General features: G+C 38.7%; 3 protein-coding genes, 2 long non-coding RNA genes and 1 other non-coding gene across 6 annotated transcripts in view; 2 read left to right on the top strand and 4 right to left on the bottom strand.

Moving 5' to 3' along the window:
* Positions 1-26,838: 26,838 nt before the first annotated feature.
* LOC130465722 (uncharacterized) lies at positions 26,839-31,817 on the bottom strand. The gene is made up of 3 exons (XR_008925734.1): positions 29,827-31,817; positions 28,141-28,225; positions 26,839-27,455 (listed from the first exon to the last, which is right to left on the bottom strand). It is a non-coding gene; the product is annotated as an uncharacterized lncRNA (long non-coding RNA).
* Positions 31,818-32,190: 373 nt separating this feature from the next.
* On the top strand, positions 32,191-35,022 carry LOC110778217 (protein FAR1-RELATED SEQUENCE 6-like). The gene is made up of 4 exons (XM_056831583.1): positions 32,191-32,196; positions 32,248-32,739; positions 32,828-33,798; positions 34,206-35,022. The coding sequence occupies exons 1-4, from the start codon at positions 32,191-32,193 to the stop codon at positions 35,020-35,022; spliced, it is 2,286 nt and encodes a 761-aa protein (XP_056687561.1).
* A 15,680-nt stretch (positions 35,023-50,702) lies between these two features.
* LOC130466495 (small nucleolar RNA R71) lies at positions 50,703-50,809 on the top strand. Its single transcript, XR_008926719.1, has one exon. It is a non-coding gene; the product is annotated as a small nucleolar RNA R71 (small nucleolar RNA).
* A 5,635-nt stretch (positions 50,810-56,444) lies between these two features.
* LOC110778219 (uncharacterized) lies at positions 56,445-58,578 on the bottom strand. The gene is made up of 2 exons (XM_021982790.2): positions 57,892-58,578; positions 56,445-57,216 (listed from the first exon to the last, which is right to left on the bottom strand). Exons 1-2 carry the CDS (start codon positions 58,486-58,488, stop codon positions 56,995-56,997), a joined length of 819 nt encoding a protein of 272 aa, XP_021838482.1. The 5' UTR covers positions 58,489-58,578; the 3' UTR covers positions 56,445-56,994.
* Positions 58,579-59,930: 1,352 nt separating this feature from the next.
* LOC130465723 (uncharacterized) lies at positions 59,931-60,694 on the bottom strand. Its single transcript, XR_008925735.1, has 2 exons — positions 60,503-60,694; positions 59,931-60,419 (listed from the first exon to the last, which is right to left on the bottom strand). It is a non-coding gene; the product is annotated as an uncharacterized lncRNA (long non-coding RNA).
* Positions 60,695-68,356: 7,662 nt separating this feature from the next.
* The window catches only part of LOC130462738 (uncharacterized), a 1,038-nt gene continuing 393 nt past the window's right edge, over positions 68,357-69,001 (bottom strand). The window contains exons 1-2 of the mRNA XM_056831586.1: positions 68,531-69,001; positions 68,357-68,449 (exon numbers count right to left, since the gene is read on the bottom strand). The exon at positions 68,531-69,001 is cut by the window's right edge and continues 393 nt beyond it. Coding sequence (XP_056687564.1) covers positions 68,357-68,449; positions 68,531-69,001 — 564 coding nt within the window. The remainder of the gene's footprint in view (positions 68,450-68,530) is intronic.

Below are 69,001 nucleotides of genomic sequence, written 5' to 3' on the forward strand. Positions count from 1 at the left end.
TTGATTTTAGCAATATGCAACATATAATACTAATTCGATCGTGATTATCTGATTTAAATAACATTAAGGGACCTAGCATGATAATCCGATTTCCCAAAAATATTATATTTGTTAGGCGTGATAGAACAATCATATTAGGTTAGTTTAACAATTCATAAAAAGGGCGAGGAAAGCAGTTAAATCATCGAAAAGGGACACATTACGACGCACCCTTGAGAGGTGCGTCACGGTTCTCAGAAAACTAACCACTTTGACTTTGCTATTTCTCCTTTTTATTTAACGAATCTCGATTATGGGACAGGATACGTTCTGTTCGATTTATGGATCGATTGCGACAGAACGCGTGAACAGTTTCGCAGCGAGAGGCTTAGGCTAAGGGGTTTAGAGTTAATACTCAGAATATATTATGTGTTGTTGTGTTCTTTCACGTCGAAACTAGGGGCCTATTTATAGGGAAGAGTTCGTGGAAAGATAGGATTGCAGAGTTCTAATCCACAAACAATTAGGAAAAGAGACGTACCCAGGTATTTTCAGCGCCCAGGCCCGGGCGCCGAAGATTTCGGCGCCCAGAGCCAGGCGTTGAAAATAGGGTCTGGGCAGTTTTGTTTAGTCAGATTCGGATTCCAAAAATCCGTAGAGTTTGAGATTAATTCGAGTCTTTTAGCGCATATCAATTTTGTGACGGAATGCGTCTGGGCCCGTTACGAACTCTAGGCTCGTTAGGATTTTAATTAATACGTAACTCTTATTTCTGAATCCTATTAGTAATAGGATTCTCGCAGTTTTCTATCTCATTTAGGATTTATGTTAGAATGCAACACCTAATTCTGACAGGTTTCTATCTTTTATGATTTGCCACTTTTAGAAGCTACCTTTTACGGCAACTACTATTTTTAGCAGGTTTACATAAATAGCAGGTTTCGGGTGAAATGAAATGGGGAATCGAGATTCGTTTATTTTATAGGAGATGCGTTGTCAAGTGGAGTTTTTATGCTTTCATCATCGAACCTTTCCCTTGCGGGAACGGGGACAAAAGTAGGTGTCTACAGTTAGCCCCCACTTTGACTGAGTCTTGGAGTAAGACGATGGTCAAAGTATTAGACGGAGTGCGTCACACAAGCCATGGTGTATGTGACCTGTTTTGCGAGGGTCTCACGAGCCCCCGAGTGATAACATTTGACTTAAGGGTCATCACTTGAAGTGTCGACATATCCCTCACGTGTCATGGGGATTTGTCAACTGATAGTATAGAAACTTCCTCACTTTGTCATTGGAAGGATCTAAAGATGCGTAGAAACTCCCTCGCTTTGTCATTGGGAGTAACTACAGATGTTTTCGAAATTAAAGCTGTAAAGTGTAATTGGGCCTGGCCAAGCCCAATCACGAGGTAAAACGTTTTTAAAGATTCTCATTTTCAGGGCTAGCTAAACGAGAAAACCCCCTTGTTTTTATAGGACGTAAAACGAAGAAAAATCTAGCACATCGCTCTTTTTTGGAAAAACGAAAAACCAATCCTTTAATTTTTGGGAAAAGGGAAAACCAATCCTTTAATTTTCGGAAAAAGGGAAAACCGATCCTTTGATTTTCGGAAAAAGGGAAAACCGATCCTTTGATTTTCGGAAAAAGGGAAAACCGATAAAAGTTATCGATGCAGCGACTAAGGACCTGCGCTGTTAGTGACGCAGACCCCGCCCGCTGAAGGTGGGCGAGCCTGTCCGCTGAGGGTGGACCCCCCGTCCGATAGAAGTGGACGAATCTGTTTGATGTTTTTTTTTTGAAAATAAGGACCTACGCGGTTTGTGACGTAGACCCCGCCGGCTGAAGACGGCGAACCTGTCCGCTGAGGGTGGACGCCCCGTCCGATAGAAGTGGACGAATCTGTTTTGAAATTTTTGTTTTTTTTTTGAAAATAAGGACCTACGTGGTTTGCGCCGTAGACCCCGCCGGCTGAAGATGGCGAGCCTATTTTAAATTTGAAGACTTTATTCTTCGAAAAACTGAGGACCTGCGCGGCAAGTGACGCAGACCCCGCCCGCTGAGGGTGGGCGAGCCCATTTTGAATTTCTTATTTTGCCTATGTAGAAGAGCTTTTGGTGATTACAACCTGTTGGTGGGTCGTAATATTTCCTGATTAGATGTGTCCTATAAGTGGGTCCACACTGTGTATATTTAACAATATATTTTTTGAGATATCCAAACATGATATGGTGCGTGGCGCAGTCTGGGAATGTGATTTTGATTGCGCGCTCTTTGTTAGAGTCCACTTTTCGCGAGCCCCCAAGTGTTGGGGCTCGTCAGTTGTTTTTCGCGTCTTGTAATCATGTTTGGGGTCACGCTCGTATGTGCGAGCAACCTCCTATAGTAGTGTGCTATTTTAGTGAAGCCGTGAAGTGCGACTTTAGCTTTCAAGCGACATCCGGTTTTGGCTTGGCCCGGATTATCCGTTTGACAGACAGACATTTTCTATTTGGAAAACCAATGACTTGACGACACATATTTTGGTGTTTCGAAGAATGACCATTTAACTTGCTTTTTTTGAAAAGTGTACATGAGCGTTTTCTGAGATGAGTCTAAGTTTCGACCAAGTTTCAATGTTATTATTATTTTTTTGCTTATTTGGGAGCTAAAGGTGCTTTGGGCTTGATCTTACTTGTAATAGGGCCTCGTGTTTTAGCAACACGGTCTTAAGTCCTTTCCTATTCCGTGTTTTTGTGAAATCTGGGCCTTGGGCTGCATTTTCAGCGCCCAAGCTCAGGCGTTAAAAATTTCGGCGCCCAGAGGTGGGCGCTGAAAGTTCTTTCCCGGTAATATTTGATTTTCGGATTTCTAAACACGTTTCCGAATGGGATCAGGATGTTTATTGGGTGCGTTCAGCTATATATAGGGGCTAGGTACGTCCTTATTTTCCACCACTCTCAAATTCTTTCTCTCTTTTTTGCTGTGCTCTAATTATTTACTGCTTTTGCCATGTCGATCCCTACTTTCTCACTCCAACGGACTGTTAGGCGTTGGCTACGAGCCCTTACTCCCACAGAAAAAGCTTTGTTAAAAGAATACCACTTAGAGGCACTTTTAGGCTTACAACAAATTAATATTGATTATAATTTTCTGCATGCTGCCCTAAACTTTTGGGACTCCGATCATCTTGTTTTTTCCTTTCGGGGCAATGAAATATGTCCTTTGCCTGATGAATTTGCTGCGATCCTTGGTTATCCTACTAATGCTACTCCTGTTACCCCTGGCACTATTGAAGAGGGTAAAACAACCATAAGGGCTTTCCTAGGGCTAGATGATAACATGTTTGCTGAACTTGTTGTAGACGATAAGGTTAATTTGGCAAAACTCGTAAAACATCATTTTAGGCCTAGTAAGAATATGACCGAACAAAAATTGAACATTCGAGCCCTTGTATTTTGCTTGTTGAATCATTATTTGCTGTCGAATAATAATGGTGAGTTCGGTGACATAAGGCTGATCCCCTTGATTAGCCAGATGGAAAGTTGCTATTCTATTATGCCGTTGGTTGTTGCTGAGACTTTGCTGAGTGCGGATGAGCTGAAGAAGGATGCCAAATCCGAAAATTTTAAGGGAAGCCCTCTATTACTGCAGGTAATCTATTTTTTTCTCTGCGCACACATACGCCACTTTTATATATTTTTTTTTCCTGGGGCTGAGTTTCAGCGCCCAGGGCTGGGCGCTGGAATATTCGACGCCTGGTCCTGGGCGTTGAAACTGCGCCCCAGGAACCTTTTTTCTTTCTTTTCATTCTTTTGATTCGATCGTACCTGTTTTTGCAGATTTGGCTTGCGGAACGGCTTAGACTTTTGGAAGCTCCTGCCGATCCTAAACATTATCGCCCTATAGCTTTGGGTAACCGAAAATACTTGCACCAAGGCCAGGACGAGGCCGAATGGACCTCCTTTTTTACTTATGGCATTTGTTCTATTAAGTGGGTGGTACCATGGTGGGGTTTGACTACTATGACAGGGGGGTCTGATGTATCGGTTTATATTTCTTTGTTGGGGCTATCTTGTCCCATTTATAGTTTCCCTTACCGAGTCATGCGTCAATATGGTTTAAGGCAGACTATCCCCTTTTCTGATACGGTACCACCTAAGGTAGCGACCTTTGCACAAACACGGGTCTTAGCGTGGGCTAGGTATTATGATGGTCTCCCGCGTTGGGCTGTAGCTACAAATGGGTTTGTGGGTCTTTCTGAAAACTATAAGTTGTGGATGAGTTCCGATGACAAGGATGTGAGGACCGAGGCTTGTAATGGGGAGCCGGCTGAGCTTTTGATACCTCGTATTCGTGTTAAGTATGAGGGTCTTGATTCTGCCAGACCTCGTACCTATAGTTTTAAGACTGTGAAAGCTCGTCCTGATCGAAAGCGAAAGGAAGTTCTTCCCCGTTCCAGTGTCAGGCCTAAAAAGATGCCTAACATGAAGGGGCCTGCTGTTGTTAAAAGAAATGCAAGCTCTCGCGGAGATCGCCGCCGGAACAATGTATGGGTTAGGAAGGCTCAGCCGCCTGTAGAAACAGTGGCTAGTCCAGTTGATGATAGTAATCCTTCTCCCACCACTGTTTGTGCCCTTGAGGCAGAGCGGGCTATAACTGAGAATGTTTCTAAAGCTTTGGCATCTTTGGAAGTTAGTGTCCAGGAGCCAGTTCTTATGGAGATTGATATTGGGGCAGCGTAGAAGACTATGGGGGTGGATCTTGCGAACATTGCTCTCTTCAAGACTTTATTTGATGATCCGGAAGAACTAGAGTAGTGTAGTTCTTTGCTAGGGTGTAGGTGCCCTCTATTTATTTCAGTTGTGTTTGTTTTTATTCCTAGCACTTTGTTTTCCTTCTTATTATATTTTAATAAAGGCGTATTTTTAGTTTCCATTCAATTTTGTTTATATGTCTAACACTTTTGTACACAAAGAATATAATTTTTTTATTATTATTTGGACCGAATCCTTGGTAAGGATTGCCTACGTATCTTGTCAGAATCAGGTCGCGCGTAGTTCTTAGCTTTAGAATAAGCTCTAGTATGCCGGATTTCGGTAGATATGTCCTGAAGTGGAAACATATTACTTAATCGGTCAAATGAGTGAAGTATTTGCCATTATTTTCATCTGCCGTTTTCCATAGGTTGCGTAAAATTCGACCAATTTGTTGGTAAACCTATTTGGATACGTACTGTACCCCCCAAGTGTTCGTTATTTTTCCGTTGTGTGCGGATAAAATGACGAGCACTTTTCGAAAAAAGGAAAACTTTTGGCAGGCAGAGAGTTTCAACGCCCAGGCTGGGGCGTCAGAAATTTCGGCGCCCAGCCCTGGGCGCTGAAAATAACTTGGGCGGTCAATTTTGACGTTTTTGCTTCACATGTTCTTGCGTTTATTTCTATTTCGTTTTTTGTGCCTTGATATTTTGCTTCGTAGTTAAAGTTAATTTTGAAGCTATTTTGGAGGCTTTTTTGACTGTTAGCGTGAAACGCATTTTTGTCCAGATTAATTTTTTCTATTGGTGACTCAAAACAGTTTTGGAAATGGAGTTAGGGTGCGGAACTTATGAAGATCTTTGTGGAGGGTATGATGGAATCTATGTGAAACAGCTGTCGGTGGATTATATGTTTTATGAATTTATTTTTTTGGTAACATTTGCATTTGTTTTAAATTTTTGATTTCTTTTTGATTTTGGGTTGCATGGATTGGCTCTCATGATGACATTGGTTGGCTTTTTAGGTTTTGAGGATGGGATAGTGTGGTTTATTTTGTGGGTTTCGGGAACTGGTTCACATGGCATTATTTCAAAACCGAGTGGGCTTTGTTTGTTGGGCCTATAGTGGGCCGCTTCTTTTTTTTATTTTGCAAGTACATTTGGTGTTTATTTAGTGTTAGAATAAAATTTTTAGGAGAAATATTACGCCTTTATTGATTTGGAAAGTAAGGAAAACACACTGAAATAAAACTGACCCATATTCTAAAGGGCCTTAGGACCATCTAAAGTCTCTATTTTTTTTTTTCTATCAATCTAAAAAACTACTAATGGTGCTCTATATGGCTCAAGCCTGGGGTTTAGTCTCATAAAACTTCAGTCCTTCACCGGTACTCATCTTGAATCCTATTCCTTTTGCGTTGACCCACTGATATGTCTTCACCCATCCGTTCCCGACCTCTTCTAGTGTTGATGCAGGAGAGATTAACCGGGTTGGATCGAAACCTTCATCTTGTAAAGCTAGGGTAGTCATCACAGTCTCGTTCTCCACGGGCCTCGATTCGTTAAACAATGTCCATAGAGCCTGGTTGTCCAATATTTCAGCTGTTTTAGTCTTGGTGAGGTGGGGTGCCTCATCCAAGGTGTGGCAGTCATGGAAAATTTCAAATCCGGGTTTTAGCAAGCCATCCTGAACGAAGGGTTCAGGGAAATCACAGCATGGGTGTTCTTCTCCTTCCCGAACAAACATCCCGTTAAGGGTCCTTTGATATGGGGGAAGGAGGATGGTTTGTTTGGCTTTGTTAAGGCGTAGCCTAGATAGGCGGTCAGCAATATCTTCCTCCTTTGGTTCATAACCTAAGCCAAAGGGAGTAGATTTGTCGGGAAAAGGATGGAATGTGCATTCCTTCTTCCTTATGCCCAATGGGGTTCCTGGGAAATAACCTTGAGCCAACAGCATTCTAGGGATGACTCGGGATGCATGCGGGTCTAGGAATGCTGGATCATAATCTTCGATGAACTGGATTGCTTCTTCCATTTGAAACCCATAAAGGTCATCTGCAGTTTCGGCCGTTCCAACCATAGTACAACTGACGTTGAGAGGAGGGGCGCGGATTTCTAGTATTACCCCGTTATGGTTAAGTTTAACCATATGGTGCAAGGTTGAAGCCACACCTCCTAAGTCATGGAGCCAAGGTCGCCCCAAGAGGAGGTTGAAAGTGGGCTTGATGTCGATTATTTGAAACTCCGTGGTGCGTGCCACAGGCCCAGTTTGTATGGTATGGTTGATTTTTCCCAACACAGGCCTTCGGGAGTTATCATAAGCTCGTACCCCTTGTGAGGAGGTTTGGAAGTCATCGCTTCCTAGCCCCAAGCAATGGGCGGTTCGCAATGGGCAGACATTAACCGCCGAACCATTATCTACGAGCGCTAGGGGGATTTTTTGTCCTTTGCATCCAACCACTAGGTAAAGGGCTTTTCGCGATGTTCCTTTGAAGTACACATAAGATCCCAGATGGTAATCTCAGCCTTGGTTCTTTTCAGTTGTTTCAGGAGAGGATTTTCAATGACTTCCGCGACGGTGGCGTGCCGCCCGTTCTCAGGAGTTTGCCTAACCGGGATGTCGTCCATAGGAGGTGGGTGAATATCCGGTTGGTATATCCTTCCGGATCGGGTGAGGTTGTCGACCTCGGGCTCCTGAGGGGTGGTGTCAATGAGAGCATACCCGGGCCAAGTTTCAGTGAAGAGGTCCTGGCCCGAGACTTGAGATAGGTAAATATCTTCAGCATCATCGTTCCACACACCGCACACTTCCCCCTCGATTCGATCCATAGGTACCACAGCGAGTGGTGCACCTTGAGGTGTAATATACACCGTGGGGTCGAAATTCTCTGGTTGGTCGAGAGAGATGTGACAAGAGCCCAGTGGGCTCTTGTTGTTGTTGGGTTTTCCAACGTTAGGGAGAGGTATTACTTCATCCTCTATCATGTCCTGGATCGTATGTTTTAGATTCCATCAGTTTTCAGTGTCATGCCCATTTCCTTGATGGAATTTGCAGTAAGTACCTTCGACCCAATATTTGTTTTTGAAAGGAGGGTCACGGGTGGGGCCTATAGGTCTCAACTTTCCTTGATTGGTTAGTCTTTCAAAGGCTTGTACCAAAGTTGACCCGAGTGGGGCAAACTTTCGGTCTCGGACCCATCTTACAGGGTATCTTCGGGCGGGAGCCTCTTCTACAACATGGACTTCTTGGGCTTGGGGTGTGTTACCCCGATTATAGGTGTTGGTCATATATGCAGGTTTGCTATGTATGGTTTTGGCGAGGTCGTCCTCGATTTTTATTCCCACATCATAAACCCTTTTGAAAGTGTCGAGTCCTAGGTACTTAAGGTGTTGTCTGTAAGCCGGGTCCAAGTTGTCAATGAATTTCTGGACCAATTCTGTTTCGGGAGGCCTATTGATTAGCTGGGCCGCCTGGTCCCTCCATCTAGCAAAGTAGGTTGTGAAACCCTCATTTTTCTTTTGGAAGAGAACTTCCAGCTCGCGCATGGTGACTTGGAAATCTATGTTCGACGAGTATTGCTTGATGAAGACATTGACAATGTCTTCCCAAGTGGGGAAGAGCTTAGGGTCCTGGTGATAGTACCATTTGAGCGGCACAGGTTCCAAGGACAAAGGAAAGGCAGGTAGGTACATGGACTTGTCCACGCCTTTCAAGTTCATGGTATTCACAAAGCTTAGTAGATGATCACGGGGTTGTCCGTGGCCTTGAACTTTGGTAAGTCAGATGAACTGAACTTTTCTGGTAATTTGCCAGAAAAAGGTTCAGGCTCGAGGGAGAAGTATTTTCTCCCCATGGTTTGCCGTAGGACCAGTTTTTCGATCCTCTTCTCGTTTTCGAGGTCATTTTTGGCTTGCGCAGTCGCTAAGGCTTCGTTTTCCATTTTCAGTTGGCCCATGAGTTGGGTCATTTGGACCATCTGGTCTCGTAAATCTTCGATGGACATGTTTGGAGGTGCGAATCGAGGTTGGGGAAGCGGAGATCCTTGAAATGAGGGACGACGGACGGAGCTTGGAGTTACTAGACCTGGTGTTGGTGATGTATCTTCGAGACGCACTAGCCGTTGATTCCCTGATCGGCACCAAGTGGCAGGACCAGTCCTAGGCATAAGATAAGCTAAAGTTTAGGTTCCCAAAGTTTCAAGCATTACTTAGTCTAGACTTCGACTCTCTAAATTGGTGTTTTCTTTTCGCTCTTTCTTCTGTCGGTACACTTTTTGGGTTTTTTTTTTTATTTTGGTCGTTCTTTGGATTTTCGAAACACTTGCTTGTGTGACATTCATAGTTTTTAGCATGTTCGGTTTTGGTGCCGAGCATTGCCGTCGTAGGAGGCCTAACGACGACACAAAGAGTTATTAATTTTTCGCGAGTCGCCTTTTGAAATCGAGTGCTTTTCTTACGCCCTCGTAGCAATTCTTTTGATGAGCATTTTTTGTGCTATGTACTTTCTTTTTGCTTGGGCACCGAGGCTACTGCGCCTGACCAGAAAGCCAAGCAGCAACTTCAGCGCCCAGCAGTGGGCGTGAGAAATTTTGGCGCCCAGCCAGGGGCGTTAAAAATGCGTCCCTGGCTGGTTCTCGTTTTCTGTTTTCTGTTTATGCGACTTCTATTTGCGTGCTTGCCTAATAACGTCCTTTACGCGTAACAGCGTTTGTGGGATTCGTTACAGGCCATCCCGAGCGTCGCTTATTTTGTGGCGATCATTCGGGTTTGCAGAACACGTGTTTCGGTATAACTCTTTGGCAAATTAGTCTATGAATGTTTGGGCAATTTTTAAGGTCATTGGTTTTCTCGGATAGTTTGTCACACACAATCACATATTTTGCTACACATAACTACATTACAAACATGGATTTGAAAATTAAATATGCCATGTAGTTTATGATAGGCTTCTATGTGAAGGAAATAATGCCCTTGGTCCAAGTATGCATTCTATGTTAAGTCTAATAAATGCGGTTCAGTATTAATTAACAAGTTAATAATTCAGTGAGATCAAGTGAGCTGAATGCCTAGCTAGAGGCCGCTTCAGTTCAAGTGGAATTAATGATATTAATCCACAACTTACTCTTGACTGAACCCGTAGGGTCACACAAATAGTACGTAAACGGATCAAGTATTTAATGGCATTAAATACTCCATCTATGAATATTCGGAACCGACGGATCTTGGTTTCAGTGGGAGCTAAGATCGTCACAGGCAAGAAATGAATACTCCGAAAACGATGATATTGCCGGAAACGGAAATATGGATCGTATCGGAAATATAAATATTATCCAAGTCGTAGATGTTGCCGGAAACGGAAACATGGTACGTATCGGAAAATATTATCGGAAATGGAAATATTGCCAGAATCGGAAATATTGCCGGAAACGGAAATATTGTCAGAATCGGAAATATTACCGGAATCGGAAAATAATTCCGGAAACGGAAATATTAAATATTTGTTCGAAACGGAAATTAATTCCGGAATCGGAAATATTAAATATTGTTCGTATCGGAAATGAATTCCGGAATCGGAAAATTTAATCGGAAGCGCATCGTACGAATAAGCATCGGACGAGGCCTGCCGGACGAGGCCCAGCACGAAGCCAGGCCATCGCCCAGCAAGCCAAGCGCGCCGCACAAACAGCCACGCCAGGCCCAGCGCAAGGCCAGGCCCAGCAGGCTGCGCAGCGCGCACAGCACGCGCAGCGCGCAGCGCGCGCGGGCGCTGCGTGGGCTGCTGCTCGCGCGCACGCATGGGGGCCCATCGTGGCTGCCGTGCGTGTGTGTGCAAGTGTTTGTGTTCGTGCACGTTTCCTAAAACATGCAGAGTTCGGTTAATGATTAAATTCCTAATTCTATTTGATAAATTAATTAAATTAGAGTTCTTGTAGGATTCTAGGTTTAATTAATTTGTATCTGAATAGGATTTCGATTCCCTTTCCATACCCCTATAAATATGAGGCTAGGGCTCACAATTTAAAACAAGTTTCAAAGTATTCAAAAGTGAGTTTTTTGAGAGAAAATTAAAACACACATCTTGCTCATAAAAGTGCCGAAATTTTCTAGTACCTTAAGGGCGATTCTAGTTGGTCAATCTTAAGGCGGATCCGGACGTGCTGTGGACTGTCTACGGAGGGACGACACTTGGAGTCCTAAAGACTTGTTCTTGTTCGGTTCGGGCGCAGCTAGGGAGGGCACGCAACAAAGAGTATGCATCTAAATTATGCTATATGATTATGTGTAAATAATATGTTGTCCTGGGTTAATGGTTGTTTCCGCATGATCTATGTAATGTCATATGTATCATAACCTAACAGTGGTATCACGAGCCCCTTATTATTTTCATAATCTAAATTGCATGAACATGGTTAAATATTACAAATTTGCAAGAATTAAAAGGGGTGATTAATTTTCGTAATTGTTAATTAATTGCAAATTGCGTTTATTTAATTATACGTACGCAGTTTTTCGGCAGTTTCTTCGTTACTCATCCGAATTGAGTGATTTTTGTGTCAATTCCGCATGTAAAAGGCATTCTAAAATTTTGACAAAAACAGTATTTTTCTGCCGAACCCAGAATTCTCAAATTCGAAGCCTAACTATGACTTTTCGAAGGTTTTAGTTTTTCGAATGCAAAATTTCGTAAATTTAAGATGTTAAATTAAATATTTGCGATTCTTGTTGATAAATCTTGAATTTTTGATTGACCTACTGCATATGTTTAACAAGTTTGAATGCCTAGTCTTGTTAATTATGCAATCTAATTTGTAATTATGATTAATTTGTTGAAAATTAGAATAATTTAGAATTAATTTGATTTTCATAATTAATTGTAATTTAATTAGAAACCTATGATTAAAAACCACCATAAAAATTGTAAATTTATGATAAATTTTAAATTTTTATGACCTAGACTTGAATCCATAACAATCGGAAATCAATTGGATAATAAATTTTCGATTTTTCGCCCTAAAATTATGAAATTAATATTATTTATTAATTTGTCATTAATTTTAAATATAAATTTTAAATTTTTATGCGATTCGTTCATAAAACTTGCACGCACGAAGCAATGGACGCTTCGTGTTACCCTTAAGGGGTGTTGTATAATGCGGGCATGCGACGACGAGCAAGGGAGCTCGTCGCCCGTGCGGCACGAATGCAATGAGCAAGGGCGTAGTGCACGAGCACAAGGCAGCAGCCCTGCCTTGTGTCGTGTGCCACGAGCAATGGACGAATGGGCATGGGCGAAGGGCGAGCCAAGGCAGTCGCGTGTGGGCAGCAAGCGAGCTGCGCCACAACGCGCGCTGCCTCGCACAAGAGCGCGCAGCCTCGCGCGCAGCGAGCGCAAGCTCGCGTGCCACGAGCGCTGCGCCCAGCATTGCTCGCGCGCACAACGAGCGAGGACTCGCGCGCACAGCCAGTATTGCTCGCGCGCACAGCGAGCGATGTCGCGCGCCCAGCGAGCGATGGCTCGCGCGCCCAGCGAGCGATGTCGCGCGCCCACCGAGCGATGTCGCGCGCGCACTGCGAGCGATAGCTCGCGTGCGATGAGCGCTGGCGCGCGCAGCGAGCACCAATGCGTGCGGAGGCTTGCGATGGGGATGCAGCAGCTATGCGACGAGCGCATGGGCTGCGCGCACATGGCCAGCAATGGCTGTGTGCGTGCGGCCCATGGGCGTGCAACGCGTAGGGTGTTTGCGTTACGATTAAAGATCGTTTTGAATGTTTAATTTGAAAATTTCAGTTCACGTAATTTTAATTAATTTTAAAATTAATAATTTAAATTATTTTCTTGGATTTTAATTTTGAATATTGTAATTATAATAAATTTTATTTATTCTAATTATTTTACTAAAATTAAAATCATGAATTAATTTAAATACGACTGAAATTAAATTAAACTTTTTGGATTCAATTATAAATTGATATGAGCTTTAAATTTTAATTAAATTTGTATGTTTCCAGTTGGACTAGAAATACATTTTTATGTTTAAAATTAGTAAAGCATATAAATTTATTGGTTTAAGTGGGAGCGCTTTTAGTCATAAACTCTTGATTAGGTCTACAAATCCTTAAGGTTAAAACAACTTGATTAGAATTAATAAGGACTGAATAATTGGTAGATTATTGGTGCCCTTGATTAATTGCTGCAAATGTTTACGTGATGCATAATGTGTTTTACTAACCAGCTATGTGGGCCATTCATGATAATGAATGGGTGAATGGTATATATTGTATATGTACTGTTTTGCAGGTTATGAAGTGACTAGTATGGCCCAAATAGGATAGAAAATATGGTCTGCGTACCATTAATTTGAATGTAATTGGTCTAAAGTACCAAAGTTATTTTTCAATTCAAATATGGTCTGCGTACCATCAAATAGTTGTAATTAGTTATAGCTTATCCTATTTGAAGAAAATGGTGCCTCCCACGGAGATTTTCAAGACGGACTTTGAAGTTAAAGCTTCAAGATGAAGTCGGGCCATACTAGATCACAAATATCTTATGCATGTTTTAAGTTATTTATTGCTTTTAAATATGTCTTAAAATGCATGAGATCAAAAGCTTGATTATGTTGCATGATTAAGGATTTTAGTTCACTTAAAATCTAACCAACATAGTAAGAGCCTTAAGTTCCAAACTTAAAAATTGAGTTAAAAGGTGCCATGCCAAAATATACACTTGCTTGGATATCCTTTACATCAATCTAGTAATAGTTTTCGCTCAGCGAGGTGTTACTTATTGGTCCTAAAGGGGCAAGGTACACAAATAATTGTGAGTACATGTTAGTTTTGGTGAAACTCAACGATATAAGTAAGGAGTCCTTTTATGTCGTGGCAAATTCGATAGGTTTACCTAATAAGTTCTTAGACGTACCTATCAACCAAGAATAGTTTCTAGACTATTAGCAAAAGGCTTTTGCTTACCTAAGATGTTCTAGGATTAAGTCGACAAACTGTGCTTAGTTCTTCAATGATTTTAGGATCTTGGAATAATTTTATTCACACCTGCCGGAACACATAACTTGAATAAAATGCTTAATAAACATTGAATTATGCATGTATGCTAGAATTTAAGTTTATTAAGAGAAACTGTGAATGGTTATTTATTTGTTTATTCTTTTCAATTGTAGTTTTTAATATGGCAAACAACAATTCATTCAACATTCGATCAATTCTCGAAAAGGAGAAGTTGAACGGGAAAAACTTCCTTGACTGGCAAAGGAACTTGCAAATAGTTCTTATGCAGGAAGAAAAGGAGTATGTCCTAGATGAGGCGATGCCCGAAGCTGCAGGCGACGGGGTCACTCAGGCAGCCCTCAATCGTTGGATTGATGCCAACAAGGATGTGAAATGTCTAATGCTCGCCACCATGAGTGCGGATCTGCAGAAAACGTTCATCAACTCAGATGCTTTCACAATCATCAGTGAGTTGAAGAACATGTTCCAAGATCTGGCTCGAGTCGAAAGATTCGAGACTCATAGGAAAATTCTTGAGACCAAACTTAAGAAAGGCGAGCCCGTAAGTCCACATGTTCTCAAAATGATTGGACTCATTGAGAATATGAGTCGGCTGGATCAGCAATTTTCTCAGGAAATGGCTATAGACACCATCCTCCATTCTCTTCATAGCGGGTATGATCAGTTCAAACTGAACTACAGTATGAATAGTCTGGACAAAACGCTCACTGAGCTTCACGGTATGCTGAAGACCGCTGAAAAGACGCTCAAAAGTGATAAGCAGGATGTGCTTATGGTGCGTGGGGGCAAGTTCAAGAAATCTGGAAAGAAGAGGAATGCTAAGAAAGGTGGCAACAAGGCCAGCCCAACTAAGCAAACTGGCGCCAAATCTGCAAAGAGGAAGGTCAGTCAACCCACTTCTGAATCCGAATGCTTCTACTGCAAGAAGAAGGGGCATTGGAAGAGAGATTGCTTGAAGCTAAAGGAAGATCAGAAGAACGGAACAGTCGTTCCATCTTCAGGTATTTTCGTTATAGACTGTATACTTGCTAATTCAACTTCTTGGGTATTAGATACAGGTTGTGGCTCACACTTATGTTCCAATCCACAGGGACTAAGAAGAAGTAGAAAGTTAAGCAAGGGTGAAGTCGACCTACGAGTGGGAAATGGAGCACGGATTGCTGCATTAGCCGTAGGAACTTACTATTTGTCGTTGCCCTCCGGGCTAGTTTTGGAACTGGAAGAATGTTTCCATGTTCCAAGTCTTACTAAAAACATCATTTCAGTTTCTTGCTTAGATGCTAAGGGATTTTCCTTTTTAATAAAAGACAATAGTTGTTCGTTTTATTTTAAAGAGATGTTTTATGGATCTGCTAGATTAGTCAATGGACTTTATTTATTAGATCACGATAAACAAGTATATAACATAAATACCAAAAAGGCCAAAAAGGATGATTCAGATCTCACCTATCTGTGGCATTGTCGATTAGGCCATATAAACTTGAAACGCTTAGAAAGACTTCAAAAGGAAGGAATTCTAGAACCATTTGACTTAGAGGATTATGGTAAATGCGAATCATGTTTACTTGGCAAAATGACAAAGCAACCTTTCTCTAAAGTTGGAGAAAGAGCAAATGAACTATTGGGTTTAATCCATACAGATGTATGTGGACCAATGAGTACAAATGCTAGAGGTGGTTTCAGCTACTTTATCACTTTCACTGATGACTTCAGTAGGTATGGTTATGTCTACCTAATGAAGCATAAGTCTGAATCCTTTGACAAATTCAAGGAATTTCAGAGTGAAGTAGAGAATCAATTAGGCAAGAAGATTAAGGCACTGCGGTCTGATAGAGGCGGTGAATATCTGAGCTATGAATTTGATGACCATCTGAAAGAATGTGGAATTCTATCAGAATTGACTCCTCCTGGAACACCACAATGGAACGGTATGTCAGAACGGAGGAACAGAACCTTGCTAGACATGGTCAGGTCAATGATGGGTCAGGCCGAACTTCCATTAGAATTTTGGGGACATGCATTAAATACAGCTGCACTCACTATAAATAGAGCTCCGTCTAAAGCTGTCGAAAAGACTCCATACGAATTATGGTTTGGAAAGCCTCCAAATGTGTCTTTTCTTAAGATTTGGGGATGTGAAGTATACGTCAAACGATTAATTTCAGACAAACTTCATCCAAAATCTGACAAATGTATCCTTGTGGGCTATCCAAAGGAAACAAAGGGGTATTACTTCTACAATACATCTGAGAACAAAGTGTTTGTTGCTCGAGATGGTGTCTTTTTGGAGAAGGATCACATTTCCAAAATGACAAGTGGGAGAAAAGTAGACCTCGAAGAAATTCGAGTCGAACAACAAACTCTAGAGAATGCTCAAGATGACATTCAGGATGAAACTCAGAGATCTTTAGAAGAATCTGGTGAGAATCATGGTCAATCTAGAAATGTTACCCCGCGTAGATCGCAAAGATATAGATCTCAACCGGAAAGGTACTTAGGTATTTTGACGAACGAGAGCTATGACGTTCTATTACTTGAAAGTGATGAACCTGCGACTTACAAGCAAGCTATGACGAGCCCTAGCTCCAAGCAGTGGCAAGAAGCCATGCAATCTGAATTAGACTCCATGTCTGAAAACCAAGTATGGGATTTGGTCGATTTGCTAGATGGCTACCAAGCCATTGGAAGCAAATGGGTTTTCAAACTGAAAAAGGACAAGGATGGGAAACTTGAAGTTTCAAAGCTAGATTGGTTGCAAAAGGTTACAGGCAAGTCCACGGTGTGGATTACGATGAAACCTTTTCACCAGTTGCAATGCTAAAGTCTATTCGAATAATGTTAGCAATCGCTGCATATTACGATTACGAAATATGGCAGATGGATGTCAAAACTGCTTTCTTAAACGGCGTTTTAAGAGAAACTGTGTTTATGACACAGCCTGAAGGTTTTGAGGATCCAAAGAATGCTAAAAAGGTATGCAAGCTAAAGAAGTCAATCTACGGATTGAAGCAGGCATCCAGGAGCTGGAATATACGTTTTGATGAAGCAGTCAGTGACTTTGGTTTCATCAAGAAAGCGGACGAATCTTGTGTATACAAGAAGGTCAGTGGGAGCAAAATTGCTTTCCTAGTATTATATGTCGACGACATATTGCTTATCGGAAATGACATTCCTATGTTGAACTCTGTCAAGATTTGGCTTGGGAAATGTTTTTCGATGAAGGATCTAGGAGAAGGACAGTACATATTGGGCATCAAGATTTACAGAGATAGATCTAAAAAGATGATTGGACTTAGTCAAAGCACTTATATCAATAAGGTGCTTGATAGGTTCAAGATGGCGGACTCCAAGCGAGGCTACCTACCCATGTCTCATGGAATGACTCTAAGCAAGACTCAGTGCCCAAAAACACTTGATGAGCGTAGACGAATGAATGGGATTCCATATGCATCATTGATTGGTTCAATAATGTATGCTATGATATGTACACGCCCGGATGTTGCGTACGCACTCAGTGCTACGAGCAGATACCAGTCAGACCCAGGAGAGGCGCATTGGACTGCTGCCAAGAATATTCTGAAGTACCTGAAAAGGCACAAAGATGACTTCCTGGTCTATGGTGGAGATGATGAATTAATTGTTAAAGGCTATACGGACGCAAGTTTCCAAACCGACAAAGATGATTTTAGATCACAGTCTGGGTTTGTCTTCTGCCTCAACGGAGGAGCAGTAAGCTGGAAAAGTGCTAAGCAAAGCACCATTGCGGATTCTACAACTGAAGCGGAGTACATTGCTGCACATGAAGCAGCAAAGGAAGCTATATGGCTAAGGAAGTTCATAGGAGAACTTGGTGTAGTCCCCTCCATTAAAGGACCAATAGCCCTGTATTGTGATAATAACGGAGCTATTGCACAGGCAAAAGAGCCTAGACACCACCAGAGAGTCAAGCATGTACTTCGTAGATTTCACCTTCTACGAGAGTTCGTTGAAAGAAAAGAAGTCGAGATAAGCAAAATTGGAGCTGATGACAACATATCAGATCCATTAACTAAACCTCTGCCGCAGGCGAAGCACAACTCGCACACTGCAGCTATGGGAATCAAGCATATTGGAGAATGGCTTTGATGTCTCTGTTTAATGTTTTAAAGTTTTAGAGTTTAAATCTTTGTAAAACATTATTGGTTAATCATTCACAATAAATGAAATGAATTCATTTTTCCATTTAATTTGTGGTTTATTAAATGATGAGTCCCTTCAATTTGACGATATATTCAAGATAGACTGTCAGGACCAGTCCTGTGACTAAGAAATGTCTATCAAGTGAACTTGAATGTCAAAGGTTGAAAATGGTCCCTAATCGGAGTTTTCTATAAAATTGGACGCATAGAAAACGTTAGACGATTAGAATGCAAGATGACTAGTAGTTCTGTTTCTTGAACTATGTGGACATGGCAATGTCATAATCATTTGCATAGATACTTACTTTGGGAAGACTAGTATCGGACAAGACCTATGAAACTTTATTGTAAGAGATGAAAATCTGTCATGAGTAAATTTCATTAAATTATTAGACACTAAATCCTCAATACCTGAATGATTTGAGATTACTTGTTTGAGAACTGGTTGCTTTGACGTTGACCAACCGTCGCACCGTAAAAGGAGGCTATAAAGGCAACGCTCAGGTAATCACCTATCAAACGAAGTCTAATCTCAAGATCGCAAGATTGGGATTGTCCTCCCATAAATCGGGATGAGATGCTTAAAAGTTGTACAAGGCCACTCGGAGAGCTAGAAACTGTGAAATGCATGGCCGTGCTCGGATGAATCATAGGCTATGATTATCTGTTTATTTGATCAGTTGAACTCTGAAACCGAGGAACACCTCTGGACGTAATAAGGATGACAACTCTTACCTTATGTTCAAGAGCAAGCATCGAGCGACAAAGGAATTAGGAAATGCACACTTGTCCCTAAGGACAAGTGGGAGACTGAAGGAAATAATGCCCTTGGTCCAAGTATGCATTCTATGTTAAGTCTAATAAATGCGGTTCAGTATTAATTAACAAGTTAATAATTCAGTGAGATCAAGTGAGCTGAATGCCTAGCTAGAGGCCGCTTCAGTTCAAGTGGAATTAATGATATTAATCCACAGCTTACTCTTGACTGAACCCGTAGGGTCACACAAATAGTACGTAAACGGATCAAGTATTTAATGGCATTAAATACTCCATCTATGAATATTCGGAACCGACGGATCTTGGTTTCAGTGGGAGCTAAGATCGTCACAGGCAAGAAATGAATACTCCGGAAACGATGATATTGCCGGAAACGGAAATATGGATCGTATCGGAAATATAAATATTATCCAAGTCGTAGATGTTGCCGGAAACGGAAACATGGTACGTATCGGAAAATATTATCGGAAATGGAAATATTGCCAGAATCGGAAATATTGCCGGAAACGGAAATATTGTCAGAATCGGAAATATTACCGGAATCGGAAAATAATTCCGGAAACGGAAATATTAAATATTTGTTCGAAACGGAAATTAATTCCGGAATCGGAAATATTAAATATTGTTCGTATCGGAAATGAATTCCGGAATCGGAAAATTTAATCGGAAGCGCATCGTACGAATAAGCATCGGACGAGGCCTGCCGGACGAGGCCCAGCACGAAGCCAGGCCATAGCCCAGCAAGCCAAGCGCGCCGCACAAACAGCCACGCCAGGCCCAGCGCAAGGCCAGGCCCAGCAGGCTGCGCAGCGCGCACAGCGCGCACAGCACGCGCAGCGCGCAGCGCGCGCGGGCGCTGCGTGGGCTGCTGCTCGCGCGCACGCATGGGGGCCCATCGTGGCTGCCGTGCGTGTGTGTGCAAGTGTTTGTGTTCGTGCACGTTTCCTAAAACATGCAGAGTTCGGTTAATGATTAAATTCCTAATTTTATTTGATAAATTAATTAAATTAGAGTTCTTGTAGGATTCTAGGTTTAATTAATTTGTATCTGAATAGGATTTCGATTCCCTTTCCATACCCCTATAAATATGAGGCTAGGGCTCACAATTTATAACAAGTTTCAAAGTATTCAAAAGTGAGTTTTTTGAGAGAAAATTAAAACACACATCTTGCTCATAAAAGTGCCGAAATTTTCTAGTACCTTAAGGGCGATTCTAGTTGGTCAATCTTAAGGCGGATCCGGACGTGCTGTGGACTGTCTACGGAGGGACGACACTTGGAGTCCTAAAGACTTGTTCTTGTTCGGTTCGGGCGCAGCTAGGGAGGGCACGCAACAAAGAGTATGCATCTAAATTATGCTATATGATTATGTGTAAATAATATGTTGTCCTGGGTTAATGGTTGTTTCCGCATGATCTATGTAATGTCATATGTATCATAACCTAACACTATGGGTAGTTTATTAGCACCTGGCTTGGTACCGCTTCTATAGTAGATCCAACACATGCCCCGGTCGAGGTAGTGTCTTCAACAGACGAATTTCGCTCAAGAGGCCAACCCGCAAGTGCAAGCCAAGGGGGCATGCAGGCGAGAGGGACCTAATGAGCGAGCGATTGGGTTCGGGATAGGTGTACTACCTGCACAAGTACCGAGTGGGAAACATGCGCGGCGTATGCACCCCCCTATTGGTGAAAAAAGGTATCCTTAGTCCCAACTCCCAAGGGAGCTGAGATTCGTTATGATGTTCTGCCCGTTCACATTAATATGCTGATTTTCAGGTCGTCCCAACTTGATGGGGAAATAAACGCGGGGTAGGATCGTTTCACCCTTCGGCTATTTTGATTACCTACAAGCACGAGTATTTCCTTCACTATCCCCAGTGGAGTCGCCACTGTGAGGGGGTCGAAAAAGCGCGAGGCTAATGCGTGACCTCGTCCCTCGTGGGTGTGACGTTTCTTTTTGTCAAATCAAGTGTAATTGGATTTCCTGTGAGTTTACACCCAATTGACTAGTAATACAGGAGTCGTCATTCAGTTTTTAACGACAATGAGAAAAACTCACAAAACCCGGTTATCGTGACATAAAGGGAGTGCAATTATGTTTGACCACGATGGCCATAGGTTCCCTTGTGATCCCTGGTGTGGGGATCTCTCAATATACACCCGCAAGGTATAGATTGAGGGTTCGGGGGACTGTAACTACCGAGAGGAGTAATTCGCTCGTCGATAACTCCAGAGGCAGGATATCCTTACTAGCTCAGCATAAATAATTGAAGGGACATGCGTTAACTATTAAACTAATCTGAATTGATTTTAGCAATATGCAACATATAATACTAATTCGATCGTGATTATCTGATTTAAATAACATTAAGGGACCTAGCATGATAATCCGATTTCCCAAAAATATTATATTTGTTAGGCGTGATAGAACAATCATATTAGGTTAGTTTAACAATTCATAAAAAGGGCGAGGAAAGCAGTTAAATCATCGGAAAGGGACACATTACGACGCACCCTTGAGAGGTGCGTCACGGTTCTCAGAAAACTAACCACTTTGACTTTGCTATTTCTCCTTTTTATTTAACGAATCTGGATTATGGGACAGGATACGTTCTGTTCGATTTATGGATCGATTGCGACAGAACGCGTGAACAGTTTCGCAGCGAGAGGCTTAGGCTAAGGGGTTTAGAGTCAATACTCAGAATATATTATGTGTTGTTGTGTTCTTTCACGTCGAAACTAGGGGCCTATTTATAGGGAAGAGTTCGGGGAAAGATAGGATTGCAGAGTTCTAATCCACAAAGAATTAGGAAAAGAGACGTACCCAGGTATTTTCAGCGCCCAGGCCTGGGCGCCGAAGATTTCGGCGCCCAGAGCCAGGCGTTGAAAATAGGGTCTGGGCAGTTTTGTTTAGTCAGATTCGGATTCCTAAAATCCGTAGAGTTTGAGATTAATTCGAGTCTTTTAGCGCGTATCAATTTTGTGACGGAATGCGTCTGGGCCCGTTACGAACTCTAGGCTCGTTAGGATTTTAATTAATACGTAATTCTTATTTCCGAATCCTATTAGGAATAGGATTCTCGCAGTTTTCTATCTCATTTAGGATTTATGTTGGAATGCAACACCTAATTATGACAGGTTTCTATCTTTTATGATTTGCCACTTTTAGAAGCTACCTTTTACGGCAGCTACTATTTTTAGCAGGTTTCCATAAATAGCAGGTTTTGGGTGAAATGAAATGGGGAATCGAGATTCGTTTATTTTATAGGAGATGCGTTGTCAAGTGGAGTTTTTATGCTTTCATCATCGAACCATTCCCTTGCGGGAACGGGGACAAAAGTAGGTGTCTACAGTGTGAAGTGTAGGATATTTACGGACCATAAGAGTTTAAAGTACATCTTCACACAGAAGGACCTGAATATGCGCCAACGAAGGTGGTTGGAGTTAATTAAGGACTATGATTTGACATCCAGTACCATGAGGGAAAAGCCAATGTAGTTGCGGATGCCTTGAGTAGGAAATCAAGTCTTATTGTTAATGCGTTAGTAATTGCTAACGAGCTGTGTAAGGACATGCAGCGTTTGAACCTGGAAATAGTGAGTGGTGAAAGCCTTGAGGGAATGATGAATGCCTTAACCATCCAGCCGTCAATATTTGATGAGATTAGGGAGAATCTGGCTGGTGATGTAAAGTTGGAGCGAATCAAGGAAAAGATTTCGCAAGGTAAGGAGTTAGAATTCCGAATCCATGATGATGGAAGTTTGAGGTACAAAGGCAGGTGGTGCGTGCCTCAAAAGTGTGGAGAATTGAAAGAGAAATTGATGAAAGAAGGGAATAATACGCCATATTCTGTGCACCCAGGTGGTGACAAGTTGTATAAGGACTTGTGGTGGCCAAGGATGAAGAACGAAGTGGCTGAATTTGTGGCTAGATGTCTGACTTGTCAGAAGGTTAAAATAGAGCACAGGAGACCTCAAGGAAAGGTCCAACCTTTAGAGATTCCAAGCTGGAAATGGGAGTGTATTTCTATGGACATCGTCACTTGTTTACCTAAGTCAAAGACTGGGAATGATACAATCTGGGTGGTGGTAGATAGGTTGACTAAGTCAGCAGTGTTTATACCAATGAAGAAAACCTGGAAAATGGAACAACTTGCTAAGGCCTACATTAAGAATGTTGTGAGGTTACATGGAGTTCCTAAGGATATCGTATCAGATAGGGATTCAAGGTTTCTTTCGAATTTCTGGAAAAGTGTGTAGAAGAGCTTTGGTACGATATTGAAAATGAGTACAGCCTTTCACCCAGCCACGGACGGACAAACTGAAAGGACTATCCAAACCCTAGATGACATGCTTCGGGCATGCGTTATTGATTTCCAAGGAAGTTGGGAAGATAGCTTAGATTTGATTGAGTTTTCCTATAACAATAGCTATCATGCTAGAATTGGAATGGAACCATTTGAGGCTTTGTATGGACGAAAGTGTAGAAGTCCACTTTGCTGGAACGATATTAGTGAAACCGTAGTGTTGGGACCTCAAATGATAGAGGACACCATGAACCAAATCCGAACCATCCAATCAAAGATTCAAGCGGCGCAGGATCTCCAAAAGAGTTATGCAGACTTGAAACGTAGGGATGAAGAGTTCAACATAGGTGATAAAGTGTTGCTCAAAGTGTCACCAATGAAAGGTGTCATGAGATTTGGAAAGAAAGGGAAGTTAAGCCCTAAGTACATAGTCCCATATGAGATCTTAGAAAGAATCGGAAAGGTAGCCTATAGACTAGCCTTGCCTATGGACTTGCATAGAGTGCATAATGTGTTCCACATATCTTAGTTAAGGAAATATATCCCGGATAAATCGCATGTGTTGCAACCGGAGACCATAGAATTAGACCAAAGTCTAACCTTTGAGGAAAGACCTGTCAAAATCCTTGATAGCAAAGTGCGTAGTACGCGTACTAAAGATGTGAAAATTGTCAAAGTGTTGTGGTCTAATCAAGAATCTGAGGAAGCCACTTGGGAAGCGGAGGAAGAAATGAGAAAGAAATATCCCGAGCTTTTTCCCGAGGTTAGTTGAGTTACGGGGTCGTAACTCGTGTCTTTTAAGGGGGGTAGAGTGCGGTAGAATTTCGCGCTTTTTACCTTGTTTTCCTCTATTTTATGCTCAATTTAGTGCTTTCTATTGAATTTGCACTTATTATTGTCCTGTTTAATCATGTAAAGAGTACAACAACTTAAATTTTTTGTAAATGAACGTATTGAAAGTCTCAGAAAGTCTCAAGTTTTGAGTTGAATTTTGATTTCCGAACCCAAGTTTCGGGACGAAACTTCTTTTAAGGAGGGTAGACTGTAATACCTCGTATTTTTATAATATTTATAAGTATATTTTATTATATTTATAAAGCATTTTACGATTTATTGACATTTAAATAATATTAAATGCATTTTATTTAATGTATTTTAATTAATTAGAATAATTATTATTTTAATTAATTACGAAACGAATTTAATTCTTGAGTCGGGATATTAAATGAGTTGCAAATGATTTTTATGTGCTTCGGGTTTTAAATAAAAAGTCCAATCCGTTTTATTAAACGAGCCCAATCAAAAGAGTTTAATTTAAATCCTAAGCTAGCCCAAATCATTTATTTCCTAAGCCCAGCTCAAATCTCCTAAGCCTAGCCCATCAAGGGATTAGGGAGCCTATAAATAGGACTCCCCCATCATTAAATGAGCCCCTAAAATTCATAAACCCTATTTTTCTTTGCTTGCCCAACACTCCTCACTCCCTCTCTTTTCCTCTCGTCCGCACGCCCGCACGCACGCAGCCCGTGCTCGTGCTGCTGTGCCTCGTGCTGCTCAGCCTCACGCCCCAGCACTCGTTCTCGCTCTCGCTCCCTCTTCGCGCGCGCCCAGCGCCCACACCCCCTTGTTTCTTGCTCTTTCTCTCGCAGCCCGCCCAGCCAGCACGCATAGCTGCTGGTGCTGTGCTGCTGTGTTGTTGTTGCTCGTGTGCACCGCACATCCCTGCTCTCTCTCTCTCGCGCACAGCGCCCAGCACTCGCGCCCTCGCCCATCCGTCCCGCGCGCCCCAGCGCGCTGCTGAGCCTGCCCCTCGCCCGCGCGCACGCACGTCGATTGTGTGTGTGTGTGTGTTGTTCGTTCGTTCGTTCAATTCTTTTCGCCCAATCACATTAATTCGTGGTTGTCCCGTGCTATAGGCCGGATTGGTATAATTCTCTTCTTCCTTGCCTATTCTATTTAAATTTCGTATTTTAAATTATTATATTAATATTGTTTTGAGTAATTAAAATGCTGGAAACCGGTTATGAATACCGTGGTTTGAGGATTTGCGTGTTGTGATTCATTAGGTTTGTTTTAATTATTAAAGGATGAATTTTCAGATTTGTTTATTGAATAAAACATTATTTTTATGATGATAAACTAGTGTTATTGGGATTTTCAAGTTAGGGCTTTAACCTAGACCTAATGAGTCAATTGATTAGCATAATTAGGTGATGATTTTAATTATGATAATCAATTACATTTTCAGATTTGAATAAAGGGTTAAAGTGTCGATTTTTATTGATTTTAAAGGCGGAAAAAGTAGGTTTTTGTACTAGGGATTGATTTTGCAAATTGAGACGTTTATATTATTGAAAAACGATTGAATTCTAAAGTTTAAATGAGGTTTTAGATTTTATAAAGTTGCTGGAAATTTAATGAACATGGAAATAATTTAAGTTTCATTATTTTGATGATAGGAGGTGATTTCTAGTTGAGTGCTCGTATTGCAAAGTGGCCCATACGCTTACGTATTCAAGGTACGTACAAGTCTAGGGCGACCACACCTTTTGTCAATGACATTACATGATTGTTGATGATGTGAATTACATTATGTGGAATCATGTTTATTTTGGTGAACGAGCATGTGATTTGTGATGTTGGATTTATTGGATTAATTGTTGAACAAGCATGTTGGAATTATTATGAGTATGGATTTCATTGTCAATCATGTTGTTCAATATTTATGCATGTATGGTTTATTTCACATGCAAGGGATGAATTATTTATTTGTATGCTATTGTACGAGATGTCTAGCATACTTTGAGCCAATTATTCGTACTTCGTTGTACTATTTATTTTACCACATGTGAAGGGTTAGCTCATGTAAGCCACCACACATGTAGGGTTCAGTTGGGAATATTATGTATGAAATGAATTAGGATTTGTCGTGCAAGGGCACAACCCTCATGTTAATGTGCATGATGTGGAGTCTCACCTTGGTGAGGGGGAACATGGTAGTAATATCACAAGTGTCTTGCCTTGTTGATCACAAGTCCCTAAGCATTTAAAATAAGATTTTTTTGGTTGTTGTTTATTATTGTATGTGTGCATGTTGGTGAGTCTTGAGTTCGCCTTTAATAAAATATTAATAAACGTAAAGTGCAACCAGAACAAGCTTCAAAACTCTTGGAACGTATATACCTTGAGTATGAACAATGGGGGGAGTCTTGCCGGAAAGCTCGTACTCCTACTAATGATACAAGACGTTGTTTCATTTATATTATGCGCAGGAATTCCGTCGGTATGGCCCGACATTCGGTATGGCCCGATTTTATTATTATATATTTGGTGTATGGTTGGCTCCCATCACCTTTTCCCTTTGTGGATTATTCTTTTGGCCCGTTCGAAGCTTATTCTAATTAAATTGTGAGTCAAGAGTCGAGTCAAGAGTCGAGTCTTGTATTCATGATTGATTGTTTATTATTATATGGCTTTTGCATGTTGATTAGTACTTAGTGACTGATGCATGTTTTAGTTTCATTCACTCTATGCTTGTAAGTACTCAGCTTTTGCTGACTACGTGCTTTGTGTGTTTTGGTCATGGCCTTTGCCTTAATGACCCTATGATGATCTATCATTTGCACTTGCTTTGATGGGGAGTAGAATAAAATAGCAGGTTGGTAGATCGGAATCATGTGGCTTGGGATGATCGAGAGAGTTGCATGTTTTCGTATTTTGAACTATTTAATAATACTTTAATTATGTTTGAAATGTTTGAAACTATTTATGTTTTGGGTTTTGGGCCATTATGGTTCCAAATTGTAGGAGGCCTCAATATTTCATTAATTATGTTTTTAAAAGTTAGTTGACATTTAATTCCGCTGCGTAATTCTGGTAATAGCCTTAACCATTATCACGGTGGCGGTAATACTTTAGTAATTCCTTTATTTTAAGTTGGAAAATGGTTTTATAAAAGCAAGGAATTATTAGGGTGTTACAGGCAGGTACTAATATTCCGGATGGATGCATTTAAAAATGAAATCCCGAAAATATAGGCACCTGTTGTGAGGTCGAAAAATAGCTCTTCAGATGAACCATCCCAGATCTTAAAATAATCCCTTGATAATTTTTCTTCTCATTTCGCTTTTCCCTATTCATCGCCATCAAAGATGGTTTCAAAGAGAACACAGAACCTGATTTTGGAGGGCAGATATCAAAAACTTCAACTACAGAAGAGCCATTAGGATGCTCATTTTTTTCGTGGTCAAGTTCATCCTCTAGGCCCGATTCCTTTGAAAGATGAGAGCTCGGACTTTATTTCGTCTATGGACAAGTCTCGCAAGTACTCTAAGCACAACTTCCCACTCTTCTCCTCGAGGAAACACAAGTGTTTCTAATGCAAGAAGCTTTAGTTGGAGCCAAACTTCCACATCATATGGTATTTTCTAACAAGTTTTGATTAGCAGCAAGAACCTAAAAAATATTGAGATTGAGCCACAAACAGATTACACAGACATCAAACAGAAAGGAACAAGATTTCATAACTCGCAAATGTTTTGAATGTACGGTGATGGATACACCACCCTTCCACACACTGTAAACTCAGGATATAGGAATCTAGCATTCCCACATAAAGATTTAAGATAACATACACTCTACCAATACTCGCGACTCTTATAGATGCAATGCTTTACGATAACAATGAATTTAAACCCTTAAAATGTACCTTCCCTGTGACATTGCATATAAAATATTCAACTCATTAAGGTTCAGGCTTAAACCTTAATACATATCCTTGCGTTATACTGTATATGTGCCATTAAGCCTAAATAATCCTACATTTAACAAAAAAAACAAACAACATACCACATTTAGGACTATTAGGAGCCTAAATTATCAATCACTACATTAGTACAGAAATCAATTATTGTTTAACAACTAAATCTGTAGTTCTTGAACCAATATATAAACAGACATCTATGGTATTTCCAACAGAAACAACACCTTCAAAACCCAGCAGAATCAGCACATTCAACACCCAGTAAATATGAAGGTACTTACCTTTGAGATTACGTAAAAGATTCACCAAAACAGATCAAATGAAAAAATCAATCTCATTATAAGAGCATAAATTAATAAATCAAATCAAAATTTATACCTTCTAATTTCTGAAAGCAAAAAATCCTCTCATTTGAATCTCTTTGTAACTCAAGTATTGGCCTTTAATCTTTGCCTGCAGCGGCCTACAAAGAACAGATAAGTCAGTGGAAAACTTGATATGCAAACCAAATCATATAACAACAATACATCCACAGATTAAGCAAGATTTCAATATTTTAAAACAAAATTTTTAGGGTTTCTGCCGTAATTAACGAATAATAAATTGAAAAAGACAAATAAATTTCCGATAATCTAAAACAAAACACGATAGACTTTCCCTAAACATATTCGATTACTCCTAATCAATTTTATTTAAGAAGAAGTTAAATAACTGAAATCATAATATAATTCCAATCCACTTAATTGATTATGGTCTAGCGCGCTCAAACCTTAATCTACTTAAAAAATGCAACGGCTCTATATTAATATTAAGAAACCTGCTTAAATCTTAATCTACTCGGATCTTAAACAACTTAAACCAAATACAGTCTCAATCCCTCTCCAAGCCCACTTTGTAGTTTCTTCTGGTTGACCATCCACGCTCAGAATAGATTTAACTCGTTAATTATCCATCCCCTGAGATTTTGCAGTGAATAAAACAAAGTAAACTAAAGGCAAGTGGCCACAAGCTTCATACAGATGGTACAAATTATCTAGCATACCTATCCCGTGCGGTGATCATGAGGTGAAAAAGGCTGAGCGGGCTGACACATACACCTCCATGACCATGAAAATCTCTGAAGCAGGAGGAGAGAGAAACAGAGGAGTACGGGAAATTGCCAAGCTATAGATGCAGCAACATTGGTAATCCAACACCGTAAGGTTGACAAACTGTATTGGGCTATTCGTGCAAGTGAATACATGAAAATGAACCCTGGTCATTATGTCGCTTTTCTTATCACCGCCACCACCCGTGAAAAATATGAAAATGAAACTACGGAATGCTCAATAATCGCCTACCCCTCCTCCTCTCTCCCTCTCTCACTTGTATGTAAGGAATTTCATCAAGCGTTCTTCCTCCATTCCACTCCAAAAATTTGGTTTGTTAAAAAAAAGTGTTCCCTCCCCTCCCTTTCTCCTCCTCCCTCCCACCCCCATCTCTCCCATAAAGTCATTATACACTATAATTATGTATAGAAAATAAATGAATTTAAGAATTAAGTTTATGATTTTAGGAGCTCTGGTGGCTAACTAATTGTGTAGTTTAGATTAGTTCATTGAATATTAGTTCTAGGAAAATAATTATCAAAACACAAAGCAAATCCCGAGCCTAATTATTATACGGAAATAGATGAGGATATGTTTTATTGCAAACTAACTTTGAACAATACATACTACCTACAAAATTAAAATAACAGTAGTAGAATATCAAGCATTGGCAAGCCTCCTGTAGTAATGTAGTAACAAGCCTCCTTGTTTCATGCCTTTTGTAATATCAATCTGTTGCTACACATATCCATGTCATCTCTGTCAGGAAAAACTTTGACCATTGGCAAGTCTCCTATAGTGGAAATATCTAGTCTTAGTACAAGAGTTGACAAACCATTCTTGTCACATGTGATGGTATATGTACGTGATGGTATATGTACGTGATGGTCTGCTGGTAGTCAATATAATCCACTATGAATTGCACAACCAATCAATAGATGCAGTATTAAACAGAAATGTATAAAAATGCGATTACCTGTGAGAACTGGTGTGTGACAAGAGTTGAGTAATTCTCAACCGTTTACTTCTCCATGCTACAGGTGAGGACTGGATAAGCAGAAGCTTATCTGATATCCATAGAGAATAAACAACAATTAGCAGCAAGACATACATGAGCAACTATATAGACACATACTATCCGAAAAGAAAACACATAGAGCATAGCAAGTCACCCATCAGGTCTGATAAATGCTGCACTGACAAGGAAAACACGAGTGACACCAATTCATAAAAACCGAGTAGGGTTCTGCAGCACACAATTAGCGATCAACATAGGGTCAAAGGCATCCATCCAGACAATTGACATCCGCCCAGAGAATTGCAAGTGATAAAACCCCTTTTACAAACTTCCTAACCCATACTTTGGCTCTCCTAATATCCTATTAAGAGAACCTACAGTTATAAAATCAAGTAACAAATAAAAGAAGAACCACACCATCAAGTTCAATGAATCTTCCTTTAGCAACCTAACATAGAAATTAAGCTAAGTGATATGCTTTATGGAGTTTTGGGGTTCTGATCGTTAATGAAAAGTAGCAAAAGAAGAAGAAATTGAGCTATATATCTTGAAGACCAAAGACTAATCATACAACCAACTACTAAAAACTTTAACAAACAACAAATGGATCTAGGAACTGGTGTGCCGCATACATCCTGTAGGAAATGCCATTCCTAATTTGTTTAGTTTCTTTTACTCTTAACTAAAATACATGAGATGTATTTCGTCATAAAAGAGTTTATGGTTGAGTTGATTGTAGAAAACAGGAAGACCAGACAAAACAGAAAACATGAGCATGATGACACAATAATACCAACAACAACAACCAGAGTAAAGTACGGGTTCACTGCAATTGTTGTTGGTATTATTTATTAAAATTTGTCATCAAGCATGATGGCAACAATAATACCAACAACAATCAGAGCAGTGAACACATACTTTACTTTAGGTATAACTATTGAGTATGATGGCTCAAATGCAAACTTTGGCTTGCAATTAGGGCAGTAATACCCAGCCTCTTCCAAGTACTTAGATTAAAATAAAATAAAAAACTCTCAGGCGGTTTCAACACACTCAACATGCACCCAGACATCATGCTATCAAAACACACCTATGTGGATAAAAAATCTTAGGGCCAAATCATTAAATTCAACCAATCAAGAAAAAAAGAAGGCAAGCATCATGAATCTAATATCAAAATTGCAAGGCCTCACCCAACTTCCACCATCAGAGTGGTGCCATATTTTCTTAAACACACCACAATACTTCTTTGACTTCAGTAACTGCATCATATTTGATAATTAGCAACACAACAATTACAATCTTCAATAAAATAACACTTTCAATGAAGCAAAAAGGCCCGAGGCCCCCCTAATTAATCTTTAAGATTAACCATCAACGTTAATCCGGGGGTAAAATTAGAAAGAAATGGTGACAGGTAGCGTGTTGGCTTTTAAATCGAAAAAAATAAAGGAGAAAGGAAAGTAGTACGTTGACGGCCGTTTATAAACGGTAGTTAGGGGAGTTAACAGCCGTTTTATTAACTGTTCATTATCGTTTGTCAGAGTTTGCTCCACACCGTCCCATTTGAATTTCAAAACTCCTATTTTCAATCCAAAACTGAATTGGTGAAAATTCTAAAAAAATGTCAAAAATAAAAAATTAAGGGTTTCCTGTAGCAAGCAAGCAAACCAAGAAATTTTTTCCCAATTCGCCGCGATTTGCTATTCATCCTTATTAGGAGTGGATTTTGAAGGAGGGTTGTATGAAAATGGCGGATCTTGTTTCAGAAGAGGTAAAATTGTTATATTTTTCTTGAATTAGATGTTTATGGTTTTTTTGATGAAGGTTCCTGGTTATGTTGTATCTTTGATGATGGTTTCTTTTATGTTTTCTATTATATTCTTTGTAAGCTTTGGAATCCTATGTAAAGCGTGTGGGGGCTGTGTGTGGGGTTGGGTTGGAGTAGGAGATGATGAATAGTATAAGGTCCCAAACTTGAAAAAATTAAAAATAAAGTAATAAAAAAATTAAAAAAAATAAACGCCGGGAATTTAGGAATTAAATATAAAATCGGGAAAATTTAAAAATAGGAATAATGTAAGAAAAATCGTCTTTCATTGTTTTTGGGTAAAATTAAAGGAAATGTTAAAATTAGGATTATATTAATCATTTTATTTAAAATAAGAATAATTCGTTTTTATAATTACATTAAAAAGTGTATTGCCAATGATTGTAAAGCTGTATAATCCATAATTATAAAATGTTGTTTTCTAAAAAACAAAAATTAGATTTTGTAATGAATTAAGGAATTGATGTGAATAAGTGAATAATTACGGTAATATGATGGTAGTAAAGCATATTGCTTTGATTTAAACCTGTGTAATTCACTTATTACAGGTTGTAATCGGGGTTGATAAGTATGTGAACAATAATAATGATCATGTACATGATCTTCAACAAATGCCTTTTGAATCGGGTGATGTTGTTGTAGCCTCCCAGGAGCATATTGGTGTTATTCATGGATCGCGGTGTGGAAAGGGTGTTATTGAAAGTTATGGTCTTCAATCTCCACTTGGATCTTGTGTTGGTAGTTCTGACCTGTCCTTTGTCACCCCAAACCTTAGTACACACAATGGCAACGTAGACCAAAATTCATCCTTTGTCACTCCAATCCGTAATACACATAATAGCAACCTAGACGTTAATTTATTTTGTCTTAGCCCTCAGAGTTGTTCCACCACGTTAATTGGTGGTTCTTCTATACAATCCTCCAACGTGACTCCTCCAAGGAGGAATAATACCACTATTACAGAGGAAGATGGAATATGTTTCACTCCTGAGCATGTGAAGAGCAGTGGTATCCTTTCTAAAACCACAAACGAGGAACTTGTACCCCCCCCCCCCCCCCACAGTAGGGCTAATTTTTGGGACTTGGGCGGATGTTGAGGATTACTATAAGAGATATGGTAAACAGCAGGGATTTGGTGTGTGTAGGCCACAAGGTACGACGAATAAAAACAAACAACTGACTGCTGCCACATGGAGGTGTGAGTGCTATGGTCCCCCAGATATGAGAGAGAGGAGGGAGGCGAAGAAGAGAGCAAATAATATGGAGTTGGGGAGTAGTGCAATACCTGAGCCACCGTCAAAGAGGACAAGGAAGTCAAAGAAGTGCGATTGTCTTGCAATGTTGAGAGCTAGTGTTAATGGGGATGGTGAGTGGGTAGTTAGAAAAGTAGTATTAGAACATGTTAACCACCAGCCAACTCCCAGCAAGTGGAAGGGAGTGAAAGAGTACAGTATGGGCCATGTGACAGAGAATTTTAGGGGAAGATTAATAACAAGTTATGATTGTGGTGCGCCGATCTCACAGGTAAGGGCTAATCTTGCTGAACGTTTCAGTGGCATTGAAAACGTAATCCTAACTGAAAAAGACATGTCACACATAGTACACACTGAACGAAGGTTGAAAATGGAAGGTGGGGATGCGAATGCTATGATGTCCTATTTTGAGGGGTTGCAAAAGGACAATGATAAATTCTTCCATGCCCACAGACTTGACAATGAAGGTCGTCTAAAGGACATTATGTGGGTTGATGCAAGGAGTCGTGTTGCCTTTAATGACTTTGGGAAGGTAGTATGCTTTGATTCTACATACCTAACCAACTCATATGAGCTCCCTTTTGCTAATTTTGTCGGAGTGAATCATCATGGCCAGTCATTGTTGCTTGGTTGTGCATTGATGTCCCATGAATATGCTAAAAGTTTTACATGGTTGTTTAGGCAGTGGTGCATATGCAGGGGGGGTAGATATCCTGTTGCTATTCTAACTGACCAGGCACCGGCTATGAGACGTCATTTGGAAGTAGTAATGCCTGAAACTCGACATCGTTGGTGTCTATGGCATATAATGAACAAAATCCCATCCAAGCTCGGTACTCATACTAGGTAAGCTTAACCTTCCCGTACGTCATTTTTGTTAAAGTTTAGTAAAATATCGATATCAGTTATAAAATTGTCAAAGAAGTATATAGTATCGTAAATAGTATTAAGTAAATATGTATTACAAGTAAATATGTAGTACAGGTAGATAGTAAATAGTCAAAGATAGTACTTAATAGCAAAACTATAAATTGTAAAACAAGTTGGCAGATAGTAATTTTTTGACCTTATGATAGTAGAAAAGAGGAAATAATAAACGTGTTAAAAAAATTTCCCAGGCAGATGTTAATGAAAGTAAGATAAAACTTAATAACGAAACAAAGTGTTAGGAAAATATGTTATACTAATAATATAATTTGTTATAAATTCTAATGTACTTGTATGATGCTGACTATAATTTTGGATTTGTTTAGGTATGCAGAGTTAAAAGAGGTGATGAAAGAGGTGGTGTATGAGAGCCTATCCGTAGAGGAGTTTGAGAGTAGGTGGGCTGATATGTTAGTTGAATTTAAGGTTAAAGAGCATAAGAGTAAGAATTGGCTGGGTGACATGTTTAAGGACAGGAAGATGTGGGTGCCTGCCTTTTTAAACAATTATTTTTGGGCCGGCATGAAGACAACGCAGCGGGTAGAGTCAATAAATTCGTTTTTCGATGGTTTTTTGGAGAGAGGCACAAAGTTTTTTGAGTTTCCCAAAAAATATTGTGCTGCTATGAATAAAAGGTGTAGTGATGAGAAAAATGCGGACTCAAATTGTGCGAAGTATATTCGTAAACTGGTTACTGGATTCCACATTGAGAGTGTATTCCAGAAGATATACACGGACAACAAGTTTAGAGATGTGCAGAGAGAATTTGAGAGGATGCTCTATTGTGTTGTGAAGGAGGAGAAACAGATTTCGGATAAACACTTTGAATACTTGATGGAAGACCGTGTGTGGATCATTGTTAAAGGCAAAAGTGAAGAGGTATTGACGAAATACAAGAAATTCTACGTAGTGAAGTTTGGTACGAGTCCAATGGAAATATCTTGTGTTTGTAAGTTGTTTGAGACTAGGGGTATTCTGTGTAGGCACTGTATTCGGGCGTTAGAAACAAACTTTGTGGTTGATATTCCTGAAAAATACATCCTTCGGCGATGGCGGAAGGATGTGTATCGGAAGCATATGCATGTTAGGTTGGTTCCTATGATCCGACAAAGACGGAAGTTGCTAAAAGGTTTGATAAGATGATGCTTGAATTTGAACCTATTTGTGAGGAAGCAAGTGTCGATGAACAAACTATGCAGTTTGTTGTGAATGAATTGCGAGGGCTAGAAATCGCGGTTAGGGAACGGGTGAAGAATGTGAAAAAAAATCAAATGTTATTGCCATTGGAATCAATGCAATACCAAGATGAAGTGGACACGACAGAGGGAAATATTAAGAATCCCACGAGTAGGAGCAAGAAGAAATGTGGGAGGCCTATTATCTTAAGACACAAGGCTCTAGGTGAGAATAACAATTGGAAGCCAAAAAGAAAGGAAGCCACCAAGGTTTGTTTTTATACTAGTACCAATGTATTGATATATCTATAATTTAGGTGATCAATAAGGAATTAACCTATCTATAATTTAGGTGATCAATAAGGAGGCGTTGGGTTCGGTCGATGACGGAGTAGATGGTCCTTCAACAGAAGCTAGCGTCGGGTAATTAAAGGTATTCTATTATTGTTCGGGAAATTGATAATTAGATAAAAATGTTAAAAGTATATTCAATATTAGTATTAATATGTAGACTTTGTTCAGGTGTTTAGAAACCCATCCAATGAAGTGCTTGGGAATACACCAAATACGGCGACTATATCTGTGGTTTCTGATGATGATCTTCTATTGAGCCGCAATAACATTGGATGGTCTGAAGCCAGTAGTCACATTTAGATATACACGTTCAACTTATTGAGCCAATATTGATTAAAATTATCAAAATGTTTTGCATTCATTCCTAAATGATAATCAAGGCCGTGGTTTTTGGACAATTTCGTGATGTTTTGCCGTTGTTTTGGATGTTAGTTCTCGTTCCAAGGCCATTGATTATTGGGCAAGATGTCCATGTGAAATCAAGTTTAATTGGGCCCTATATGTTGTGGGGCACCCAACATTAGTTTGAGAATTGATAAAGTTTGAGAATTGATAATACAGATCTTGGGCCTTAAAAGATGGGCCTTAATATTTGGGGAATGAATATACATAAATTGCCCAATTAAAGGAATGGAATTCGAATCCAAATCTCAAAAATCAAACTAATCAACACTTAACGAAATACACAAACTGTCCAACGAATAACACGGAAAACATATTGCATAATTGACAATACTTAATACATGATTCCGAAAAATATTTTAACATCGTTCATTCCTACTAACAAAGCACGAAAAACATAAACCGTCAAACACAACACGGAAAACGTAAAACATAATTTGTAGACATATTACATGGTTACGAAAACATGTTAACACCGCATAATTATAAGGTCATTGCTGTAATAACAGAATGGTTGGTGATACGTGCCGCTTGGATAGTTGATGAACGTGAAATCAGCTTGCGGTTACCGAATTCATCAAGGCTAAACAACATAACCCTACCCTCCGGAACCCTAATGTGGTTGGCCCATTCCTGGTACACAGTTTGCATCTTGGTTGTGACTCTGTGGCGCATTGCATACAATCGTGACCCAAACATATCCTCTTGTAAAATGTCGAATCTAACCTTAGAACTGTCCGCATTTATATCATCATACTGCAAATAAAAGAGACATATTAAAGTATTGTTTGGCAAACTGCATATGGGCCAAGACATATATTGTAAATTATACTTTGGCAAACTGAAAAGGCCATATGGGCCATATATTGTAAATTATACTTTGGCAAACTGAAAAGGCCACATGGGCCATAAAGTCCATATGGGGCATTGGCCACATGGGCAATAAAGTGGCAATAAAGGCCATATGGGGCACTGGTGCTAGTTTTCATGGTGGGCCAAAGGGTGCTTGGGCCTTGGAACTAACCCTAGAAAATTAATTAACTACACGCCAGTTTTCAGTAGTATGATACATTTCCACATTGCAACATAATTTGAAATTGTTTAATTCATAAAAAACAACTAAATTCATTATATAATTTAAAATTTAACATTTTAATAATTAGAAAATAATCTTTGGGAGGATATAGACTATCGGAGGACTTAAAAAATTTAAATAATCTGTGGGAGTACATATACTATCGGAGGGACTACATATTTCTGGAGGACCTAAACTACACATCTTCTCTATATTTTAACCACAATTTGGGACACTTTGGGTTTAGGGTCCATTTACACGAAATTTGGCATTAGTATATCGATTAGTTTATTTTAAAAATCCCGATCTATTTATTTTTTCCATTTTGTTTCTAAATATGTTAATTTTTTTATGTATTGTTTTTCTAAAAATGTTCCAATGGTAAAGATGTTAGACATTTTTTTGCATCGTGTTATCACAAACATCAAAAGGGACCCTGCATTTAGTTTTTGAGATCTTATAATATCGTACTTTGGATGTATATAAATTTTAATTGTAAAAAAATAGAGGCTACTTACCATTGGAAGAACATATATTAGCTCACCGTCCTTGATCTCGTTTTCTGCCGCGGATTTTTCCTTGTCGAGACTTTTCGCATATTCTCGAAACAAACAAATTGCGAGCTCGTCTGGTCCGTATCCTAGTCGGGCCCGATAGTCCTCCCTTATCCAAACCAGGGTTTGGGATGGCAGAAGAACATATTGCACACCAGGGTCTGCACAATCCACACTCCGGAGCTTGATGGTCATTAGCCTATTTTCTGGAGGTACCGGGAACCGAACTCGTAAATCAACCACGTTGACGAGTTCGGATCCGAGTTTGAGGGGCCGGCCATTTCATGGAAAAAATGTGGATTAGGTTAAGGACTAAGGAGTGTGTGTTGGAGTAGGGGAATTAGATGAAGTTGCGTGGATGGTATTTATAAGAAGGAAAAGTAGGTTATGGTAGTTTGATGTCATAAAGGAAGTAAAGTTGGAGTTATGGTGGTGTTTGGTGGTTGTAAGTTGGCAAAACATACGGACACTTGTCGCAACTTGCTATCATGGCTTCTAAAATAACCCACAATAAATAAATGATAAATTTCCTTTTATGAAATAAACTAATTATCATGTTTCCTTTTCAAAATAACCCCACTTCAAATGTTGTTTGTGTGTATATAATAGTTCACACAAAAGGAATTTGTTTATTTCTAAATGTAGCAAGTCAGGACTTTTATGACGAAAATGGAAACATTAGGAATGATTGGTTAGACATAATATTCCTAAAAACAATCACATGGACCACTTTAGCCCTTTTTGTATCTATTTAAACTCATATATAATATCCACCCGTATTAAACAAATACTTCCTCCGTCTTTTAATACTCACAACGTTTGCTACTTTCACGCATGCCGATGCACAACTTTAATATTATGGCTGAATTTTTTGGTATTTTCAAAACCATTTTATCGTCCCTTTAAGCGGCATGAAGTTATTTATCACTTGGGTATATTTTATCCTGTCGGTAATCATTTGTTTGCGGTATACAAGTTCGGACAGAGACGGGTAACCCAATAACTAATATAGATTAATTTTTATCTATATTGAATTCAAGATTTATATTATAACAAATACCCATTATAACAAATACCCATTATAAGACCCGAAACCCAACAACACCCAATCTGGCGTCTATGTTTAAACACGTGAGTTTCGTGACTCAATTCCACCAACAATTACACGGAATACTATAGTCCTAATGGACCCACAAATTGGGCCATAAAGCCCATACATATATTCTCTGCATTGAAGTTTACACAAGGAATGATTGGTACTCCATATTTTAATGTACTTATACCTTGACTTACGAACAAATGAATGATTGGCATGACAAATATTTCCAAATAAAGGCACATGGACCAAGTTTGTTTTTATGCAAAATCATACACATGGACCACTTTTGTTTGTATGCCAAAGCATGCACATGGACCACTTTTGTTATCTATGGACGTACTCCTGGTTTGTGCATGGGAGAATACACAAATGCTATAAATGGTAAATCCACGTCATGCATAGGCTTTAGGGTTTATGGTTTAGGGTTTAGGGTTTGAGGGATTGTGGTGGTTTAACTCGTATTTGGTTTGTCTTACCCCCTTAAATGATCCTCACTCGGCATATGACAAAATTATTAATCTATTAGTTGTGACAAATTTATTAATCTATTAGTTGTGAAAAAATTATTAATCTATTAGTTGTGACAAAATTATTAATCTATTACTCCCATAATTATCATCCTGTTTGAGCAAAAACACGAATTTTAATAAAAAAGAGGAATAAAATACAAATGATGATTGTGATGTATGGAAAAGTGGAATAAAGTCTATGTGAAAGAGAATATAGTACATGGGATATAGTACACTGGTTGGGTATTCAATTCAATTTTAATTAACATAGTACATGAGAAAGTGAGACCGTAATAGCCAAAATTAGACGGAGGGAGTAGTTGTGACAAAATCGGTTTAGATCACATTTATAAATTAGAGCATTTATCCCCAAAATCATATTGGATTTAATTGTGAGATAATTTTTTAATGAGCTGTAACCAAATCGTGACAAGGATTATGTAACGAAATAGTTGGATAAATTAATTAAATGTAATAATAATACCGAAAATACTAATTGTCCCCGATTTGAAAGTATGTACTCAAATATGTCAATTCCGTCTAGATTTGTCCATAATATGTCGATTTCTTAGTGTTATCCATTATATGTCGATATGTCCATTATATGTCGATATGTCCATTATCCCTCAAGGGTGAATATCCCAAGGTGAATATTAGTTCACCAATTAAAAATTTCTTACTTTAATCATAAAAACATACGATTTATAACTGGAATAGGATAGTTGGATTGATTGAATGGTTACATTGTATCATCCACCAACACTAATAAAAGTAAACGACTATTTTATATTTTTTTAAATACATTATCTTTAGAATCATATTCTTCAAAACATAACTATGATTACATAACATAGATTATGGGAAATCATATAAGGCATAATCAAGTGTTAAACAGCCCCAAAAGTGGGACTAGCTAGACCGGAAAATGTAGATGTTCGTGCCCAATACACAAAATATTGCCAACTTAAGTCACAGGTGTTTTAAATTTCACAATCACACAAAAAATTGCCAAAAAAAATGGGCACGCACTACACCATAATGCGCATACGTCTTCAACTTACGTACCCATTTACACTTCGCTCCTTGTTCCTTGTTCAACTGAGGTCTATGCATGCATACAAGGTGCAACCGTACTCAACACCTGACTGTCTGAGTGTGCGATTACTTTGTAGCACACCGAAGTTGCGCCTCATCGTTATCCCGGCTGCTGGGTCGACTCCAACATGTATAGCCCAATCTTCTATAACACTGGAGAGGAGCACATCAAAATGTGCTCTAGCAGTCCACTCCATTTGCTGGTCAACCGTAGTTCGGATACAAAAACAACAGAAGTTCGTGTTGACATTTAAACCCTGCAACTGAATATTACAAGTTATGTGGTATTAGAATCTAATAAGTGGCCATATGTTTACCAATTTAAAGGATGTTTTAAGTCCTCAATAACATCACAGCTATACGACGTATTACTGACAGGTTAAAGTCGTATCACCTAATCAAAAATAACCTAAGGTCCACTAGCTAGGTAGCAAGGGAAGTCAGGATCGAATCCACAGGGAAACAAGCGTTCTTTCTACTATCAATTAACTAATCTAGACTATTGTGAACAAGATTTGGTTGGTGGTTTGTATGCTAAGACTACGAACGATAATTAAACAAGAATGAATCAATAAATTAAGGAATCTAGGGCATAGGTTCGCCAACAAATAATAATCCAAGACATTGAACAATCACGATAATCAACAAAGTAATTAATTAGACTAGCATGCTCTCTCAAGTCGATACTAATCATAGACTTAGAATTAACGGGCTCTCGCTACGTATTAACTCTAATTCCACCTATTGACACAAGCCTAAACATCAAATTGCATCTCTCGAATCTTAATTTGATATTGCATAACTACCACAATTAAACCTGCGCAAATCTAATTGTATAGTGAAATAAACCAATCAATAGGAATCAATTACAATGCCAACAATCATAATCATTCAATCATCCCTTCATATTATTCATGGATCCCCAACCCTAGAAATTAAACTACTCAAGCATGTTGACAATAAACAAAGCAATAATCATAATTGAAAGCATTATTAAAGCAAGACAATGAATTAAAATAAGAAACAATACCTATTTGAAGAACAAAGGGGAGTGAAAGCTTGAATTTTTATTGAGAATTAAACTAAGTGTTTTTGCATAAATTAGAGAGAAAACTAGGCTAAGGAAAAATAATACTAAGGTTCAATACTAGAAAATAATGTGTCCTCTAAAAATAATTAAAGCTTGTTTATATAGTTTACCAAAATAAAGCCTAAAAAACGGAAAGTAAATGCGCGAAAAACTGCTGGAGGTTGGGCGACGCTTCGCCCGATCGGGCGATCCACTCGATAGTCGGCCCGATCGGGCGGTTTGCGAACTCTCCACATAGGCTTCTGGATGACCGCCCGATCCGGATCGGGCGAGCTGCGCCCGATCGGGCGCGCGTTGATGAATCCAAACTGCTTCAATTCCGCCCAATGGTTGCATTTCGCCCTCAGCTTCCAGGGCGATTTGCAATCTTCAGTATAGCTCGCCCATATCACTGAGTCTAACTCCCGGGGCTCAACCATAAGCATCCAAGGCTCCCGAAAGTCGACGATGAAGGTCCCGAACTTCCTCGGGCTCATATAGTGGCCTAGATCAACATGAAACGGGTCTAAAAAGACCAATTTCTCATAATCAAACCTGAAACTCAAGGCACACTCAATAACACAAATTAGTACTAGAAACGGCTCCTAAGAGCACGTTTGACACATAAAAGTACTAAGGGACGGGGGTAAAAATACTATATAAAACGCACATATCAAACCTCCCCAAGCTTGATCCTTGCTTGTCCCTAAGCAAGGAAATCATCGATGAACACAAGACCAACTTCACCCCCAACATATTTCAAAATGAAAACACAATCCAAGGTAAAATTCAACAAGCATGCATCAATGTCAACCAATCAAATCCATTCAATCGCTAATCCTTCTTAACAATCGTCACGCAAAGCGAACCACAAATGCACATTGGAATTCAAGACTAGTGCTCACACACTCGTCACTCATTTATGTGGCGGATAAAAGATGTACCCGTTCACTCCCCTCCCAACATATAAGTGAACAATGCCCTCCCAAACTCACACACTCGTGTGTATAGAAAAACATACACTCAACCTAGTAGTCGACTCGGAATGTGTCATGTCATAACTTGCATTGATAAACAACTACTTTCACATTAATACAACTCTATGCACAAAGGTCGAAAGGTCTTTCAAGCTTGTAATGATAGGCTTAGGTAAGGGTGTGGTAAATTTGGGTAAAATGTGAGCTTAAAGCCTTGGATTTGGGGAGCATAAATCCTAGAAAATCCATGATCAATCACAAATAATGACCACAACTCTCCCACTCAACACATGAATAAAACAACAAACAAACTACACTATACTTTCTTGCCTTGATTTCACAATTATAACCAATCAGTCATGAAGATAAGAAATCGTAATACCGGAGTGACAAAAGCTTGAACTATTTTGAGAATAACGATTTTTTTCCCTTTTTTTTTCAATCTCTTTTTTTTTCTTTTTGGAACCTTCACACATTTTTTTTTTATTCTCCTCATCCCATTCATTTTTCAGCTCATTTTTTTTTCAACAACAATCATGGTAAGAAGAACTTCCCTTTTCAATACTCAAAATGCTCAAAAATGTACCACACTGCAACTCCCTCACCTCACTACTATTAGCTCCCCCAAGCTAGGCTTGGGACTAGTAACCAATGGGGTTTTCATGGGCTTGTAATATGGTTAGTCACCGAATAAAGGGCACAAGCACAACATGGATAGAAAAAGAGGGAACAAATATATCTAAATTCATCTGAAGGCCACCTAAATAGAAAAAATGCCTTCGTCCTCCACAATGTGCATGTATATGAGTTATAAAACACTACTAATAGTTGCAAACCAATACTCAAAATCAATGACACACCAGGAAGCTATCACACATCCCAACCAAGTCAACTAGTCAAGCACCAAGTCCACAAGTAGTTAGTCGGAGTTGACTCATGTTTAGGCATCAAAGCAATCAAATATCAAATCATGGCTAACACATCTACATTGCCCATCATCAAATACCAAGAATCAAAACAATTTCCGCTCAAGGGGCACAGGGAAGCATGATATTGTATTCATCGGAACGTATTTTTGTATTTTTTTTTTCAAAGCAATAAACTACTATACAAAGCAATAAACACACCAAAGAAACACACCAAAACAAAGAAATGCGAAAAGAAAAGAAAAACATACCTACAATGTACAAGTAATGTGAAACCCCCCCAAACCAAATCAGACAATGTCCTCATTGGCTCAAGGGCATCGAACCAACTCGATCCTCATCTCCATCATTGACGGCCATGGCCGCCATCATCATCATCATCATCACCATCATCTCTGCCACCATGCCCGCTAGGACCCGCTCCCCACCCCCCGTACTGGGTAGGTGTGAAGGTGCCCATAGAACCCGGAGCTCCATATCCCTCTACGGGATAGGTATACCAGGTAGGGTGCTCATAATCTAGGGCAATGTAGCCCTGCTTGGCATACTGATCATAGAATGGGAACATGGTCCTCTGGTGATCAGCTGCGAACTCCTGGAAACCGAGCTCAAGTCTGCTCAACCGCTCATGAATGGACCCCTGCTCCTCATCTACTACCGGGCCACCCTGGGGCCTCCCCACGTCTCAACTCCCCCTCCTAAAGTAGGTGCGAGGCTCTGGCTGGTACTGGCGGGGCTCTGGCTGTGGGTCAGGCTGTGGGTCAGGCTGAGGCTCTTGCCCAAATCCAACATATAAGTAATGGGCCTGACCGGGTCTGAAACTAGTGCGGCCCTGAGGGTCAGGCAAGGTGAAAAGCCTGTTTCCCTCAAACATCCAATACATGGCTCCCGGCCTAAACAACCCATGCTCCCCTTGTAGCTGACGGAGTCCAGCAAAGTAAGCCAAGTCAAGCAGGTTGCTACCCAGAACTGGAGTCTGGTTAGCCTCAGTAAAGTTGGCCGTGGCCATGGCTATGTGGGTGATCAACCCACCAATGGTAATGCGGGTAGTATGGGTAGAAGTGGCTATGGAATAGAATTGAGAGGCCATACGATGTGCAAGGTTCATTTTGTAGCCATCATCCCCTTCTAAAACGTAGCCACCTAGAATCTCTAGCTCCGTACTCCTAATATTTTGGGTCTCATCCCTACCAAAGATCGTAAATCCCAGAAACCTGTAGAAGACAATAGGGACCGGGTGTTGTATCTTGGAAGCATGCAAATGTTGCATACTCCCGGGATTAGCATTACTCGTAAGCTTTCCCCACATGGTGCAGTTATTATGGGTTTCCTTAGGTTTCCTACTATAGGTGGTAGACAATCGAAAAATCCTACCAAAATCAGCTAAACACATGGTGTAGGTTCGGTTCATCACACGGAATTGAACCGACGACACGGTTCGATAACCATCTCTACGCACATTGAAACTACTCAAAAATTCCAGAGTTAACCGTCTAAATGTGAGACGGAGCATGCTATACATGTTTCTCATACCAACACCAATAAAGACACGCTTGACATCACTTTCAATACCCATTTCATGTAAAGATTTTTGGCATATAAAGCGAGTAGGGATTACCTCCCTCAATTTGAGGTGGATGAATCGTGCTCGTTGCTCCTCCGTAACAAAAATGACATCCGGAAAATCCGTGTCGGGCTCGAATTGCGGCGGCGGAGGTGGTGGTGTCAGTTCCCGAGCTCGGCTCGTCGAAGCTTCATGCTGATTTCTTGGTACCCTTGTGCATTTCCTTTGTGGTCGGTTTGCCATTGATGAAAATCTGATTTTTTTGGGGGTTTTTGAGGTTTTTGGGTGAATTTGGGGATTTTGTGGGGATTGGAGAAAACTGAAATTGGTTTGGTATAGGTTGTAGAGGATGATGAGAGGATGATTTTGATGAAAAAATTGTTGAATTTGGTGGAGATTTGAGGGAGATATGGTGGTTGGAAGTTTTTGGAGGTTGGGGTTTAATGGAGGAAGTGAGAGAAAGTTAGGTTGAAGAAGAAGAGGAAGTGAAGAAAGAAAGAGGAATCCGTTGGTTTATCGCTGAAATCGCGTTTCGCTCGATCGGGCAACATTTCGCCCGATCGTGCGGTTTGCGACCCTTTTCTTCTGATCCGTGCGCGCCCGATCGGGCGCACCTCGCCCGATCCGGATCGGGCGATTTGCGAATGCCTCTTCCTTGACTTTTTCACGAAATTTTCCTCAACCGCCCGATCGGGAAAAATAATTTCGCCCGATCGGGCAAACCACTCGCCTTCAGCGCCCGATCGGGCAGACCATCGCCCGACTCGGGCATTCCACTCGCCAGACCGCCCGATCGGGCATGCTGCGCCAGATCGGGCACAGAGAAGCTGCATTAAACTCATCCGTGCGCGCCCGATCGGGAACATCTCGCCCGATTCGGATCGGGCGGTTTGCAGCGTGCTTGGCCTTGTACGTAATTTCACTTTCTTGAACTTGGAGCTTTAGGCCTGCACATTATTAAACACCCGAACATCGTAATGCCCTCTTCTCGCCTCACTAACACCAAAAAAAAATACTTAAACACACTTAGGTATGGGAAATACTAACTAAACACACACAAAATAGAATCAAAAATCAAACTTATACTACTAGAGCGATAAAATACCGGTTGCCTCCCGCAAAGTGCTGATTTATTTCTAGGTCCCGCTCGACCTTGTTACCTTGAATATGCAGTCTATGAGGCGGAGGGATTGAGGTAATGGACCTCAACCACTCCTACAGTAGCCCCATCATGGTACAACTTCAGACGTTGCCCGTCAACCTTGAATCGTTCACCATTATCATTCTCTACTTCAACAGACCCAAACTTGCTTACCATAGTCACGGTGAACGGCCCAGACCACCTAGACTTAAGTTTTCCAGGAAATAACTTAAGCCTAGAGTTAAAAAGTAGAACCTTGTCGCCCACCGCAAACTCTCTATGAAAAATGTGATTGTCGTGCCACTTCTTGGTCTTTTCCTTATAAATCCGGGCACTATCATAGGCTTGTAGTCGGAATTCATCGAGCTCACCCAATTGAAGTAACCGCTTCTCACCGGCTAGCTTTGCATCCATGTTGAGCTGTTTGATTGCCCAATAAGCCTTGTACTCCATTTCTACTGGTAAGTGACATGCCTTGCCATACACCAACCGATACGGGGAGGTACCAATAGGTGTCTTAAAGGCGGTTCTGTATGCCCATAGAGTATCATCTAGCTTATCGCTCCAATCCTTCCTAGACTTCGCCACCACTTTCTCAAGGGTAGATTTGATCTCTCGGTTGGAGACCTCAACTTGACCACTCGTCTGAGGGTGGTAGGCTAGCCCAGTGCGGTGATAAACCCCATACTTGCGCAGGAGCGCATCCAGATGCTTTTCATGGAAGTGTGACCCTCCATCACTAATCAAAGCGCGCGGAACCCCGAATCTCGCAAAGATGATTTTCTTGAACAGAGAAATGACTGTCTTTGCATCGTTGGTAGGTGAGGCAACGGCTTCCACCCACTTTGACACATAATCTACAGCAACAAGGATATACAAGTTACCCTTGGACGATGGGAATGGTCCCATGTAATCAATTCCCCACACATCGAAAATTTCAACCTCAAGGATCCCGTTCTGTGGCATCTCATACCTCCTCGAAATAGTGCCGGCCCTCTGGCACGCATCACAAGCCATAATGAAAGCCTGTGCATCCTTGAACATAGTAGGCCAGTAAAAACCACATTGTGACAGCTTAGCGTTTGTTTTAGACGGTCCATGGTGACCACCATAAGGTGAAGAATGACACCTACTGATAACACCTTGAACTTCCCATTCTGGAATACAACGCTTGTACAACCCTTCAGCAGTCTCACGAAACAAATAGGGGTCATCCCAAAAGTAAAACCGGACATCATGTAGGAATTTCTTCTTCTGTTGATATGTAAGATCGGCCGGAAGAATTCCCCCCACAATGTAGCTAGCAAAATCTGCGAACCATGGTGACTGAGTGGCAAGTGCAAGTAAATGATCATCCGGAAATGAATCATCAATCGGTGTAGATCCCTTACCATCGTCATACCTCAATCTAGACAAGTGATCTTCAACTACATTCTCAGCCCCTTTCTTGTCGCGGATCTCTAGATCAAACTCCTGTAGCAGTAGTATCCATCGAATAAGCCTAGGCTTGGCTTCCTTCTTAGAGAGCAGATACTTAAGGGCCGCATGGTCAGTATAGACTATCACCTTGGATCCAATCAGATAGGTGCAGAATTTATCCAAGGCATAGACTATAGCTAGAAGCTCCTTCTCAGTAGTAACATAATTAACTTGAGCTTCATCTAAGGTCTTACTTTCATAATAGATGGCATGTAAAACCTTCTCCTTTCTCTGACCCAAAACTGCCCCAACTGCATAGTCACTTGCATCACACATTATCTCGAACGGAAGGTCCCATTCGGGAGAACGAATGATGGGAGCCGAAATCAGTGCCTGTTTGATCCTGTCAAAAGCCTCGAGACAAGCATCAGTAAACACAAACGGGGCATCCTTGAGGAGGAGCTGGGTAAGTGGTTTAACAATTTTAGAAAAATCCTTGATAAAGCGGCGATAAAACCCCGCATGACCAAGAAAACTTCTAACACCCTTCACATTAACTGGAGGGGGTAATTGTTCAATTACTTGAACCTTAGCTCAATCCACCTGAATGCCCTTATCAGATATCAAATGTCCCAAAACCACCCCTTCAGTAACCATGAAATGACACTTTTCCCAGTTCAAGACTAAATTACACTCTTCACATCTTTTCAAGACTTTAGTCAGATTTAGCAAGCAAGAATCAAAAGAAGTACCATAGACGCTAAAATCATCCATAAACACTTCCATGATAGACTCAATAAAATCAGAAAAGATACTCATCATGCAACGTTGGAAAGTAGCAGGTGCACTACACAGACCAAAAGGCATCCTACGATATGCAAAGGTACCATAGGGACAAGTGAAGGTGGTTTTTTCCTGGTCGTCTGGATGTATGGGAATTTGAAAGAAACCAGAATAACCATCCAGAGAACAGAAAAACTTGTGACAGGCTAGCCTTTCTAACATTTGATCAATGAAGGGAAGGGGAAAATGGTCCTTTTTAGTAGCAACATTAAGACGCCTATAATCAATGCACATGCGCCAACCTGTGACTACCCTAGTTGGTATCAACTCATTTTTCTCATTTCTCACCACAGTTGTCCCCCCTTTCTTAGGCACTACCTGAACAGGACTCACCCACTTAGAATCAGACACAGCATAAACAATACCCGCATCAAGCAATTTCATAACTTCAGCTTTTACAACATCTTGCATGACAGGGTTCAAACGACGCTGGGGTTGGATGCATGGTTTATGATTTTCATCTAGACGTATCCTATGCATACAAAAGTCAGGGCTAATACCCTTTAAATCATCAATACTGTACCCAATGGCCTTTTTGTGCCTTTTCAACACAACAAGAAGTTGGGATAACTGGTCTGCATCAAGTGCAGTACTGACGATCACAGGGCAAAGTTGTTCATCATCTAAAAACACATATTTAAGGTTAGCAGGAAGAGGCTTAAGTTCGGGTTTCTTTGCCTCTTTAACAGAATAAACCGGCCGAACTAACCTCTTCAATTTGGTGCTCTCCGGCTCAGATTCTCCACCATTAAGAGCAAACTCCAGAGCATCCATTTCAGCACTCCAAGAACTGCTATCACCTGCAGAAGACTCACAACAAAGCACTGCCTCCAAGGGATGCTCTTTCGAGAACTTGGGAGGCGTTATCACGAGTAATAAAATCAACTACATCTATACGATAGCATTGTTCCTCCTCTAGCATGGGAATTTTTAAGGCACTATTCAGATTAAAAGTCACCTTATCATCCCCAACAGACAAAGTCAATTTCCCACTTTTAACATCAATTACCGCCCCCGCCGTGTGAAGGAAGGGCCTACCTAAGATTATGGGAATTTAAGAATCCTCCTGCATGTCCAATACTACAAAGTCTACAGGTATATAGAATTTACCTACTCTAACAGGGACGTCCTCTAAAACACCTAAGGGGTATTTGACAGAACGGTCGGCCATTTGTAGAGTGATATTGGTAACCTTAAGCTCACCCATATTCAGTTTAGTGCAGACAGACAACGGCATGACAGACACACTAGCACCTAGATCACATAAAGCTTTATCAATAAATACTGTGCCAATGTTACATGGGATGGAAAAACTCCCGGGATCTTTAAGTTTAGGTGGAGACTTGTTTTGCAAATAAGCACTACATTCCTCAGTGAAGGCTACAGTCTCTACCTCACAAAAAGCACGTTTCCTGGTCAAAATATCTTTCATGAATTTAGCATAAGCAGGAACTTGTAAAATTAATTCAGTAAAAGGAACCGTTACCTGCAAATTTTTGACTACTTCCCAGAATATGCCTAACTGCTTGTCTAGCTTATTCTTGAGTTGTCGGTTTGGGAAGGGGAGTGCAATAGGTGGTACTTGAATATCTGCCCCCTTCTTAACCTTAGTTGTAGCCTCATTCTCATTGACTACCTTTTCAGCTTCCTTTTAATCCATAACTATCTTCGGGATTTCCTCACTGACCAGATCACTAGCAGACACCCCGGAATCAACCTCAACCGGCATAGAAGGACCATCATAATCCCTACCACTCCTCAATGTAATTGCATTAGCAGTCTCCCTATTTTCGGGCTGTGAAGGAAATTGGCCTGGTGGCCTCCCTGCAATAGTAGTAGCCATTTGTGCCAACTGTGTATCAATGATCTTGTTGTGAGCAGTAAGAGCATCGATCTTTGCATCCTTTTCACTTAGAGATTTTTGCATTTGTAGCATCATGTTTCTCATCTCTACTAGCATAGGGTCAGGCTGTGTGGCTTGAGGTTGTGGTGGTGGAGGTGATGTGTGTTGTCTAGGGAACCCAGGTGATCCACTAGACTGTTGGTTGTAGTTGTTCCGTGGTTGGTAGGATTGTTGATGTGGGGGTTGGTATGGCTGTTGTGGTGGATGTTGGACTTGGCGAGGGTTCTGGATATTGTTGCTCCTGTAGGATAGTAGAGGGTTGTTTTTGTAGCCCTCATTGTAAGAGTTGGAGAATGGGTTATTTTGTTTGTAGGATTGAAATGTGTGACATTGTTCAACAGAGCTCCTACATTCCGGTGCATAATGACCAGACATTCCACAACTTTCACAAACAGTAGCAGGTTGGGCACTCATAGCAGCTACACTAGCAGGTTGGGTAGGTTGAGCATTGGCTGTTTGCATATTATCAAACTTATAGTGTAAAGCAGTCAATTGGGCAGTTAATTGTTCAAAAGAATTTAAATCATGCTTACCACCCCTATTAGATAGACCTCTAGGATTTCCATACTGGGCATTGTGAATGGCTATCTCCTCAATCACCTCCATAGCTCTAGGCACCTCAAGTTGCATGAACCTCCCACTGGCAGCCGAATCTAACAAACATCTAGACTCATTGCCCAGACCATTATAAAACTGCTGAATCAAGAACCAATCTTCCAAACCATGGTGCGGGCATTCTCTTTGCAAATCCTTGAATCTCTCCCAGACCTCGAACAAACTCTCATCCGCTTGTTGTGAGATACCTAATATATGACCCCTCAGACGAGCCGTTTTCTCAGGTGAAAAATATTTAACATAAAAAGCAAGAGCCAAGGATTCCCAATTAGTGATTTTCAAAGCCGCCCGATTCAACCCATTAATCCACAGTTTAGCTTCCCCACTCAAAGAGAACGGGAAAAGTATCTCCATAGTCTGCTCCGGAGTCAATCCCTTTTGCTTGATGGTGGAACAATATTGGATAAAGGACTGAATGTGAAGATTCGGATCTTCACCTGGTTCCCCACCGTACTGGCGTCTCTCGATCATGTTAATCAATGCAGGCTCAATCTTGAAGGTCTCAGCTGCAATAGAAGGCATGATCGCCTTTGGTATCACGGACAGACTTGGCTTAGAATAGTCTGTAAGCCGTGGGGTAGGTGGCGGTAGCAGATTTTCGTCCAGGACCATAGACAAAGACTACAAAACAATGTGAGATCCGGTCTCAAGGAACGTGAGTTCCTTGAGTAGTAACAAACAATAATCTAGGATAAGCAATCAACAACAGAAAATAAAACCGTTTCCCCGGCAACGGCGCCAAATTTTGACAGGCTAAAGTCGTATCACCTAATAAAAAATAACCTAAGGTCCACTAGCTAGGTAGCAAGGGAAGTCAGGATCGAATCCACAGGAAAACAAGCGTTCTTTCTACTATCAATTAACTAATCTAGACTATTGTGAACAAGATTTGGTTGGTGGTTTGTATGCTAAGACTACGAACGATAATTAAACAAGAATGAATCAATATATTAAGGAACCTAGGGCATAGGTTCGCCAACAAATAATAATCCAAGACATTGAACAATCACGATAATCAACAAAGTAATTAATTAGACTAGCATGCTCTCTCAAGTCGATACTAATCATAGACTTAGAATTAACGGGCTCTCGCTACGTATTAACTCTAATTCCACCTATTGACACAAGCCTAAACATCAAATTGCATCTCTCGAATCTTAATTTGATATTGCATAACTACCACAATTAAACCTGCGCAAATCTAATTGTATAGTGAAATAAACCAATCAATAGGAATCAATTACAATGCCAACAATCACAATCATTCAATCATCCCTTCATATTATTCATGGATCCCCAACCCTAGAAATTAAACTACTCAAACATGTTGACAATAAACAAAGCAATAATCATAATTGAAAGCATTATTAAAGCAAGACAATGAATTAAAATAAGAAACAATACCTATTTGAAGAACAAAGGGGAGTGAAAGCTTGAATTTTTATTGAGAATTAAACTAAGTGTTTTTGCATAAATTAGAGAGAAAACTAGGCTAAGGAAAAATAATACTAAGGTTCAATACTAGAAAATAATGTGTCCTCTAAAAATAATTAAAGCTTGTTTATATAGTTTACCAAAATAAAGCCTAAAAAACGGAAAGTAAATGCGCGAAAAACTGCTGGAGGTTGGCGTCGCCCGATCGGGCGACGCTTCGCCCGATCGGGCGATCCACTCGATAGTCGGCCCGATCGGACCAAAATCCGCCCGATCTGGCGGTTTGCGAACTCTCCACATAGGCTTCTGGATGACCGCCCGATCCGGATCGGGCGAGCTGCGCCCGATCGGGCGCGCGTTGATGAATCCAAACTGCTTCAATTCCGCCCAATGGTTGCATTTCGCCCTCAGCTTCCAGGGCGATTTGCAATCTTCGGTATAGCTCGCCCATATCACTGAGTCTAACTCCCGGGGCTCAACCATAAGCATCCAAGGCTCCCGAAAGTCGACGATGAAGGTCCCGAACTTCCTCGGGCTCATATAGTGGCCTAGATCAACATGAAACGGGTCTAAAAAGACCAATTTCTCATAATCAAACCTGAAACTCAAGGCACACTCAATAACACACATTAGTACTAGAAACGGCTCCTTAGAGCACGTTTGACACATAAAAGTACTAAGGGACGGGGTAAAAATACTATATAAAACGCACATATCAATTACAAATCAATTTGTCGTATAAAAATCTCTCATATTTGAGAGAAACACAATTTTATATGCAACATTTCGCCCAATTTCAGTTTGGACATAATTAAAATGACTCTATAATTAGTTGCATTGCAATATTATCCGCAATAATTAAACGTACCAACTTTACAAAACTTGATATATTACGCTTGCTTTTCTAATTGAAGCCTTTTTTCCACTTATCTATTAGCAAATCTTGCATGTACACTAGAACACACTAATTAAGTTTTTATAGTCTCGATCGATAAAAACAATTATAACCCCAATAGATTATTTGGTTCACGTCATTTAACTAAAAAAAGTCAACTAAATTAAAATGACTTTAAGCACCCATATTTTAATTTATAATAGTAACTCAAAATTGCCAATGTTACAAACATCATTTTACCGTTAATTATTAAACAATAAAGCCAAATATACCAAATAAAACATCATGGATTTAAGTCTGTTACAAAGAATAAACTTAAAATACATAATAAATAAATCGCATTTATAATCATCAGAACTAATTCACATTTAAAGGGTATTCAATGATCACAACAAAGTCACATTTAAAAGTAATCAATAAGCTCGGTCTAGAAACAATTTATAAAATATAAACAAGTAAATAAACTTAAATGTACAAATAATAGTGAACTTAAGTGAGTAATGAACACAAAACAATTAATTATAACGCAAAACGGATTGGGAATTATAGAAGCTCAACAATTAATTAAAATAAGGTTTAGGTTTAAAATAATTGTACTTACGAGGCCTCGAACCATGAGTGTCTCACCGTCTTGAATGTTGACCTCACCCGCCGTCCGGTGAGCTTCAACCACCACGCCATTTTGTCTCAGAATTTGAATGTTGTTTGGGGAACAGCCCACATGAGAACTGTACTCAGCGTAGACAAGCCCAAATAGATCATTGGGGAAAAGCGTGTAGAAGACACCATTATCTCCCACTTCCTCGCTCCTGAGTTGGATCATCCTTGGCGCCGGAAGCATGGATAGTTGCAAGGGTGGGACCTGGGGTGATGGTAACACCGCTTGCATGTCCGGAAGGATTGATGGTTGCAGCAAGGACTCAGGAAACGGCGACAAATCGGTGGGACCGCCTTGGAACAACGGTGGTACTGTGGCAAACCCTTGATCGGCCACATGCATGTTGTTTTGGTGAGTGAAATGGTTGTTGTAGGTGGGTGCAACATCCATAGGTGGTGGGAAGTTAAGATCGAAGCCTAAACCTAGGCTGAAAGCTTGGTTAAATGGTTGTGGGATTAGGTGGTTCGGCGGGCCTTGGTGGTTCGGCGGGCCAAATACACCCACAAAGGAGGATATCATGTCGGCGTTACTACCGGCCATTTATAGGTATGAAATTGGAGAGAGGAGTGCTAAAAAAAAGGGGGAGAGAAGATGAAGTGTTGTGATAAAGGAGTGAGAAAGGAATGAATTTATAGTAGAATTTGTGTGTGTGTGTGGGGGGGGGGGGGGGTTGTGTACACGTGCTCATAAATGCATGTAATCATAGTACTTTTGTGGTTGCAGATAGGTAAGGTAAGGTTGATTTAGCTTCCATGTTAAGCTTCTGTGTGGGTAAATCGGTCATTTGGTTGGCTACGAAAGGGTCATTGCCTCATTGGGTCATTGTCGGGCTTGCGTTCGTGTCAAAGAAGGTAGTTAAAAATGACTAACAATCCTGCGCAAAATAACCCGATAAACCAAATCCATGTTCACGCCTAACCGGATTGCCCACTTTCTATTAAAAACGGATTATAATACGTACCCCTATTAATTATTATATATGCTCAGTTATGCTATAATACTAGATGTGAAGCCCGTGCGATGCACAGGTTAGTATATACTCCTAACAATATATAGTTTTGGTTTAAAGGTTTAATTCGATTGATGATTATTTTTTTCATTTGAATAGAGATTATGAAAATCTATTACTATATACTAAAAGAGTTTAGGGATATTCAGTTAAATATTTCACAATTCACAATTCTATGGCCTCGTATATGCCGACCCCAAGAGGAAGTTTATGAGTAACAAAGTAAGCAGTGTATAACAACTTATAGGACCATAAGACTGACAAAATTGATGACTTGTTAATTGATGACTTGTTCGACACATATGTGTTGGCGGTGTCTATTCCTATATTGGTTTTTGACTTGACGGTGAACATACTCCACCTTACCAATATAAAATACTTATTCATTTAATTTAGGAGTTACTCCCCTCCCTTACACCAAACAAACAAGTCTTAAGTGGACGCTTTATAACATACTTATTCATTTTGTGACATGGAAATCCTACGTGGACGCTCTCATTGATCTCCAAAAAACTCACCCTTTATTTATATATATTAGATTAGGAGATTGTTTGATAACAAGTCTAACAGATAATGATTTGTTAGACTTGTAATCATTATTTTAGATTATTTTACTTATTTAACAATTGCAACATTACACGTTGATCAATAACAACATTTTAGGCTTGTAATCATTATTTTAGATTATTTTACTTATTTAACAATTGCAACAATTGCGACATGAAATCGTCAATGAGTCCGTATTTTCTTAATGGCTTGTCAGAACCTAAAGAATACATTATTACAAGGGTTGTATTTAGAAAGGAAATCGTCGATGAGTACACCAAAATTATATTATTACAAGAATCTCATAATCTAATAATCTAATACGGGTTGTATTTACACGGGTTGTTTTTAGAAATAACAACATTTTTCTAGGTTGAAAAGTTTAATATTTTGGATTTATTCATTTAGATCTTTGACCTACCTCTAATAATATATGGGTTGTATTTATATAGTAGACCTATTTTATGAGTGCCAATTTATTTTTATTTTTATAAAAATACTCGAAGTATATTATTTACGTACTTGATGACGTGAAAATATATTAGTTAATCAAACAATTAGAAATTAATAAATTAAGTATTACCCTGTAGTAAATAACACGAAACTATCTTTCAATTTACCTACTTTTGTTGCCCTAATCAAGGTAAATTAATTATCAATTGCTTAATTTCTCCAGCTTACTTTGATTCCTGTCTTTGATTTGATTGGCGCGGGACGATCTATCCTCCATCTCATAATATTTTAATACGAATTCTCGATTTTGTTATATACTATACACCTCCCCTCGTTTATACTTCGTATTTGATTGGTATGAAAAATATTTCCAAATGAAGACAAATGCCTCCAAATGGAATGATTGGTGCAACAAACCACTTTTGTTTTTATCATAAATACATGCACAAGGACCACTATTTTTGCATATACGGACGTACTCTCACTTTGTGCATGGGTGATTACACAATAGCTTTAAATGAATATGCCACATCATAGTCAGGGTTTGGGTTAAGGTTGAAGTTTTGAGTGATTGACAACATTATGTAAGTGATTCGTTTTAACCCGTTTGTAAATGCAAGATTATATAATAACGGACAACAATCATTGTAATCTATTGGTTGTGATAAAATCGGATATGATTGAGAAATGAATATGTTAGAAATATTAAAATCTACTTAATAAAATAATAAAGGATATATACTAGTAATGAAAAAACTAATTGTCCGGTTAAAGGAAATAAAAAACAAATGGAATGCGATTAGAGTCATTTCAATCATCTCGCAAGGGGTAATCTAGTTGACCAACAAAGTTATTACAAGTTAAATATCCACCTTAACATATATTGGATAAACACTACTAATAGTCAACAATAATAATAATAATAAAGTTGAATAAACACTACTAATAGTCAACAATAACTTTAGATTTTCAAAACTCCTTATCCCTATAGGATGGATAAAACACGATGCACAACATAGATTTGGGCAATATTCCAATGGCATAATCAAGTTATTATGTTCCAAACCCAAAAGTGTGGCACTATTAGCTTATAAATATAAACGTTCTTTACAAAATGGATGTGGGAAATATTCAAAAGGCATAATCAAGTTTGTAAATCCCCAAAAGTGGCACTACTAGCCTAGAGTTGTAAACAAACGTTATCAAAAAGGACCCCGTGTCCAGTTACTTGCTACATTAACTCCCATTTAACCCATAATCCAAATAGTCCCTAAATATTTGCAAAAAATGGGTCCGCAAAACATCACATCGCGCATAAGTCCATAACTTACGTACCCATTGAGACATCGCTTCTTCCTAGTTCAATTGAGTTGTATGCACGCATACAAGGTGCTCCAGTTCTAAATTTCCGACTCTCTAATTGTGCGAGTTATTGGAAGCTCTTTGAAGTTGCGGTACATCGTGATCCTCCATGCATCGATCTTCAAGAGGGCAGCCCAATCATATATAACTTTCCAAAGTGGCACATCATAGGCTGCCTTCGCCGTCCAACCGATTGGCCGGTCCACCATTGGCCGGATGAAAAAAGTACAGTAGTGTGTGTTGACGTTCAAATCCTGCAACTGAGATTACAAGAACTTTGTTACTATTCCAAATAATTGGCCAATTTCTCCAAGATCACATTAGGTTCAAATTATTACAACTCATATTATTCAAACCACACGTTAGGAATTTTTTAATATCTTACATTAATTTGGTACAAGTCATCACTAAAGTCAACTCTAATGTTATTTAAATTAACACATCCAAAAAACCAACTTCACTTTCAATCAATTTTGGTTTTTTCAAAGGACCACACGTCCTTCAGTAAGTCCACTTTTGCCAAAAAACAATATTTAATTCCAATAACCCGTATTACTAATTAATTCCCAATATCCAATTATCACTAATTAAATACCAATTATCAAAACAAACCAATAATTACCCTCATACAAAAACCATTACATTACTAAAAATAATGTTACAAATTCCACTATTACCAATTACCAATTATTAATAAAAAGTAACATAAAATGCACATTAAAATTATACAAATTATTAATCACAAAAAGGTTAAACTTAAAGTAAAATAAATAGATCTAGAATTTCCTGATTAATAAAATCCTAAAACCAACTACACAAATCACACAACATGATTAACACAATTGTAAAGCGAACTTAAGTAATAAAAGCGGACGAAATGATTAAGCTATCTCAATTATTTAAAATGACACTAATTAAAATTATTAAATACTTACTAGACCTCGAACACACAAAGTCTCGCCGTCCTGGATGTTGAGCTCCCCCGCCGTCAACTCAGCTGGAATCACCAACCCATTTGCTCTGATTATTTCGATGTTGTTAGGGGAACAGCCCAAGCGTGCACTGTAATCAGCATAAACTAACCCAAATCGATCATTGGGGAAGAGCATGTATAATTGTCCAATATCTCCGACGTCCTCACTCTTACGTTTGACCATCCTTGGTGCCGATAGCATATACGATGGCAAAGGTGGGATCTGAGTTGATGCCATAGCTGGTGGCAGTGGTGGCAGTAGGGTGTCTAGAAGGTATGATTGTGGTAAGGGTGGCAGCAAGGACTCCGAAAGCGTTGGCAAGGTGGTCGAACCGCCTTGATATAGTGGAGGGAATGTAAGAGGCCCTTGATCGGCCACATGCAAAGTGTTTGCGTGAGTGAATTGGTTGGGTGGCGGAACAACCATTGTCGGGGGGAAGTTAAGGTCAAAACCTAACCCTGGGCTATCATTTTGGTGACCGAGTTGTTGATGCTGGTGGTTTGATGGGCCAATTACACCAACTGTGGAGGAATACATGGCGGACAGGCGGCCGACCATTTTTTGTGTTCAAAATGAAGAGGGGTGAGAAAATTATTTGAGAATTAAAATTGAGTGGTGAGGGAGTGAGAAAAGAGTTAAAATTAAGTAGAATTTGGGGGATTGGTAACACGTGGGCATTAATGACTAAAATAATAGTACCTTTTCCTTTGCAGATAGACCAACTGGGGTGGTAATCTTTTCAAAGGGGGTATTTTGGTCATTGGTCATTAATGACTAAAATAACACTTGATGAATGTGTCATTGGGTGAGGAGGGTCATTAGGTCAATAACGGGTCTTGATCAATGGGTTACATATTTACTAAAACTACTTTTTTTCCAAAATTGTTTATTAAGCCTCGTTTATTAAGCTCGGATCGAGCCTGAAGTTAAAGAAACTACTCGTTAGCTAAGTGCGAACAACGATAAAGTTAAACGAGCATAAGCTAGAATAGCTTAACTCACTCGAAGAGCCAAATACTATTTGATATTTTTTAATCCTATTTGATATTTAGCCAAAGAATTTTGAGTCGATACATTCCTGGATCAGTGTATACGACACAAATGTGATGACTAAAAAAATGGTTGGAAGTTTCTTCTAATCAGACAATAAGAGTGTGTCAGTCCCATTTATAGACCCATCAAACAACATTGTGTATCTACAACAACGTATGGAAGTAACTATTTCAGCCCTAGCTGTGTTTCCTTTCACACATTGCTTCAATAGTTATGAAAAATGACCAAATAGCCTTTCATGGTGCAAATGGACAACAATAGTAACATAGCAATTAAAAAATAATTATATTTCTCTATGAAATTGGGAATTTTTTTATTTTTACAATACTGCTAATCTCATAATCGATGGTAAATGGCACGAATCCAGGTCTAATATTAATTAATCACAAATATTATATCTCAGAACGTTTTACAATGAAGAAATTATTATTTGGGAGGCCTCTTTTGATGTCAATAGGTGGGCATTGGGTCGGATCTAGTTAACTTCAATAAAGAATTATTCAAAATTGGACGCGGATAAAAATTTGCTTATCCATAAAATTATGAACCATTTAAACTTACACTCGTATGATACATAGTTCTGATCCATTTAAACTTGAACAAATTTTGAACCTTGCTTAATTAATGGACTTGCACATGAACTTAGGGGCGGTTCATTCAAGTCCACATATGTCCATGAACAACGTGATCATTTATAAGTTCCTTTAATTATGTTACGTAGCATATTAATCACATATATACCTTATTCAATTGGAAATAACATACACCAAAAATTTGTTCCCCTTCCCTAGACATTATGTATACTCAAAGTGGAAGATAAACCATCATGGGGTGTATTTTTCAGATTTGGTACAGTGTTGACATTTGTGCTAATGACATGTCATACCATCTTTTTATATTATCTGCAAATCAACTCTTTGTAAAATGACGCCCCAATGTTTCCAATATTGTTACCAAAAGCAATCCTAATAACATACTTAGAATTAACCATACAACAATACAACCGTGATACTTAAAATACTTAAAATACTTAATATCCACCATACAACAGTGAAACGGTACATGATTCAACTATGGATTTAGACCAACTATCCCATAAGGCTAACACACTACCTCAACAACAAGGCTAGGACACCAAACATAATCCACGATATCACCAACACCGTGGACAGATTTTTCTCAGAACGGGCACAATTCATTAATTCGATTCTCGTATGACAAAGCTCGTTCTTTATCTCTTGCAACTCTTCTTCTGCACTTTCTTTCTTCATATGTTGTTTTTTAATTTTTTCCTCCAAATAACGTTTCTTCATCTCCAACTCAGCTATCTCAACATCTTTCTCTAGAATTCTAACTTCAAGATCATTATACATTGGTATTTTTTTAATGCAACCTCCTTTCATTACCCACTCGAAAAATTTACATGCACTAGTACCCTGAAATTCAAAAAAATTAGTTAGTTATGACTTATTATAAACAATTATAAAACAAATCATTTATCGAGTAATTGGAAACTCACAGGCCAATTTGGACACCCAAAAAATTGCTTGCCAGCATTGACCCATTTTTAGCGGTCCGAATAACGGCAAGTGCGTTGCAATAGCAAACTAGATTCCTGGTATTTTCCCCGGAACCGGTAGACGAATTTTGAAGAAGTTTCGAAGAACTAGACATTCTTTGTAAATAAAGAAGCCAATTTTTTGAACTAATCCTAGGGAGATATGGTTACAAGATTGCTGTATGTAGTGTTGATATATATGTAACATGCTTTCCAACGGTCGAAAATGTCATCACTATTTTTTTTAAATATTTCAAATTTCATCCAATAGATTGATTAGCAAAGCACATATTCACTTTTTGAAATCAACTTTTTGTGACACATAAAGGATGTTTCTTCCGATCCTATTGAGAAAACATTAAACAATGAAAAGTTAAACTTTTAACAATTTGTCACCCAAACACAGCTTTTGCGTTCGCTTGATCGCATCCAATTTCAACCGTATAATTCTATATTAATATCACATTATACATATAGGGTTCGATAATAAAGTCTACGTGCACAACTCATAATTTTTTCATATAAGAAATTGGATTTCTTAAATATTGCTGACATCTTTACGCCTATAACCATACAATAAACTTTGTAAAACTATAACTACATAATTATATAACTATATGGTTATCAAACGTTTATTAAAAAGTAAATAACTGTATTAGCTACAACTATATAAGTTTTTTTAAGATTATAAGTTTACAAATGTATAATTCTATATTTCTATCACATTATAAACATAAAGTAAAGTAAGTTTTTAATGTTTACAAGTCTAACAATAGTAATTCTATAATAATGTAAGTCCGTAACATAACCTCTATAATACTGTAAGTCTGTAACAAAATAAAGATTAATGATGATTACTCTAATAAATTAATAACTGATAGTGATGATCATATATAGTTTTTAACTTTAAACTAAAACAACACAAGAATGTGACTATAGTAATTCTATAATACATTAAGTTTGTAACAAATTAACAATTACTAATGATTACTCTAATAAAATAATAACTGCTAGTGATGATCATATATAGTTTTTAACTGTTTAACTAAAACAACACAAGAATGTAACTATACGGATATACATCTGTAATAGTTTACGGAACGTGTAATTGTACAACACTATATGACTAACTATATAAGGCTATCAGTCTATCACTATATAACTATGTAACTTTATGTTTTTTATAAGTTTATAAATATCTAGTTCTATAAGACTATGTGCCTATGTTTATAGGTCTATAGATATTCAATAATATACCTCTATTGAAAATATAACTTTTAATAACAATAAAATACGTTTAAGTGACAACTCACTCAATTATAAATATTTGGGTTAGAAATAATATTAAGTCAATATGAATCAACAAATTAAACCATATCCATAATCCACGAGTATGATACATTGGTTATTAATTATCCTAATAGGAGAAAACGAAATAAATCAGATAATCTTTTCCGACTTTTTATTGTTGCAAATTTGAGACTACCTCCTTCACTCGTCATTATTTTTTTTATCATCCGGTTCAATTATAAATAAAAAGTAACTATTACACAAGTGTGGATTAAATGAGTATTATAGTTTGTAATTTGGACGCTAAACCCATGAACAATTGTAGTATACATTCTGCCTTTAATTAAGAATTCGTATACATTCTTAAGGTCATTATGCCTTTAATTTTCGTATACTAATTCATTTAAGGTCATTATGCCTTTAATTTTCGTTACATTCTTAAAAGAGTTCTACACTCTTATTGTGGCTATTATGGCGGCAAACTTTTTCCATGAAAGGGGCGGGAAAGTCCCCTTATTTGGCGCCAAATTAACGGACATACGATTATATAAACACCCGTGCAACTTAAATTAATTGTGTTATTGTTTTCCACCTTATCTTCTCAATATCCGATCTTTGACCAACCATGTCTTCATCTCTTGGTAACACTTTGCCCACGTACTCCTCGTCGGACTCCAACCATTCTATCTTTGCAATCGCATCCAATGGATCAAACTACACCTTTAGCGCATCAAGCTCAAATGAAAACTTTTCTAAATCTTCCAACTCTTCCACGTCTTAATTTCGTGCGTTATATGGTGCACGTGAAGCTGAATTTTTGACCCTTAGATCATCACCAGGCCCTTTTTGTCAATGTCAACCCACCTCATTTTCACCACCTTCACTTCCCCTTGGCGTGGTGACTATTTTGGTTAGAAGCGAGTCGGTACATGATCGAGGTGTTCAATACGTACTCCATCCAGATGAAACTATGCTTTGTGTGTACAACGATTATGCAAAACGCATAGGTTATGCTGTCCGCAACATATCTATCCGAAGGAGTCTTACACACTATCCAATAATGGATAAATCCGTCCAAGAACTTAATATTGAGAACGGGGAGGTGTTTACCGTCGTAGGCCTCGTATGTTAAAAATTTATTTATTCATGCATATATTTGTTTTGTTTTTTAAATAACATGTTTTTATAGTTGTTTGTCAGAGTCGTACATGATAACAGTTGTCCTAACATTACTTAATTTGCAGGTGGAAGGTACGAATCTAAACACCTACTTAAAGAGGTTTATTGTGCGTCCCGTTTATAATGAACCTATAGATTTCCCAGTCGAGGCTGGACAAACATAAGAAGGTGTATGTGGATTACGCTGAGGCTATGGGTGCGCGCACCAAGGACGTTCATTTATGCACCAATGGAAAATGTTAACTGATTTGCACACTATTCAAAGTGCAAACATTAAAAACAAGTTTATTTTGTATGCTTTTACCCATTAAAAGTTTAAGAAGTGATGGATGTTCACAACTTTTGCCACAAGATCTGTAATGTCACTCGATAGTGGATAAGTACTGTTTCAGACAACTCTAGTTGTTATAAATAAAAGTGATTACGCTCTACTGCTCTATTTATTTATACAAAGTTGTAAGCAAAATCTAGTAGGTAAGTAGGACTAGTTTATAAACACGTTCTTGTCCGAACTGCTATGAATAGTGATTTTTTGCATCTTAACAATTTGGTAATTTAAAAGTAGTCATTTAAATGTAAATTTGCATATTAACAATTTGGTAATTTAAAATTGCATATTAACAATTTGGTAATTTAAAATTGCATATTAACAATTTGGTCATTTAAAATTGCATATTAACAATTTGGTCATTTAAAATTGCATATTAACAATTTGGTCATTTAAATTTAACAATCATATTAACAATTTGGTCATTTAAAATTGCATATTAACAATTTGGTCATTTAAATTTAACAATCATATTAACAATTTGGTCATTTAAATTAAAATTTGCCTATGCTATGTAATATTATCATATAGTCACTGCTATGAATAGTGATTTTTTAAAATCCGGTTTTTATTTCCAGAAAGATAAGCGTGATGCTCGGTGTAGATAATAGAGATAAGGAGGCAACCTTGTCCTTTGATGTGACCTTATTTACCATTTTTGTAGACTTTTTTGACTTGTAATTATACCTGACAAATGTGAACAGTTTCACAAATCTTCTCCACAAATGTCTCCATCACCACATCACCATCAGAATTATGCGGCTCAATGAAATGCAGGAATACATTAAGTTTTTTTAATATTTTTTTGCTACAATTTTCCATTTAAAGTATTACCAATCCATCAAGACACTAATAATCTGTAATACTAACCAATTGGGAATGAGTTGCACGATGAAGTTGGTATGTCTTCCATGACACATTAACAATTTAATAAACATGCTTGTTAGATATTGTTAACTAATTACATTAATACGGGTGTCATTAGATATTGTTAACTAATTACATTTTAGATCAATTGGATATCCGATATCCGTAAATCCTATCCAATAAGGTCAATTAGATTATGGTATCACAATAGATACGCCCTATTCTTAAATATGTACATTATTCAAACTTTTATTCCAACATTGGAACCTAAACGCCGTTTTTTTGCTTATCCTAAGAGCTTTTTGGAACTTATACGACTATGTGAGCACTTTTATTACATCTTAGGAACTTAGACGACGCACATTTCTTGCCTATTTATTTTCGAACTTAGACGACGCACATCTTAGGAACTTAATTAGAACTTATACTCAGTGTTGATTAACTTTAGGTAGATCATTAACTTCTGGTAGGATCGTACGATCCGGATCATTTTAGACGCACGATGCTTGCATGTTTTCGAACTTAATCCGGATCTTAGACGCACAACAAGATTAGATCGTACTAACTATCGTATGTTTGTTAAACTTCTAATTAGGATCTTACGATTCTACGACTATAGGTTCTTAGGTTAGATTATACGATCCAAAAAACACGCCACTGATCCGGTTCTTAGGTAAGATCTTAATCGAGTTAGGATCTTCTGATTCGAATCCGGATCTTAGGTTAGATCTTAATCGATGTAGGATCTTACGAGCTTAACTTAGATCTTATACTTAGGGTTGTTAAACTCCCAGTTCGGATCTTTAGATCTTATGGTCGTTAAACTCCCGATTCGAATCTTACGCGAATCTTACGATACTAAGACAATATGGTACAATAAACACGCCACCGATCCGGATTTCTGGTTATATCGTAATCAATGTAGGATCCTACGATCTTCGCTTTACTAATATTCCTAAATTGTTACTATGACGAATTACACATTCCATTAATACAAATTAAAAGACATTAAGGATAAGCAATTAGTTTAATTAGTTATACAAACATGTATAACCGTCAAATATAATTTGATAATTTTTTATTTTATAAGTTTATAATGAGGACGTACTAGAACTAAATAACTTATTATGGTAATAAGACGTACTAAAATTCTTATAAGTAGTCAAGAACTAGTAACTTAATAAACTAGCCAACTATTTGAACGAGTTGTTTTCATGAACGAAGATCCTTAAATTAGGGGATAATCAATTGGCAAACTATCAAATTATTATAATATGTCATATTATAGATTAAATGAAAGTAATTAACTTGTTAGCCAACGTCATAATTTGGAAAAAAACATAATGATATCATTAATATTACAAAACACAATAACAACAATATACTTTATTTTTGTAAAATGTAACGTTTCTCACCACCATTGGTTTAGACTTTAGACATATTTGGAAATCTAAATAATACTGACACATGTGTATTCGTAACAGTATTTCCCCCCACAAATGTCTCAATCAAGCACAGTATTGTGCGGCCCAATATTATCCATAAAATTATACTTGTGTCCTTCAGTTCCTTTGTTAGGAAAATAAATATAACCCATCTAAGTTGTGTTCCCATTTTTTGCCAAAACTCCTATGATGACGGCACATTCATAGTATATGACAAATATAACAAAATTTACAATAATTCCAATACTTTAGGTTCGATTACTTACAAAAATAATATATTTGCCATTATTTTTCTACATTTTTTTTTTGGATTTGTTTAATACTTTTCACGCGTATTATAGATTAATTGGTGAACATTGAGATTCCTCATTATTGGAACTTATTCGTCTCGATTCGAAGTTATAATAATCATTATTGGAACTTATTCGCCTTTATAAGAACTTATAATACAATAGTGTATACTATACGCTGTAGTATACTATATATTTGGCTAAGCTTAAATGTTTCAAATGTTCCTATAGTATTAAGAACGAAATTTTACACATCCTTAGAAGTTTATAAAACAACTAATGACAGGAATGTATACACTTGTTTTGTCTTTTGGCGCCAAGTTTGTGACTTTGGAAATGTTCCCAAGGTTTCCCGCTCATATGGAGGAAACTTGAAGAGCTTCAAGTCATTGGAAATTCTATAAAACAATGACTCAAATACAAAACTACAACCATTTAAAAACTATGTAAAAATTCTATTTTTTTTCCTAATTCAATAAACCACAACCATTGGCAATTCTATAAACCAATGACTCAATACAATGTAATTATAAAATTCTATGTTAAAATTAGTAATTCTAAATTGTATTACATTTTAGATCAATTGTGTCTGTAACTTTAGCATTACTAACAAACTTAAAAATTAGTAATTATATGTAAACATTAGTAATTCTAAACAATAATTAATTATTATAAAAATGATTTTTTTTAATAAGTTTACTTTGTAGTTTATTAATAAAAACTATGTAAAAATTAGTAAATTGTAAGATAGACTTATTTTACATCATGTGCGCCCAAGACATTTTGTTATATTGAAAACATGTCATTCCAAGTTTAAATATAATAACATAAATACTTTACTTCTATTATCACCCATATGTCATTACAAGACTAAATTACTAAATAATACATATATATATATTGGCGCCATTTTGCTCCAAGTGGTGTCCATATTGGCGCCGAAAAAGGCCATCCACTAGTGACACATGCATTCCCTTTCTAGGGTTTTAAAGACAACACTATAAATACAACAACTATTGTTATTACGAAATCCAACTAGTTCTTGTGTCTTTGGAATAATCACTTTTGTGTTACCAAAAACCCCCTAAATTGTCAACTTATCCTCATAGAGAATGTCTGTTTCTTATGGTCATAGTTTATCATCTAACCCACCTTCTCTTTTGTCTGCATACTCGTCCTCTGGCGCGTCGGACTCATACGTTTCATTTCCATCAAACAACTCCACATACACTTCCATGACATTCTCAGCCACGTCAAACCCCTTTAGCACATCATCTGACGAGAACTCATCCACTTGTTCGAGTCCGTCACCCAAAGTTAATAATTGGGGTCTAAAATTAGCACAAACACCAAATTTTTCATACCCTCCAGTACCCTTTTCCCCGCCTGTCCTACCCTTAGGCATGGTCACAATTTTGGTTAGGAGCGAGTCAGAAGACGATCCAGGTGTTAAATACGTACTCCACCCACATGAAACTATGATCAGAATAACCAATGATTACGCGCGTCGAATTGGTTATCCAGCCCAAGAATTTTCAATCACTAGGGCAGGACATAAAGGTTTCCCAAAAATCAAAGTCACTGTTAAAGAGCTTAACATTAAGAACGGAGAAGTTTTTTGTGTCACAGGTCGAGGGAATGAACGGAGAAGTTTTTTGTAAGGACAAACTACATTTTCATAATTGTACATCTTCATGTTTTTTCATCATTGTAACGCGTATATATTTTTATGCTTGACAGGTCGAGGGAATGAACGTAAATACTTATGTTAAGAGGCTTATAAGTGTATAACAAACCGATAGATTTTCCGGTTGAGGCTAAAGTTACAGACACAATGGAAAAGGTGTATGCTGCTTATGCTGAGGCAATGTGTGTGCAGCCTAAGACCATTGAATTTATGCATCAAGGGAAAAAGCTAACTGATTTACACACTGTTGAGGGTGCCAATATTGTCAACGGATCGATTATATATGTCTTTATCAATTAAGACTAGCCTGTTAACTAGTATGGGTAAAACTATAGTCCCTAACTTCCTATTACAACAGTGTCGTGTGACAATTGGTGTTAATTTAGATAAAATGGCATAATATCTTTTTTTTATATATAATCTTTTTTAATATTGTCCTATTTTAACGTGTTAAGTTATTAATTTGCTTTGTCATGTGTTAAGTGACTATTTGGCCCAATATATAGTTAATTAAATGTCTTTAGTGCTTTAATGGTGTTGCATTATTTTTAACCAATTTTTAATTATTCATTAATATTTATTTATCAATCACACAAGTAATTAATACATTGACTACACTATAAATATTTAACAATAACTACGTTTTTATTTATTATTTCAAATAGAAAACATTACAATTTTGGATAACTTAGTTTAACACAGACGACCATATTTTAATCTACGTTCTTATTAATCTAGAATATCACGTGAGGTTGTGGATGAACTACCAGCATCATCGCCTCTGAATAATCTACGCCTGGCCGATGGTCTCGGTGCAATGCCCTGTAAAATAAAGTACCACATAAAAGCTTAATTGTAATGACCAAATATGGTAAAGTGTAAATTTATCTATAAGAGTGTTACCTCGAAAGCAAATTCCGCTACCATCGTCTCCCTCCTGTTATGATATCCGTTTACAATGCTAACAGATACATCCATCCATAATACTACAACCCCACCACCAAAACCAACTGGGCCAAAAGTGGAATAAACATACCTAGCGGGTAATCTTTCCACAATGAGGTCAATGTTTTCAAAAGACAATCTCGACTCGAGTATAACAACTACGACGGGTCGATGTAAGACGTACATAATCTGGAAATTTTCAATAAAAGATTCCCTTACCATTCCCCTAACGTTCCAACAGACAAACCTTGACCAATTTGGTACATGGTAATAACCAGGCCACCGAGCATAATTCTCGCACCTTACGAAAACCTCATGCGACCTTACATTATGGTCTAGTCGAAATATTTCGAAAAAGCTAATACAATTATCACGATGCATTTCCATGACATGGACTGCATCCGAGTACGATGCCATACGGATCGTAGT

The sequence above is a fragment of the Spinacia oleracea genome, chromosome 1 (assembly GCF_020520425.1).
Source record: "Spinacia oleracea cultivar Varoflay chromosome 1, BTI_SOV_V1, whole genome shotgun sequence".
Lineage (NCBI taxonomy): Eukaryota > Viridiplantae > Streptophyta > Magnoliopsida > Caryophyllales > Amaranthaceae > Spinacia > Spinacia oleracea.

Coding starts and splice junctions, on each gene's coding strand:
- LOC110778219 (XM_021982790.2), bottom strand. CDS start 58,488: ATGGTCGGCCGCCTGTCCGCCATGTATTCCTCCACAGTTGGTGTAATT. Junction 57,217..57,891: donor CTTTGTGTGTTCGAGGTCTA/GTAAGTATTTAA, acceptor TTGTAATCTCAG/TTGCAGGATTTGAACGTCAA.
- LOC110778217 (XM_056831583.1), top strand. Junction 32,740..32,827: donor AAACCACAAACGAGGAACTT/GTACCCCCCCCC, acceptor GGTAAACAGCAG/GGATTTGGTGTGTGTAGGCC. Junction 33,799..34,205: donor AAGCTCGGTACTCATACTAG/GTAAGCTTAACC, acceptor GGATTTGTTTAG/GTATGCAGAGTTAAAAGAGG.